The sequence below is a fragment of the Lacerta agilis genome, chromosome 14 (genome assembly GCF_009819535.1).
Source record: "Lacerta agilis isolate rLacAgi1 chromosome 14, rLacAgi1.pri, whole genome shotgun sequence".
In the NCBI taxonomy this organism is placed as follows: Eukaryota; Metazoa; Chordata; class Lepidosauria; order Squamata; family Lacertidae; genus Lacerta; species Lacerta agilis.
In genome coordinates this window covers 740,813-810,571 of record NC_046325.1, presented here as the reverse complement: position 1 = coordinate 810,571, position 69,759 = coordinate 740,813, and the positions used below count along the sequence as shown (strand labels likewise).

Below are 69,759 nucleotides of genomic sequence, written 5' to 3'. Positions count from 1 at the left end.
ATGAGGGGGGCAGAGAGTTTAGTCTGCCTTGGCTAAAATCACTGAGAATATTTGAATTTTATGAATTCTGACTCTCTGGCCATTTTTACTCATATATAAGGGAGCAGGTATTCTGCTAAATGACCAGAGGGGGTGCACACAAAATAATGATAGCCCACATTTAATAGAGATCTGTACCCCGAAACCTGTAGATAAAGGAGGCATAGCTCCCAATTTATTTTGCCTGGGGTATGAGATGTTTATTTGATACCGTAAACATGATTAATTAGTGCTGAGACTTCATTATTAGGAATTTAATTTGACCAAACTTAGCTAGGTTTGTCTGAATGCTGAAGTTCTAATTATTTAAAGTTTAAGATTTATAAGCCCATTTCCTAAGCAGTGAGAAACAGGAAATGTGTCAGAAAATGTCTTAGGACGAAACCCTAGAAAAATGGATTTAAACTGACCAAACCGAAATTTAATTTGACCAATTTCATTGCTGTTTGGTTAGGGGTGTGAATTGCTAGGTTTCTGTTTAAAAATCCCACCCTGCTCTTTAAAAATCTACTCTTCACGCTTACCTTCCTTTATTCAAGGTAATTTAGCCAATGGATACAATTCTTTCAAATGGTACAATAGGTTTCTAAATCATGAACTCTGTACATGCACAGAGGCTACTGACAAAGTTTAGCCCTGCAGGGAGATTGCTGCAGAAGCCACCTGAAGAACAAGAACAGAATTAAGTATTCGGGCTTTAAAATCCTAACATGCCAAATTCTTTCAATAGGTAAAAATGAGTGCTCTCTCAGGAGCACTATTCTTTCTTTTCTTTTCTTTTCTTTTTTGAAAAAGGGGGGGATTAAGTACTGAACCATTGCAAGTTAGGAGGTTGCCATTCCAAATCTAACATGCAAAATTCTTTCCACAGGTAAATATCCCAGCACTCTAGTTCATCTCTTTAGTAGTTTTTTCCCCTTCTGTTTTGTTTTGTATGTATGTATGCCTATGCATTTTATCCACAGCACATCCTGACAGATTTTCACAGGCAATAATTTTCCTTTTACATCAGGATACTGAGATCCAGGGTGCAGAAAAAAAAATTGCAGTTCTTTCAGAACCTTAAATGCAAATTCTATTTCTGAGTGGGGATGTTAAGGAATGGGGGAGGGGCACCTAAAGGTAAATTGCCGTCTTCTTTTTATTCTACCACTGATTTGCACCTTTGGTCAAATGCTTCCTCTGAAATCCACTCAGGTGATAAGACTATGCAAAACGAAGGTTCTATTGTTCTTTCCCAGTAGGTACTCACTCTTTGCATTTGACTCCAAGCATTCTCTCTTATGTTAATCTGCTATAACCCTTTCCTCTCTTCATAACAAGTTTGAATCCCTGCTAATAATCCCTGCTATGTTAGTTTACTTCCCTATATTTTTAGGCTACAAATAATCTGCTTTTCATTTATTAAATTAGTTCTCCATTATGTCTATGAAATTGATCTAAGCACAACCAAGTATTCTTTTATTGGTGTTATTTTTGCTATTAACATTCTAGCTGATGTTGTCACATAAACAAACATTTTTTTTTGTTTCATTTGGGAACCATTGTTAGAAATTGTGTTTTTTTATCATTTATTTTTGGTTCCTCATAGGTCATTTTTTATTTTGGGGACATGTCATTTGTTGCATCTCCTAAACTTATGGTTGATATTTATTTATTTATTTTTGACTAACTTGGATGGGGTCAGGTACCATCTATAAGTTTGTTTGTTTTTCCTTCATAAAGTTCTTTTTTATCAGATAGCACATTGTTTAATGTGGATCTAATTTTTAATTTTGTTTCCTTTTAATATTTTTACCTTTTGAAAAAAAAGAATCCAAACAAACTAAGTAGGTACTAACAGTAATTATATAGAAATATGATGATAATATTGAAATAATTAAAATGCTTAATGCATCAAGATTTTTTTGTTTGCAGTTTCCCAGGAGGACTCCGGGAGATTTTTTTTTTTTTTTTTTTTTTTTTTTTGCTTTTACTTATTCCCTTGATAACTATGTCCTTAAGCCCCCAAACCCTACCCCTTACAGGATATCCCTTCTACAGACGTTAATGCAGACCCAATGATGGAAAACCCTCAGCCCAATTCCATGTGACCACAAGACTAGCTACCTCCTGCAGCAGCAGCAGCAACAACAGCAACAAGACTTCAGAGTTTTCAGAGTGGCCACAGCAATCTCCTTCCAAAGGACATAAGACTGAGGGGGGTTTGGGGGAATTAACAAAGGGGGGAGTTGAATTGTAAGGACATTTTTCTTTTGACCTCAAGATTCTGTCTCAAAATCACATGAGTTCCTCAAAGACATCCAACTGCTGTGGAATTAATAATTGAATGTTGTGTATAATGTGTTATTATGTAGGAATGCTGAAATGTGTCTGATAGTGTGTTCCTTTTGTGTTTAATTGTTTTGTTTTTATGTTTAATGTATAGTATATTGCATGCATTTTATGTTTCAATAGATCAGGCTATTGCATAGTCATGTATTTAGGTTAGACCAATTTATGACCACATTCCTTGTCTCACATGGTATTCCAACCTTCCCTACACATTTTAGATTGTTTTAGGTCATTTTATCAAGAAGAAACTTCAAGATCAAAACAGAACCCCAGATACATGAAGGTGTTTATGCTTTGATTTAGCAGGAATGGTTCCCTATAGGTTAAATTATTAATTTGGACCACTGCCTTTTTAGAATGGTTTTTCACAGTTTGGTTTGGAAAGTGAGAACCAGGGGCATATGTAAATTCTAATTGGACTTTGTTTGAATTGGACAAAGTGTATCCAAGGTGCCATTGGCTTTTGTCCCCTTAAATAGCAAGAGCGCAGGCCCACCCCTTTGAGAGCAGGACCAAAGCCACAGAGGCCCCACAGTTGGTCAGGGTGCGGCATTTCTCTCCAGGGAGTGTCACACCTAACCACATGGGGTAAAAAGGCTTTAGGTCAAGTCAATGCAAGCCCTTACACCAGGGATGCATGTTGATGGGTGTTGCTGTGGCATCAAGAGACCAGAGGACAGCTAGCTTTGACACCTGGGAACACAACACACACAAAAAAAGAGAAAAAACAAAACAAACTGCATTTTCAGTCACAGGCGGACCTTTCTGGTAAATAAGCATAAACCACTATTGGAAATGATTCTCCCAAAGTGCTAGAATAGTAATTTAGTAACAAAATGTAGCATATGTTATTTTTACGTAATATCCTATGTCTCGCTAGGTACACTGATACACTTCCAAAGAGCCTTAAGAGGCGTGACATGCAAGTCCCTTTCAGGTTACATACACCCACACCTGGGAGGTTGGATGCCATGATAATATTCAGTGTATATAACATGCAGGACGAAAGGGGGGTGGGAAATATGTCTATCTCTGAACTGTAGTTCAGTGCGGAGAAAGGATTTGCGTTTCCTTCAGAACCTGATGCAAATCTATCTCCGAAGGGGGGAATGATACGGAAATTATGGGGGGGGGGGGTCACCTAAGCAAAGTCTCCTCCTGAGTAAACTCATTTGGGGTATGGAGTGATGCCCTTAAGGGGACCCATCTCTGCCATGATCCAGTAGGCGAGAGACCACGTACACAGGGAAATGCCTCAGGAGGTAATCTCTGGGTGTTTCAGGCTAATATCCCTCAACCAGAATCCCATTGTTCTCTCCCAGATAAGTGCTCAAGGTATCCTTGCCAATACTTAACACCCATTCACACTTCTCAGGGCTATCTCCCTGATATTGCTCTGTTTCCCCCATATGCTAATCTTGTCTTTCCTGTTTTTCCTATATGCAAATCATGTATAACCCTTCCCTTTTGTGAGGTAGTGATGATGTAGTGATGATGTTTTCCAAACTGTATTCTGGGAGATGATAGGAGTTTTAAAAGTTCTTGTAACACTGTTCTGGGTGTGCAGTTTGACTGTAACCTATTGCGCAATAAACCCTGTCTTGTCCTTGCTCCAGTGGCTGGACTTCTTTTATTTAACTCCGCAGAAACCAGTGGGCCTATCCCTAAGGGCCAGGTGGCTGGGCAGTTCCACACCTGGGATTTTTTCCATAACAAGATGAAAGCACAAAATAAATAGCTTAAGGGAAAACAAAACAAAAACCAAGGGCTTTTTCCTGGCTGGAGCTCCAGCCCCTCCTGGGTGGGCGCCATTGTCACGCTAAGAGAACAAGGGAGAAGCTTGTGGGGAGCTCAGGTGCCTCTTTTTCTAGAAAAACTGCAGATAACCCCAAAGGCCTGCGAGAAGAGGAATGCTTTCTGCCTGGTGCTGAAAGGTATATAAAGGAGGCGACAGGCGAGTCTTCTGCCAAAGGGGAGACCCTGCAGAAAAGGCCCCGTTCTCGCGTTGCCACCCTTGGGAGAGGAATGCGAAGAAGGGCCTCAGGCGAGGAGGATCTCAGGGTCCGGGTAGGGAAAGAGGTGGCCCTTGGAGGTCCTGACCTGTTTAAGGCTTGATAGCTCAAAACCAGCCCTTTGAATGAGCCAGGATGCAACCGGGGCCCTGAATTCTGCCCCAGCTGAAGTTCCCCAACCGCATTGAACGCGTCGCCCTCCTCTCGGCTTCCTAGAGCCGCAGAGCTGCGTGGGACCCCCAGGGGTCATCCAGCCCAACCCGCTGCAAGTGCGCCAAGTGGGAAAGGCAGAGAGGAAGGTGCAGGGAACGCGGCCCCCCCCGCCTGCCCCCCTCTCCTTCCTTCTCCCCTCCCCCCCCCCCACGTCTCCCTTGGGGTCTCGGGCGGGACCCTCGGAAAGGCTCCCCGTTGGGACACAGGGGGAGGCGGAAGAGGCCCCAATCCGAAGAAGGGCAAACCGGCCCCGGGAGGGAGGGAGCGAGCTCCGCCCTCCTCCTGTTCCTTCCCCGCCGCCCCTCCCTCCTCCTTCCGCTGCGCGGCACTCGGCCCATGCTCAGAGGCACCCTCCCCCCTCCTCCCAGAATCCTTGGCGGCGGCGGCGGCGGCGCTTCCCCCTCCGCCTCCCCGGGTACCTTGGTGGAGGCGGACGTCATGGCGACCCCGCCGCCGCCTCCTCCGCTGCTCCGGGAAGGAGACCCGGCCGCTCTACTGCCTCCCCTCGCCGACACTCTATGGTCCCGCCCTCGCCCGCCCGCCCGCCGCCCGTCTCCATGGCGACCGCGCTTCCTCTCCGCCCTTCTAGCCCTCGCGCTCCTCTATGCCGCGGACGCTCCTTCCCTCCCCCCTCTCCTGGCGCTGCCAATGGGGAGAAAGGCCTCGGAGGAAGGGGCGGGACTTCGGCATCGTTCCGACGGGGGGAAAACAGGCGCTCTAGCCCGAGGCTCTATGGGGGCTGCTGCCCAGCCTCTCCCTGTTCATTGAGGCACGTGACACCCGCTCCGATAAAGCAATAAATCCTTAAGAAAAGCCATTATAACTCTCTTTCTCCGCCTCTCTTCTCCTCGGGGGCCACCCTCCGGCTCCGCGTGTGGAACTCCCTGCCCCAAGACATGACTCCAGAGGGGGGTGGGGTCGCCTTGGCTCTGCCGAACCTCCAGGCCCAGAGGCAGTCTACCTGCGAGCTCCAGCCCCGGGAAGCGAGCGGAGGAGGGAGGGAACCCCAAGGGTCTTCTAGCCCAACCCGCTGCCAAGGAAGGAATCTTTTTTTGCCCCACACGGGGTTGGAGCCCCCAAGCCTGAGACTGAGTGTCTTGTGTTTTATTTCGTGTTTTGACGTCCCCTACGCTAGGCTGGTGAGGAAGGCGATGGGTGGCTGATGAAGGGCCCTTCGCAGGAGGCAGGGAAGGGAACATCTTCCAGGGTGGGAGAAGCAGCAGCTCCCGGTGAGAGCTGCGAGGGTGCAGCCCCTTTTGTGCGGGAGAAGGGGGAAGATCTTTCTTCTTTCTTCCCACTTTCTCTCTCTTCCCCCCCCCCCCTTATGTTTTATTTATATTCGATTTGTTTTTTATTGTATCATACGTTGAAAAGTTTCAATAAAAAATTATGTCTATATACAAATGAGTCTCATGCTCTACTGACTGAGCGATCCCATATTGTGATAGGAAGGGAAAATACAGGCTGCGCAACTGTGCCAAAAGGCAGCGCTTCCTTTACTGCACCACCCCAGAGGCACACGAAGGATGCCAACACTTACAGGTGGGCAGCAACAATGGAGATTGGAGACTTTGAGGAGTGGTGGGCACAAACTCTCCCTCTTCCCCAATGACTCGGTGGTCCAAAGAGCTTCCTGCCCTTTCTGCATTTGAGTCTTAGCATCCTCCTGTTTTGCTTGGACCTAGACAGGGCCCCACGTGAATACTTATGTTTAAATTGGGATTGATGGGTTATTGTATTTTTGACGGGTTCTTCTTATTAACTGGGGCCTTCTGTGAGCCTTTCCTGCCCCAACCTTTCATTAGATTTGCAACAAAGCACAAACTTGCTTCTGCGTGGAAGCAACCGGCAACTTCTCACAAATTGAGGGAGAAGGCGGCCATGTTCTGCCTCCACTATCGGGGCAGTAAATTCCTCCGAGTACAAGTTCCCAGGGAATGTGTGGAGTGAGCTGCTGCTGCACTCAGATGCCTCCCCATGGGCTTATTCCCTCTGGGGCACCAGATTGTCCACTGTGAGGACAGGATGCCGGACCAGATGGGCCTCCTTCAGCCTCATTTGGGAGCCAGGATCTTCTGGTGTCCTTATGGAACCTCCAGGTCCAGAAGCAGTCTCTCTCGATTCCTAAGATCTTTGGAGTATTTGGCCACTGTGAGGTCAATAGGTCCCCGTTGGCCAATCCCCTCTTCCCCAAAATTGGGGGCACCAAGGAAGAGGAACAGAAAAACAAAGCAGCCCAGACAGATCAAATGCTGTTTATTGCACAGGTGATCAAATGGAAAGAGAGGAGGACAACTTTCAACATGTTAGTCCCCTGGGTGCACATCCAGAGCCCCCCCCACCGCACCCCCAACTCAGAGCCCCTCCCTCCCAACACCACATCCTGATCGAGGGGCCAAAAAGTTGTTCAGGCGACACCCCATCGTATAGCATACAAGCACCCGACTCTCAAATCCGCAGCTCTGAGCAGCCACTTCCAGGCCAAGTCTCCAAGTCAAGCGAGAAGTATGCGCTAGCTGTGGGGGGGGGGGCTGTTGACAACAGGGGCAGAGACTAGGGCAAGTTGCCCGGCCGACCCTTGGTCCTACAACAAGAAAGCTCAGGAAGAGAGTCAGCGTCTGCACAACAAACACTGGGGAAGAAACACCCAAGTTCTAGGATCGAGACACAAAAACGACTGGGACTGGAGTGGGCTGGCTCTTTCAAGCACTATGCTCTCACCTCCCTGGTCATCATCCCACAAAGAGACAGCAGAGACGTGGAAAAGAAAAGATGGGGGCTGTTTTCACTGTACACAGACTGCGGGGGGGGGGGGCGCCTTGTGCTATTTACACAACAACCCTGGCACTGAGGTTCTGCCAGCCGAAACCAGCCCTTGCTGGTCTTTGATGGCGAGGAGAGGCCATCGCAGGGAGGGCGTTGGCAGGCAGAACTGGGCCAGGTGATGCACTGGGGGGGGGGAGAAGGTGCAGCAGCCAAGAGCAGCCCTGGATATGTCCCTTTCGTAAACTAGATGCTCCAGACCAAGTTGGGAAACTGCTCTTTACCCGCACAAACACACACGGATATATATATGATTTAAAAGGAAATATTTCCCCCCCCTCTCCCCACCCACCAGTCCCCTTCCCCAGCCGCCAGACCCTGGACTTGGGGCAACCAGAGGATCCATTGTGTGGAGAGCGATGGCTGAGGAACCCCAAAGCAGAGCCCCAATGTCCAAAGAGGAAATAAATATCAGGCGCAGAAGGAGAGGGTCGGCCGTCCCCACTAGCAGGAGGCAAGAGCCTGGGGGCTGGGTGTGGGGGGCACCGTTAGCGGACCATGTACTCCTTCCGTTTGTTGAGGCGCACTTGGCAGAAGGAGAAGCCCCCCAGGAGGACGTACAGGCCGGCCGCAATGAAGCAGTTGTAGCTGACTTGCTCATACAGGGCGTAAATCTTGTCTGGGTTACCTCTGGGGGGCAGAGAGAGAGAGAGAGAAAGAGGGTGGTCAGGTTCCCAGCACTCCCAGGACACACACACACCAAACGCTGCCCCACCATTCCTCCAGAATCCCACTTCCCAACCAGGCTAGTGCTGTGCCCACATGACACCCCTCTTTCCCTCCTGGAGCAGCAGCTAACCCAAAGCAGTGGGGGGGGGCTGTGTGTGCTGGGCACCCATCAGGTGTGGGTAGGTGGGTGCAGGATGGGAACAAGTTCTCCTTCCCTTTCCAGGCTGATCCTCCTCCCTCTGCCCCCCTCGCCAACCCCAAGGCTGCTGCTGCCGCTGCCCACCACCCCACAGGGAAAGAGGGACCCCACCCTGCCCCACTCACGTGAAGTCTTCTTCTTTGGTGGGGACGTCCTCGATGAGGACCGCAGAGTGGACGTTGAAGAAGATGCCCAGCAGCACCTAGAGGAGCAGAGGAGAAACAGTGGTGGTCTCTCCAGGGAGTGGAGGGCAGGGGGAGCCACGGTGGCCACCCCCCAAAAAAAGTAGTTGTAGTAGTAATTATTACTACATATATATATATACACACACACACACACACACACACATACATACATACCCCACCCATCTGGCTGAGCTTCCCCAGCCACTCTGAGCAGCTCCCAACAGAATATTAAAAACACGATAAAGCATCAAACATTAAAAACTTCCCTAAACAGGGCTTCCTTCAGATGTCTTGTAAAAGTCATGTAGTTCCTTATTTCCTTGACATCTGATGGGAGGGCGTTCCACAGGGCAGGCGCCACCACCGAGAAGGCCCTCTGCCTGGTTCCCTGCAATCTCACTTCTTGCAGGGAGGGAACCGCCAGAAGGCCCTCGGAGCTGGACCTCAGTGTCCGGGCTGAATGCCGGGGATAGAGACGGTCCTTCAGGTATACTGGGCTGAGGCCGTTTAGGGCTTTAAAGGTCAGCACCAACACTTTGAATTGTGCTCGGAAACGGACTGGAAGCCAATGTAGGTCTTTCAAGACCGGTGTTATGTGGTCTTGGTGGCCATTCCCAGTCACCAGTCTAGCTGGCACATTCTGGATTAGTTGTAGTTTCTGAGTCACCTTCAAAGGTAGCCCCACGTAAGAGCATGTTGCAGTGGTCCAAGCAGGAGATAACCAGAGCATGCACCACTCTGGCAAGACAGTCCACGGGCAGGGAGGGTCTCATCCTGCGTACCAGATGGAGCTGGTAAACAGCTGCCCAGGACACAGAATTGACCTGCGCCTCCATGGACAGCTGCGAGCCCAAAATGACTCCCAGGCTGCGCACCTGGTCCTTCAGGGGCACAGTTACCCCTTTCAGGACCAGGGAGCCCCCCAGACCCCCAAAGAGCAAGCCAGAGAATTGAGAGGAGAAACCAGCCCAGAGCTCCTTTTGCAGCAGGCACAGTCTAGGCCTGATGCACCCAGCACCCTCTGCAGCGGGGTGGCAAGCCCCCTTCAAAAGCAGACCCCAAACTAAATGCCAGCTGCTTGCTCAGGTCTCCCTTGCCCCCTGCCACCCCACCCCACCCCCAAAGATCGCGGAGTTCTTCCAACGGCACATGAAGGAAACCCTGAACTCCCAGAATGAACCCTACCGGATAGGAGTCCCACCCCTGAAAAACCACTCAGGTGTACACCCTGAAGGTATTCTGCCCTCTGGCCAGAGTTACCTGCTGCTCTCTGCACATGCTCCGTCACCCCCACCTCCTCCTCTGCTGTTTACCCAGCATGCTTCAATTTAGACAGCCCTGATTTTTTCCCCGGACTGTGTGCGTGTTGGAGGGGGGGATTGGCTTTGGTGCCCCCCCTCGCCCAGTGACTGACACCCGCCTGAGCCACAGTCACCCTTTCCAAGCCTCTAATGAGGAAGCTGGAGGAGGAAGTGGAGGGGAAAGAGAGAGGCACCCCCGCCGGAAATGTTTAATTACTAAATTCGTGGGAGGGGGCACCTCTCCCCATCACTTCCCCCCACATTCTGCCCTTGCTCCCAAAGATCTGCCCCCCCATGCCCCCCAAATCCATCTTCCCTTCATTGCACCCTCCCCGCAAAAAAAGGGTTCCTTGCAGTTCCGCTTGCTGCTCCTGTTGCACGTCTGAATCAGCCGCTCCGGGTGCAGCAGCCCCGGATCAAGGGGTGGGGGCCAAACTCGGATGGGTTAATGGGTGGGGGGGGGAGAAGAAGCACCAAGAGCTGTCAGGACGCCCCCCACCCCGACACGCATCTGGGCGCTCGCACACACACACACACACACACACACACACGCTTCGCTCCTCACCAGCATGATGACTCCCCAGGCGCTGAGCACGATCCCGCAAGCGGCCATCTTCGGCCCGCAGCAGAGGAGGGAGACCATGGCTCCCGTGAAAAGCCCCGGCGGAGGGACGGAGAGCGAGCGAGAGAGCGAGTAGACCCCTTCCTCCTCGAGCTGCTGCCTGGCCGAGCCGACGCAGCAGACTGAGCCCGCCCCTCCCGACGCCCTTGGCAGGTCAGCTGCTGGGCGCCACCAATCGCACGAGAGGGAGGAGGGTTTCGTTGTCGTCTCTCCCCTCCCGCTTAACGGAGCAGTGGAAGAGGCCGGGGGGCGGGGCCGACGCTCGGCGCAGGCGCTCCTTTGGCTCGGCTTGGCGCGTCCCATTGCAAGAGAGCGGGGGGGGGGCCGGATTCTGGACGCAGCCAAGAACAGGAGGGCCCTTTCCACCAAGCAAAAGCTTTCTGTAATGAAATAAAAATAAAAGCAGCTCTTTTGGAGGGAGGCTGGTTGCCTGCCTGAGCTGCTTGGAGGCTACAGGTTCTCATATTGCAGGGGGCTGGGCTAGATGACCCTTGGGAATCCCTTCCAATTCTACAATTCTGTCTAGGCCTAGGGAGACAATGGGAGAGTGCACATTTGGGGGTGAAGTGAAGTCAAACCCTTGGAGAGTTGCAGCGCCTGATATGGGAGAGACATGTTTTGTTGCAGCTGCAAAATCAATTCCATGCTGTCACTTCAGACACCGATTCTGGGCCAGAGAAGCTAGGACAGCAGTTGCCAACCTCAGAACACACCAAGGTAGCTGTGAAAGATACAGTGGACAGAACGATTCCTGCCACTCCCCAGAGGAGGAAGAGACGTGTGGTGGTGATAGGCAGCTCCCTACTGAGGGGGACAGAGGCCACAGGGTACAGAGGTAACAGGATGTCCTGGGAGGTCTTCCAGAAGCAAAAAAATCACAATGTGACTGAGAAATTGCCAAGTCTTATAAAGCCCACTGACCAGAACCCCTTCCTTCTGAAACCTGGTGGACTGAGACTCACGACTGGCATGTATCAACAGAGGGGGGTATAACCTGTTCAAAAGGAATAGACCAAATGGGGAGGAAGGAGTAGCAGCATTGTACGTAAAGGATGTGTATACTTGTGAGGAGATCTGTGACATGGAGCATGGAAGGCAGACTGAGAGTACATGGGTAAAAATTGCAGGAGAGGAAACAGCAGTGACCTTACTGCATAGCTATCAACTTTCGGATTTGAAAACAAGGGATCAGCAGCCTCACCTATGACAGTCACATGGCAGTGGTGGGCGGAGCCAGAAGCAAAAGTGGGCGGAGCGGCTAGAACGCGGCGTCCGCACTCTTCCCTAGATCAAGCTGCTTTGGGCTGCTGCTGCTGCTGCTGCCATCGCTACACCATCTTTTGCGTGGCCCGTGTCGCTTTAAGAGCCGCAGACCTTCAACTTGGGCCTCTCCTCACTTTGTCAGACACTTTCTGGCTGTCTAGGTGGTGCTGGAGGAACTCCTTCAAGCACAGGGACTTGGCGGCGGCAACATCTCCGCTTGCCCAGCCAAGGACGGGAGAGCCCAGCAGGTTGTCTGCACACACTCACCTTTCCTGCAAGCCCTACATCCCGCCCCTGAGGCGCCGGGAGGGGGGCTTTCCTTATGCAGAGCAGGAGAGGTCCTTTTATCCTGCCCCCTCCCCGCTCTGTCTGTCTCCGGCAGGGCAGATCTGCGCGCTGAGGCTGCGTCTGCTTCCAACTCATTCCCAGTCTCTCCTCCTCCTTTCCCCTCCTCCTCCTCCTTTCCCCTCCTCTGGATGCTGCCTGTCTGCAGCTAGTCTGGCTCTTAGTGACAGCAGGCAAAGATCAGGGGAGACGGGGAAGGGAGACAGTGGCGTGCGCCGGAGTGGGGGAGGGGAAGGAGAAGCTTCCTGACCAGGCCCGAGCGCTGCGTGGCCTGTGAGCTGGGCAGAAACCTTTAACAACCCGGGAATATACGGGTTTTTGAGTCATCCGGGACAGCAGCGGGAAACGCGTTTAAAAATGGGGGAATCCCGGCCAATACGGGATACTTGACAGCTATGCCTTACTGTGGGTGTATTCTTATCCACTGGCCCAAAGGTGGGTTCATGGGAATGGTTTGGTGCAGGTATGCCAAAGGAGGATGTCAAAAACACCAGAGTGTTCAGTTCTAGTGCTTTATTTTAAGAAAGGGCAAGCTTACAGTAAATCAGCCTGCTAGATCTCACTGCCATTATAGACGCAGAACTGACACCACATCAGTGAGAAGTTGCCACAACTTGTCTGCTCTCAATCAAACGTTTATACACACTTTATGCACAAAGCAGCACAGGTCAGTTTGCCCAGAACCTCCTGTCACACCCGGCTAGTGAGGCCATAGGTGGCAGCTGTCCAAAGGATTTCCCCGCTCCGGGCTGAGAGCCCAGCACCCAATGAATAAAGACAGCATCAAAGCAAGCCAATTAGCATATATATAAGCAAGAAAACATAAACATACGAGCTCATTCTCACAATTACCAAATATTTTTAGGGATATGTTGACTACCAAGATGGTGCTTGCAGGCCCTTCCACAACATTTCACTTTGGTTCAACACAGGGATTTCCAAGCCAGACTGAAGATTTGGGTGATACCTTCCTAGAGCAGACTATCAGAGATTCAAAAAGGAGGGAGTCATGGGAGACTTTGACTACCCCAATATCTGTTGGGACTCCCAACTCTGCTAAGAATGTATGGTCCAAAAATTCCCCAGTTGCTCGCTGGCCATTTCATTTCTGAGAAGGGGGAAGAAGCAACAAGGAGACCATCTATCTTGGACCTGGTCCACACCAACTGATTGATAAAGTGGAAGTGCCAGGAAACTTGGGAGGAAGTGATCATGTCCTTCTGGATTTCACAATATAGAGGCAAGGGAAAGCTGAGTGTAGTCAGACATGCACTCTGGACTTTAAGGCGGCCAATTTTTAAAAACTGAAGGAGCTACTGGGTGAGATCTCATGGGCTTGTTGTTGTTCAATGTCTTCAAAAATGACTTGCATGAAGAAATTAAGGGGATGCTCATCCAATGTGCAGAAGATACCAAAGTGGGAGGGCAGCTAATCCCGCAGAAAATAGAATCAGGATTCAAGTTGACCTTAACAGATTGGAGAACTGGGTCAAAAAAGATGAATTTCAGGACTTCCGGCGGCGACGCCATCGCCGGGTGGTCGAAGGCTGCTTCGGGTCCGAAGCGCCTTGTCCATCCCGGGGGTTAGGAGCCGCGCTACCGCAGCGCGCGGCTCCGGTTGGGGTGCGGGAAGAGCGTCCCGCACCCTGGGCTCCCCGGCTGCGCCCGCGGAGGCTCTGAACCCTTCCCTTGCCCCCCCTGTAAAGGGGGAGTGGGGGTGAAGGGCAAACGGAGCCGGGCTTCGGGGACATGCCCCAACCGGGATGCAAATGCGGCGACAGAGCCCGCGGTGAGCGTCCAAGTTCTACCTGTGAAGAACGGAGCTAAAAGAACCCGGTGGTCGTGAGTAAAGAATTTGATTAGAAATCGTGCTTTTGGAACGATCCGGGGGGAAGGAGAATGGCAGCCTGCCTTCTCTCCCTTCGAGCTCAAGAATCTAACCAATTTGAGTGATTGCTGCTACAGAACTGGTTACAATGTATTTAAAATTGACACAGGAGACTGGCAAACTTTTCTTTTGGGAAGTTAACTAGAGGAAAATATCTCTTTTTAAAGTTGCGGTATTTGCGCTCCAGCTCAGGAAAATGGTGATGAACAAAGAGGGGAGTAGAAATATGACACCCGCTTCCTCCTCCTCTGCCAGTATGCTGGGTTTCGTCCTTGAACTGGCACTGAACTCTGGACTAACGGACGAACAGAGACTCACTGCCTTGAAGGTGGAACTGCTTTATAGAAAAGTCAAAGTCTTGTGTGGGGGTCTGAAATGGAACCAATTGCCCACAGAGGAGGCTTACAAAACTTTTGATACTTTAGAAGAAAGCCTTGCCAAAGAGCTGAGAGGATGGATGCAAAGATGGAGTGAAATGAATGAGCTACTTCGGAGAAGAAATTCGCCTTTTGGGGGTGGCAGCCCCAAGGCGACGTTAAGATTTCGTATATCCAGTCCCCGAGGTGTGAGCTCGGGGGCCAGGGACATAGAATTAAGGTATTTACAAGAAGAAAAGGAATGTTACAAAGAACCGAAGAAGCTGAGAGATGATGAGAGGGACACCTCTGAACTCGCGGCAAGGAGAGGTTTGGACTGTGCCTGGATCTGTGGACGCTTGGAGAGGGAAGAGATATGGAAGTTCAGTGCCGATGCCATTAGGAGAAGAATAATGGACAGAGGGGGTGTGGGGTGAAGCATTAAGTAAAACTGTAAGCAGCCTGATATGGTAAATTGAAATCGGAGGGTGAATACTGTCAACAACACTTTGTTATATTTTTTATTTGAACATGAAAGGAGATATTTCAAGTTTTTACGTTACTAGCAGCAACCTTAAGGATAGAAGAGATAGATTAGATGTGAATGATTTGCGAAGATCTATGAGGTGGAGTATAAGCAAAGTGAATTTAAGTGGATTAAGTTTATGGATTTAGAAGATTAAATGGTGAGGTATTATTTTGATGATGCATTTTTAGTAAATGTTGAAGATATAATTGAATGTAATTATATAATTGAAGTTAATGTTTTTTTTTTTTTTGTAGGAGAAATGGTTATAAAATAGATCAAGGATACAAACTCGAAGGTGAAAAGGCAGGGGAAGTCAAAAGTCAAGATATGGAATTAGAAAATTTTTTTTTCTAGAAAGATGCAATAAGAAAGCTTGACATTGTATGTATTTGTTTTATCTGTTTTGCATTTGTTTAATTGTAGGTGTGGGTGTGGGTATATGTTTGTTACAGAAAAATGCCAATAAATTCTTATAAAAAAAAAAACAAAAAAGATGAATTTCAAAAAAGGCAAATGAAAGGCATGTCAGGGGTTTCCTGACATAAGGCATGAATAACCAAATAAAAGATGCACAAATATTAGATGAAGTGCACCTGGCTTGTCAGTAGTACATGGGAAAAGGATCTTAGTAGACCACAAGCTTAATATGAGTCAACAGTGTGATGCTATTCTAGGCTGCATCAACAGAAATATAATTTACAGATTAAAGGAAGTAAGTTCTTTCTATTTTGCCATTGTCGGACCACACCTGAAGTACTGTCTCCAGTTCTGGGCTCCACAATATAAGAAGTATATTGACAAGCTGGAATGTATCCAGAGGAGGGTGACCAAGATGATCAAGGGTCTGGAAACCAAGCCTGATGAGGAACTGTTGAAGGAGCTGGGTATATTTAGCCTGGGAAAGAGGAGACTGAGAGGAGATAGGATAGCCATCTTTCAAATATCTCAAGGGCTGCCCCATGGAAACTTGTTTTCTTCTGCTCCGGAAGGTAGGACCCAAACTCATGGCTTCAAGTTACAAGAAGGGTTATTCCTCAAACCAAAATATCACAAGTTCATTTTCTTTTTCATGCAAGAAGTTACAATATTTAGTAAATGTTGACAACGACTTTTCTCTGATTAAACATGTCAACTTCGACATCTCAGCTAAATCCAGTAATTTTAACAACCATTCCTCCATTGTAGGTAATGATGAGTCTTTCCATCTTTTTACATATAAAAGTCTTACAGCTGTAATCATATAGTGAAATAAAGTTCCATAGTCTTTTCCTAATTGTATATCCCTAACTTCCAACAGGAACAATTCTGGTTTCAGTTGAAAAATTATCTTCAAAATTCTCTGAATTGGTGTATCCAATATTTTAAAGTTTTTTATACAGGTACATGTCCACCAAGCATGATGAAATGTCCCTTCATGTTCTTTTACATCTGCAACAAGTATTTGGAACGTTTTTATACATTTTAAATAACCTCAAAGGAGTTAAGTGCCAAGGATACATCGTTTTGTACACATTCTCTTTTAAATCTAAAAAAAACAATGCAATTCTGGGCTGCATCAATAGGAGTATAGCCTCTAGATCAAGGGAAGTAACAGTACCACTAAATTCTGCTCTGGTCAGACCTCACCTGGAATACTGTGTCCAGTTCTGGGCACCACAGTTCAAGAAGGATACTGACAAGCTGGAACGTGTCCAGAGGACGGCAACCAAAATGGTCAAAGGCCTGGAAACGATGCCTTATGAGGAACGGCTTAGGGAGCTGGGTATGTTTAGCCTGGAGAAGAGAAGGTTAAGGAGTGATATGATAGCCATGTTCAAATATATAAAAGGATGTCATATAGAGGAGGGTGAAAGGTTATTTTCTGCTGCTCCAGAGAAGCGGACACGGAGCAATGGATTACTACAAGAAAGAAGATTCCACCTAAACATTAGGAAGAACTTCCCGACAGTGAGAGCTGTTCGGCAGTGGAATTTGCTGCCAAGGAGTGTGGTGGAGTCTCCTTCTTTGGAGGTCTTTAAGCAGAGGCTTGACAGCCATCTGTCAGGAATGCTTTGATGGTATTTCCTGCTTGGCAGGGGGTTGTACTGGATGGCCCTTGTGGTCTCTTCCAACTCTGATTCTATGAAATCTTAACACAATGTCTATTTTAATTCTTTAGTCCACATATGTTCCCACTGTATATAACCCAATTCCCCCCACAAATGTAATCCTGTATTCTTTAAGATTCAGGTAGGTAGCCATGTTGTTCTGATGCAGTTGAAATAAATAAAAAAAATTGTCCAGTAGCACCTTAGAGAGCCAGGGTGGTGTAGTGGTTAAGAACGGTAGACTCGTAATCTGGTGAACCAGGTTCACGTCTCTGCTCCTCCACATGCAGCTACTGGGTGACCTTGGGCTAGTCACACTTCTTTGAAGTCTCTCAGCCCCACTCACCTCACAGAGTGTTTGTTGTGGGGGAGGAAGGGAAAGGAGAATGTTAGCCACTTTGAGACTCCTTCAGGTAGTGATAAAGCGGGATATCAAATCCAAACTCTTCTACTTCTTCTTCTTCTTCTTCTTCTTCTTCTTCTTCTTCGAGACCAACTACTCAGCTTATACTCAGAACAAACTTACCGGTAAGTTTGTTCTGAGTATAAGCTTTTGTGTGCATGCACACTTCTTCAGACACACTGAAACAGAAGTCACCAGACCCTTATATATTGTGGGAGGGTGGGATGGGGTATTTCTCAGAAGGGTAGTAGGAGATGGGTGATTGACTCAATGGGTATGGTAAACTGCAATTAGTCCTACAGGAAAAAGTATGCAGATGAGCAAAAATAGCTTTAGCATGTGTAATGAGACAAGAATCCAATATATCTATTCAGACCAGGTCTCTCCATAGTTTTCAGTTTAGTAATAAGTGGTAATTCAGCAACTTCTCTTCCCAGTCTATTTCTGAAATTCTTCTGTAATAAGACAGCTTTTTCCTGTAGGACTAATTGCAGTCGTTAACAGTCATCAACAGGTTTACCATACCCATTGAGTAAATCACCCATCTCCTACTACCTTTCTGAGAAATACGGTACCCAACCCCACCCTCCCACTAGATATAAGGGTCTGGTGACATCTGTTTCAGTGTATCTGAAGAAGTGTGCATGCATAGGAAAGCTTATAACCAGAACAAACTTAGCTGGTCTCTAAGGTGCTACTGGACATTTTATTTATTTATTTCAAATATATTCTTTAATTTGTTCTTCTTGCATTTCAAATTTCGATAAAAGCTTAAGGTGCTGGAGGAGACTCTTGAGAGTCGCATGGACTGCAAGAAGATCAAACCTATTCATTCTGAAGGAAAGCAGGCCCTGAGTGCTCACTGGAAGGACAGATCCTGAAGCTGAGGCTCCAATACTTTGGCCATCTCATGAGAAGACTGCCTGGAAAAGACCCTGATGTTGGGAAAGACTGAGGGCACAAGGAGAAGGGGACGACAGAGGATGAGATGGTAGGACAGTGTTCTCGGAAGCTACCAACATGAGTTTGACCAAACTGTGGGAGGCAGTGGAGGACAGGAGTGCCTGGTGTGCTCTGGTCTATGGGGTCACAAAGAGTCAGACATGACTAAACAACAAATGTTTTCACAATAACATATTTGTCTTGTTACGGAAATTCTGGGGGGGGGGTCACCTAAGCAAAGTCTCCTCCTGAGTAAACTCATTGGGGTATGGAGTGATGCCCTTAAGGGAACCCATCTCTCTGCCATGATCCAGTAGGCGAGAGACCACGTACACAGGGAAATGCCTCAGCAGGTAATCTCTGGGTGCTTCAGGAAGCCACTGGGCTAATATCCCTCAACCGGAATCCCATTGTTCTCTCTCAGATAAATGCTCAAGGTATCCTTGCCAATACTTAACACCCATTCACATCTGCTCAGGGCTATCTCCCTGATAATGCTCTGTTTCCCCCATATGTTAATCTTGTTTTTCCTATATGTTAATCATGTATAACCCTTCCCTTTTGTGATGTAGTGATGATGTTTTAGTGATGTAGTAATGATGTTTCCAAACTGCTCTCGGGGGGGGGGCAGTTTTACTGTAACCTATTGCGCAACAATAAACCCTGTCTTGTCCTTGCTCCAGTGGCTGGACTTCTTTTATTTGACTCCGCAGAAACCAGTGGGCTTATCCCAAGGGCCAGGTGCCTGGGCAGTTCCACACCTGGGATTTTCCGTTACAGTCTGTACACACCTATATTTCAAAACCTGTCTTTTTTCTGCACCCAAAGTCTTTTTATTCAACTTAAATCTTCGTTAGTTGTAATAAGAACTAGAATCTATAAACTTTCCTTGTTTGTTGTTCCCTTGTTTTAATTTTACAGTCTCCTTGGCTCATTAGTTATTCAACTCTTGATAAGTTACTGTATATTCTGGCATATAAGACTACTTTTTAATCCAGGAAAATCTTCTCAAAAGTCGGGGGTTGTCTTATACGCCGTGTAGAGAATCTGTGGTCAAGTATATCTCAAACTCTATATTTTAACTGGGAAAGTTGGGGGTCGTCTTATACGCCCAGCCGTCTTATATGCCGGAAAATACAGGTAACCATTCTTCTTTGCCTACTACCTCTTTTCTATGAATGCTTCTTGCATTGAAATCCATAAAGGTATCTTCACGTATAACTTAAGTTTATATCTATTGCAAATTCTCAGTATGGTATGTCTCAATAAATGGTTTTTGAAATCCACATTAACTTTGACCTTATCATACCACAAATATCCAAGCTTTTAAATCATGACCTTCTAATTCCAGAAGTCTATTATTTCCACTCTCTTCTTCATCCACACTAAACAACAGGCTGCAAAGGAAAATTTCACATCAGCTAAACGCCATCCTCCCCTTTCATTCTCATCTTGCAATACTGTATTTTCATTTTGACTCGTGGTTTTTTCCCTTGACATAAAAACTTCGATAAATCTCTTTACCAATGTTTAACCTATAAGTCATTAGTCAAATATAGGTATTGTTTGAAATAAAAACATTATTCTACGTAAAACGTTCAACTTTCTCATTGAAATTCTACCAAACAGTGACCATTTTAACTTCTCCCATCTTGCAATATATTTTTTAACTTCAGCCCATGTCTTAACATAGTTGTTTTGGAACAATGTACAATTCATATTTGTCATAGTAATACCCAAGTATTTAACATTTCATTCAGTTTTAAATCCTGCATGATGTAGTGGTTAAGAGCGGTGGACTCGTAATCTGGTGAACCGGGTTCGCGTCCCCACTCCTCCACATGCAGCTGCTGGGTGACCTTGGACTAGTCACACTTCTCTCTGAAGTCTCTCAGCCTCCCTCACCTCACAGAGTGTTTGTTGTGGGGGAGAAAGAGAAAGGAGATAGTTAGCTGCTTTGAGACTCCTTAGGGTAGTGATAAAGTGGGATATCAAATCCAAACTCTTCTTCCATCAAAACTTTCTATATATATATATTAAAAAAAAACTTTCTATATGAATTCTTTGATAGGAAGTGAAACTTTTCTTCCAGGTAATTTCTTTCCACATTCAAAAAACTGATATGGTTTCTTCCCTGTATTAATCATCTGATGGGAAGTGAGATGACAGCTACCACTGAATTTCTTTCCACATTTGATGCACAGATATGGTTTCTACCCTGTATGAATTTTTTGATGTGAAGTGAAACTTTTCTTCCAAGTGAAGCTCTTTCCACATTCAGTGCACTGATACGGTTTCTTCCCTGTATGAATTCTTTGATGGGAAGTGAGACTTTCCTGCTGAGTAAAGCGCTTTCCACATTCAGAACACTGATATGGTTTCTTCCCAGTATGAACTCTTTGATGGGAAGTTAGACTTTCCTTGTGGGTGAAGCTCTTTCCACAGTCCAAACACTGATACGGTTTCTCCCCTGTATGAATTCTTTGATGGGAAGTGAGATTACTCTTCCAAGTGAAGCTCTTTCCACATTCCAAGCACTGATACAGTTTCTCCCCTGTATGAATTCTTTGATGGGAATTAAGATGGCCCCTCGTGTTGAAGCTCTTTCCACATTCAAAGCACTGATATGGTTTCTTTCCAGTATGAATTCTTTGATGGGAATTGAGAGAGGAGATTTGACTGAAGCTCTTTCTACATTCCAAACACTGATAAGGTTTCTTCCCTGTATGAATTCTTTGATGGGAAGTAAGACTTTCCTTGTAAGTGAAGCCCTCTCCACATTCCAAGCACTGATATGGTTTCTCCCCTGTATGAATTCTTTGATGGGAAGTGAGACCTCCCTTCTGAGTGAAACTCTTTCCACATTCCAAGCACTGATATGGTTTCTCCCCTGTATGAATTCTTTGATGTAAAGTGAGACTTCCCTTCTGAGTGAAACTCTTTCCACATTCCAAGCACTGATATGGTTTCTCCCCAATATGAATTCTTAGGTGTAAGGTGAGACTTTGCTTCTCAGTGAAGCTCTTTCCACATTCCAAACACTGATTTACTTTCTCCCCTGTATGAATTCTTTGATGGGAAGTGAAACTTTTCTTCTGAGTGAAGCTCTTTCCACATTCAGAGCACTGATAGGGTTTCTTCCCTGTATGAATTATTTGATGGGAAGTGAGACTTTCCTTCCGACTGAACTTCTTTCCACATTCCAAGCACTGATATGGGTTCTCTCCCGTATGAATTCTTTGATGGGCCACGAGATTAGTCCTTGCACTGAACCTCTTTCCACATTCTAAGCACTGATATGGTTTCTCTCCTGTATGAATTCTTTGATGGGCTATGAGATTGGCCCCCACACTGAAGCTCTTTCCACATTCGGAGCACTGATATGGTTTCTCTCCTGTATGAATTCTTTGATGGTAAGTGAAATTTTTCTTCCAGATGAAGCTCTTTCCACATTCGGAGCACTGATACGGTTTCTCTCCTGTATGAATTCTTTGATGGGCAACAAAATTGGTCCTCCCACTAAAGCTTTTTCCACATTCTGAGCACTGATATGGTTTCTCCCCTGTATGAATTATTTGATGGGCTGTGAGATTTACCTTCCAGGTGAAGCTCTTTCCACATTCCAGACACTGATATGGTTTCTCCCCTGTATGAATTCTTTGATGGGCAGTGAGATGGGCTCTCTGACTGAAGCTCTTACCACATTCTAAGCACTGATATGGCTCTTCCCCTGTATGAATTCTTTGATGGGAAGTGAGACTATCCTTCCGGCTGAACCTTTGTCCACATTCCAAACACTGATAGGGTTTCTCCCCTGTGTGAATTCTTTGATGGGAAGTGAGCTTTGCCCTTTGACTGAAACTCTTTGAACATTCCAAGCACTGATATGGTTTCTTCTCAATTGGGTTTCTTTTATGGGAAGTGGAATGGGAGCTCTCAGCCCACTCCAAATGTGTATGTGGCATTTCCACTTTCTGGATTTTGGCGTTGTCCCCTTTGTTCTTAATCTCCAAATTATCAACACCTGCAACAAAGATAGAAACAGATTAGATCTTCAGGAAGAGATATATAGAATAATACTAATCAACATACTAATCAATACTTGTGATAGAGGGAGAACCGAAGAGAGTTAGAAGTGAGGACTTACTACAGTGTCCACTGCCTTTTTTTTACTGTCAACTTATATTTGTGCATTTGGTTAGGCAGGAATAACAGCTGCAGAACAGGCAGGAATAAGATGCGGAACACCTGGCTTGTAAGTAGTACATGTGAAAAGGCGCTAGGGCTCTTAGCAGATTACAAGCTTACCACATGGCATATGTGTGATGCAGTAGCAAAAAATGCTAATGCTATTCTAGGCTGCATCAAGTGTCCAGATCAAGGGAAGGAATGGACCCACTCTATTCTGCCTTCCGTCAGACCACACCAGTTCTTGGCACCACAGCCATCTTCAAATATCTAAATGGTTGTCATATGAAAGATGAAGCAAGCTTGTTTTCTCCTGCTTCAGAGAGTAGAATCCAAGACAATGAATTCAAGAAAGGAGACTCCAACTAAACATTAGGAAGAACTTTCTGACAGTAAGAGCTTTTTGACTGTGGAACATCTCCAACAGGAAGTGGTGGACTCTCCTTCATGGGTGGTTTTCAAGCAGAGGTAGGATGGCCACCTGTCATGGATGCTTTAATTGGGATTGCTGCATTGTAGGCCGTTGGCCATGGACTAGTTGGACACAGTGGGGATATAGGAAGAACTGAAGAGTTAGATGGGAGGTCTTACTACAGGGTCCACTGCCTTTGTTGACTGGCATTCACAGACATATTTATGGGAAGCTGAGATTTGAAAAGCCTGGCTGTTTTCTGGAACAAATTTTGTTTGGCCCAAATTCAAGGTGTGCTGTAGGGGTGTTAGAATTCCAGATGTGGTAGGTGGCACTATTGAACATCAAAATATTGGAGGTTCATCACATAGAGAATTTCAAAACAGAAATTATGATCCAACAGGGAGCCTTACCAAGAGAGTCTATGATCCCACGATTCTCCCCCATGACTTCCTTATGCAGTGCTCTCTGGTCAGGATCCAGCAATGCCCACTCCTCCTCCATGAAATGAACAGCTACATCTTCAAAGCACAATGAACTCTAAAAGAATAAGAAAAACTTTCTCTACTTAGATAGCATAAAGATTATCTACTTCACATTGCTCTTTTGTTTCCTGCCTGTTAATTGTCCTGTTGTTTTCATGGGATTGTTTCCCCACATATTTTAAGTATACAGTAGATGCTCCTTTTAATATCTTAATGGAATTGTTTTATTGTGTATTTTACTGTGCATTGTTTGGGGGGGGGGACCCCTCCCAATGCCCTAAGGACAATTTCAAGGGGTGCATAGGGGCACAAGGAGGAGAGGGCTGGTAAACAGATGGGGCTGGTAAAGGTTAATCCTGGTTCCTGTTCTTTACAGTTTGTAAACTGGTGAGAAGTGTATTTTAGTATTTCACAGTAAATACACAAATAAAACTGCAACAACTAATAAATAACACTAGCGACATTCAGAAGGAAAGTTTAGGTGAGGTGGCCGTTCATTAGTTTCAGCAGATAAACCTCAAGTGGCATTTTTGGACTTTTTAAAGGGCAGTTGTGACAGAAGCAAAGAGGAGGAGAGAGATTCGTTTGGGTCCAGAGGCACCCTGGCTGCCCCCCCCCATCAGCCTCTTTGCCCAGAAGGCTCTTTCCCCGTACCTGATCTGGCTCCACAGCCACTACTTGCACTTTGCCACCATGGAAAGAAGGATGAGGAGATCTTGCTGGCATCCTTCTGTCACCTGCAAGAGACAAAGGTAAGTGGGAAGCCAGGAGTGCATGATGTTTCTCCCTGAGGTGAAACAGTGCATCTCTAACTACAAGTCGGCCTTAGAAATGTCTCCCCTGTGGAGTGCATTTTAGCGTTTCTATCCAATTCATATTTTAGTAGTGCAAGAATACATCTCCCCTCCTCTGGGGTCCTGACCTCAGATATCTTTCTGGAAAAGAACCCGCAGATTAGTTTCAAAATCCACAGAATGTGAACAAACCGAGAAAAAACTCATTTATCGCTTGGAAGGTGGTGGACTCTCCTTTCTCGGAAGTTTTTAACAGAGGGTTTTAATTGGTTGTGGATACTTTAGTTGAGAACGATGGCATTGCAGATGGTTGGACTAGATGTCCCTTGGGGTCACTCTTCCAACTCTACAAATTTAGGGTTCTATGAATGTCTCGCCAGCTGAGACCACTTCAATGCCTCAACATATTTCATATTCTAGTTGTGTAAAAAAATACATCTCCCCTTCTCTGGGCCCCAAGTGACTTCTGCTAAAAGTTGAAAAGAATCCACAGGTTAGATTCAAAATCCACAGAATGTAGCAAACAGAATCAAGATTCCTTCCTTACCCAGCGACCACTTCCTGGCAACCAATGGAATCCTCTCTGCCTCAGATGAATCAGGACCCATTTCTGCAAACAGATCCTTTCCCTGAAAGAGCAACAAAGATTTCAAACAGAGAGTTTTGCAGGGGCAAAAACTTTAGGGGTATCCGATCTTATTCCTTGGATGCTTTCCAAAAAAAGGATGGGATTTAGGGATCTTCTCCTTCCTGTTTGGAGCCCCTTGGGAGTATCCAGAGGACAGTCCCTCTCACCTGCTTCTCCACCTGCCTTCTCTCCTCTGCCTGACTCAGGAGGAATCCTTCGGCCAGGGCCACTGCCTGGGAACTGGTCTCCGCTCCACATTCCCTCACCCAGCTCTCAATCTCCGGTGGAAGGGCAGCCAGGAACTGCTCCAATATCACCAGGTCCAGCATCTCAGCTTTCGTGCGGCTTTCTGGCTTCAGCCACTGAAGATCAAGGCAGTAGAACCGGCTGCAAACCTCACGGGGTCCTTTGGCCTCCTGGTAGCAGAACTGCCTCAACTGCTGGCTCTGCACCTCTGAGCAAAGGATGTCCTCACCCAGGATCTTCTGCATGGAGCTTTCCCAGAATCCCCCATTGCTCCCAGTGTCAATGCCATGGCCTCTTTCTGCTCCAGGGCCAGCTGAGTCTTGCTCATCCATCTATGCTCTCAGAAAGTTTGCAAAAGATCAGAAGGAATTGCTTGGTTCTCTGTCAAGTTCTGCACATCCAAACGAGAGGTGCTAGCAAATCCTACAAAGCAAATAAATTATTCTGTTGTAAAATTGAAACACCGTCAGGAGAATTAAATTTATTAATGGCATTTCTATCCCACTTTTTTCTCCAAGGAGATCCAGGTGGCATCCATGGGTCTACCCCTTCCCACCAAATCCCCACAACAACTCCTGAGAAAATATTTAATTCCTATTTCAAAACAGCTGCCTTGTTGGTCAGTTCATTTCTGGGCCCAAATCAAGATGTTCACATGAGGAGTTTACTTAGGCCTCCAAATATCTGAAGAACCACTTCCTTCCCCGCAGGCCTCCTGGGTTCTCAGGTTAATGTTGGCGGAGGGAGCCCTCTTGCTAGTTTCACCACCCTCCATGTTTTGGTGAAAAATGGCTCAAGAGGGGGCATCCTGGGGGCAGTTCCTTGGTTGGAGAATTCCCTCCCCACAGAGGCATCATTCAAAACTTGTTTTCAGGACCCACCCTATTCCTGTGACTGTCATTTGTTCTAACTCTTTTTAACAATGAATTTTAAAATGGTTGTAACCCGCCCTGCATAATAAATGTATTATTATTATTATTATTATTATTATTATTATTATTATTATTATTATTATTATTATTATCCTATTTTTTGTTTTTGTTTACCACCCTTCATCTGAAGGTCATAGGGCAGTTCACAACATAAAAATACAGAATGAAAATGCAAAATACATAATAAAGGCCAAACAAAACAAAACAAAAACCAATAACCACCACCACTCCCTGCCCTTTCCACTGACACATTTAAACCGCCATATAACGTTGATCAGCCAAATGCCTGGTGGAAAAGGTTTCCCCTGTTGCCTAAAGATTTGTAATGAAGACGCCAGGTGAATCTCCTTGGGGATAACATTCCATAAACAGGTAGCAGTAGTAAGAGCAATAAGACCTAACAACCAGAACATCAGTAACATAAAGTCTCATGTCTGGGGGTGGAAAATTAAGCTTCAACATACAACCTCAAGAAAGTGGAGGGAGAAACTTCAAAGCAGGATCAGTCCACTTTAAAGAGCCATGGCTTCCTGCAAAGAATCCTGGGGTGTGTAGTTTGTTAAAGATGCTATTTTGGGCAGAAGGGGCTGGTGGGTGAGGGTCTCCCAAGCACTCTCAGCACTTGGGGGGCGGCCTATTTCACCCCTCCCTACAATAGAGGTTTGTTTCCTTTCAGTACAAACGGAGCATTGTGGAGTTGGAAGGGACTCCAAGGATCATCTAGCTCAACCCCCTACAAAATGCAGGAATCGCAACTCAAGCACCCTTGACAGGTGGCCATCCAAGTTCTGTTTAAAAACCTCCAAGGTAGGAGAGTGCACCTCTTTTTGAGGGAGTCCTTTCCTCTTTCCATAGGGACCTTTCCTGCCTTGGATGGTAAGACCTCCTGTACCTCTCAGCAGGTGTAGCAGACCCCACCACTAACCCCCAATTAAAATGTGGCAGACTCACCCCCCCCCCCAGGAACCCCAATTAAATATAGTGGACCCACATCACGGTACACCAATTACAGAAATTCCTACAATTTACCACAAGCTATCTTGTGGGGGATCTTGCATGAGGGAAAATTTAAGTCTTAGGCAGAAGCGGAACAAACAAGTTTTATTTTCAAAAAGAAGTTTGTGAAACAAAGTTGGGTCGGGAGATGCGTTCTTTCAGGTAGAAGTTAGCTTATTAAACTAAATATAAGAATGCCACAGGCTTAAACACAGTAGCATATGCACAGCATTTCTTCAACTTCAGTTGCTACAATGAGCTGTTACACTTCTGGTAAATAGATGTTCCTGTTTCTAGACTGGGTGGGGAAATGCTTCGCTCGGTTTCTGTTACTTCTCTCTCTCGTTCCTTTCCTTAGTTATGGCAGGTGTAGCAGTCAAATCCTTTAGCCCCAGCCCAGGTTCCTTCGCACGCAGCCTAATACTTTGGCTCCCTTTTTCCCCCCTCAGTCTCCCCCTCCTGAGGTGTTTCATTTCATGGACAGACCCAGGGGATCCCCTCCTCCGCCCTCTCCTCTCCCACAGAGACTGTCTCCCCACAGACTCAGCCCCTCCAGCCCCTCTTCCTCTCTCTCTCAGCTGCCAGGCTCCTTCTTCTGGCCACAGAGATTCTCCTCAGACCAGAGCCACTTCTCCCTCAGACCAAGCCTCTCCTCATCCCTTTCTCCCATCTCAGACCAGGCCTCAAAACTCCCTCAGAAAAGGCTCCTCTCATTTTCCCTCCAAAAGCGCTGGCTCCGCCCCCGCCTCTTGCTGTCTGTCTCTCTCTCTCTCGGTAGCCAATCAGAGAGAGGCTATAGCCCCCTGGTGGTGTTTCTGAGGGACTGCGCCACCAGCCTCTGCCCGGGCTCAGCTGTCCATCATCCCAGCTGGGCTTTCTGTTCAGTCTCTATAAAGATACTCTGAACACCTGAGAGGCTGCATGTCTGAATGGGCACACGAGTGTCAGCCTGGGTCTGATTCATGGGTTGTGGTGGGGAAAGCTTTACTTCCAAGACGACTAAGGAGCTCAGCATCAGAGCAGAAGAGGAGGCCTCCAGGATTCTCCCCTCCTGTTCCCATATTGGCCTCAATGGGAAGCCCCCCAGCAGGACTGGGGCACAAGAGCCCCTCTCTCTCCCTGCGCTTCCTTCCCAGCAACTGAGATTCAGAAGCATCGCTGGGGAGACAAGAGGATGACGCCAAGCAGAGCCTCTCCCCCTCCCTGCACTGGTCCCAGCCTTGCCTCCTGGGGCAGGGAGTTCCATAGGCTTGACTCTGCATCGCACCAAGAAGCGCTTTCTTTTCTTTGCCCTCCATCTTTCCACAGACTTTATTCACTTATTGTATATGTCAGGTTTTCCTTTTTATTTTGTTTTTTTTTAATATATTGTACGTAAAATTATTTCCGTCCGGCTACAACCTCTGCTAGTAAATGAGCCTGATGGTCGTCCCCACAGAGGAAAGCAGCGCGTGGATCCAAAGGAAGACCAGAGTTGCAAGCCTGCGACCTCTCCCCCATCTCGATCTTTGCAAAGAGGGGGGTGGCAGGAACCTTTGGTGTGATTTGGGGTCTCCCCATGCAGGAGCTCTGCAGCCCCCCCCCCCGCGCATCCCCATTGCACCCTCTGGGGGAAGAGAGAAGAGACTCACCAGAGCCCAGAAGAGACAACTGCCCCCCAGGCTGCGCTTGCAGAGGAGACAAAAGCCGCCCTCCTTGCAGGAAGGACCGGGCAGCGAGGGAGGGGCATTGGCTCTGGAGGACCTGGCTCTCCCCCCCCCGCCGCCATCTCTCCTTCCCTCTCTAGCAATGCAGCTCAGTTCCTTTAACCCTTGGCAAGCCGAGCGCGCCCAGCTCAGCTGCAGGAGCCCAGCAGTGGCCTCGTGCGTTGTGCACCCGCACCAGAGAGCATTTATTTTGGGGACCCTCTTGGCAGACATGCTCAGGTGCTCCCTCCCTTGGAAAGAGAAGCAGGGAACCCTGTCGGAGGAGAGGTGCAAGGGGACCCCCAAGGGCCATCCAGTCCAGCCCCCTGCAAGGCTGGCATCGAAAGCATCCCTGGCAGAAGGCCAGCCAAGCTATGCTGGAAAAGCTCTCTCTCCTCGCTCCTTGTCCCTTTCGTGAGACATGGGGGTCCGTCATCCTCCCCCTCCCTTCCCGAGGAAATGGGGGGCTCGCAGGGTCTTGGTTGCGGCGGCTCTAGGGTAAGAACCGGGAGACCCAGGAGATCGGGGCGAAGAGGTTGGGGCTGGGAGACGACTAGGGGCTCCAACCCCCCCCCCCAAAAAGAAGAGTCTCCAGCCCAGAGGACGAAGCCTGCTCCTCTCCTGTGCGGAGTCGCCCCAGCAGGGCAGGAGGGCCAAATAGGCAGAGCTGGCACCAGGCTCTGGGCCCTGTGCCTTTTAGGGGCCCCACGACAACGGATCAAAATAAGATTGATTGGGTTTATTGCAATTGCTGGTTGGTAAAATCAGAAAAGGGAGATCATTTGCAAGAGGGCCCAGAGATTTCGACTGCCATGGGGCCCCCACAGGGTTTAATGAGGCCCCCTGGGACAGGGGCCCCTCTGCATGCCCACCCCCAGCAGGGCCAAGGGCCCCTGCTCCCCAGTTCCCCTCGAGACCCCTGGGTGCTGCTGCCTCCTCAGATGGGGGGCAGGAAGAAGCTGGGTGGAAGACGGGAGAAGAAGTACCAATGAAAGAACAATGGCAAGAAAAACTGGTGAACTCTGCAGAATTAGCAAAGTTCACAGATAAATTACATGAAAAGGACAATAGTGACTTTAAGAAAGAATGGGGACCTTTTAAAATTTATTTACAGAAACAACAAAAAGAGATGGACCCACTGGCAGGTTTTGAATAAAAATTCACAATCTTATTTAAGTAGAATATGAAGAAAGATATGTAATAATTTACATATTTACTTAACATGCAGAAGATAACATGTGCTGAATAAACCAGAAAGGGAGATGAGGGAAGTCAAGGGGAGGGTGGGTATTGTAAAATATAAAATTTGGATATGTGTAATTACAATTTGTTGAAACTCAATAGAAATGTATTAAAAAAAGAAGCAGAAGCAGCTGGTGCCTCCTGCCAGGCCAGACCCTGGGGGTCCCTCCAGCTGCTCCAGGTTCCCAGCCCTGACTGGCAGCCTTCCCCCCCCCCCCCAGGGTTCAAGACGGGGAATGTTCCTCAGCCTGACCTTGAGATGCTCGCAGGGGAGACGGAGCCTAGGACCTTCTGCATGCCAAGCAGGTGTCCTGCTACTGAGCTACGGTAGCCCTTCTCCTGCCCCAACCAGCTCCACGCTGTCTGTACTGCCCTTGGCAAACCTCCAGGTGTGGCTGGACTACAATTCCCATCAGCCCCAGCCCACTTGGCCAATGGCGAGGGAGGATGGGAGCTGCAGCCCAGCAACCTTGGGGAGGCCCCCCAGCTTGGGCCAGGCTCTCTGGCAGGAGGTCTCTTTGAGCAGGGGACCAGGCCATTCTGCATGCCAAGCAGATGCCCCCTCAGGCCCTGAGCTAGGGTGGCCCTTCCCAGAGTATTCAAGAGGCAGAGATGTGAGATGGGTCTTGATTGGATCTTTCACCAAACATCCCCTTCATTCCAGATGCCACCCCAGAGTATTTTTAAATTTTCCTTTATGATTTATGATTACCTTATTTTTCATTTATTAAATTTGTATACTGCCTTCATTTGAAGCCAATCAACAGCCCCTCCCTCAGCTAACAATGCCTTAAATCTATTCATTACTTTGCTAGAGGAGTATACAGCTTTAAGTACAACACCAGAATATGGCACCCAAATTTTAAGCAAACACGCATGAACCATTTCTAAGGGTCTCATGGGAGAGACAGTGTAGTATATTGCCTAGAGTATTTGACTACACCCTGGGAGACCTGGGTTCAAATCCCTACTTGGCCATGAAGCTCACTGGACGGCCTTGGGGAGCCTAACCTAACAGTGTTATTCTCATAATTGAAAAGGCCTTGAAGAACCATGTAACCCCACAAGATCATAACAAGAAAGGAGATTCTGACTAAACATCAAGAAGATGCATTGCAGTTGGTTAGGCTAGGTGACACTAAAGATCCTTCCCAAAGCTATTCTATAACTCCAGGATCTCCCCCACTGTGAGTTCTTTCATGGGACATGAAACATTTATTCCAGGTGAAGCTCTTTCCACATTCGAAGTTCTATCTGGGTTTCTCCATCATATGAATTCTTTGTTGGGAAGTGAGAGTTTCTTCAAGGTGAATCTCCGCACTCTTGGCACTGAAATGGTTTCTACCTGTGTGAATTCTCTGATGGGAAGTGAGACTATTCTTCCGACTGAAGCTCTTTCCACACTCCAAGCACTGATATGGTTTCTCCCCTGTATGAATTCTTTGATGGGAAGTGAGATTGGACTTCTGACTGAAGCTCTTCCCACATTCCAGGCACAGATATGGTTTCTCCCCACTGTGAATTCTCTTATGTCGATCAAAATCTATTCTTGTAGTAAAGAACTTCTCACATTCCAAGCACTGATATGGTTTCTCCCCTGTATGAATTCTCTGATGGGAAGTGAGACTGTCCTTCCTGGAGAAGCTCTTTCCACATTCCACGCACTGATAGGGTTTCTCTCCGCTGTGAATCTTCTGGTGTCGACGGAAGTCTTTTCCTGTAGTAAAGAACTTCTCACATTCCACGCACTGATGTGGTTTCTCCCCACTGTGAATTCTCTTATGCTGATGGAAGTCTATTCTTGTAGTAAAGAACTTCTCACATTCCAAGCACTGATATGGTTTCTCCCCTGTATGAATTCTCTGATGGGAAGTGAGACTGTCTTTCCTAGAGAAGCTCTTTCCACATTCCACACACTGATAGGGTTTCTCTCCACTATGAATCTTCTGGTGTCGACAGAAGTCTCTTCCTGTGGTAAAGAACTTCTCACATTCTGAGCACTGATATAGTTCCTTCCCTGTATGAATTTTTTGGTGGGAAGTAAGATGGAAGCTTTGACGAAAGCTCTTCCCACATTCCAAGCACTGATATGGTTTCTCCCCCGTATGAATTATTTCATGGGAAGTAAGACTATCCTTCCGACTGAAGCTCTTCCCACATTCCAAGCACTGATATGGTTTCTCCCCACTGTGAATTCTCTTATGTCGATGGAAGTCTCTTTTTTTAGTAAAGAACTTCTCACATTCCAGGCACTGAAATGGTTTTGCCCCCATATGAATTCTTTGATGGGCTTTGAGATGTGAGCTGTGATTGAAGCTCTTTCCGCATTCCAAACACGGATAGGGTTTCTTCCCAATATGATTTCTTTGATGGGAAGTGCCATGGGAGCTCTGACTGAACTTCTCTCCACACTCCAAATCTTCATGTGGCTTCTCCATTGTGTGGATTTTTTCATGTTGTCCCTTGTTCTTAATTTCTAATTTATCACCACCTGCAATGAAGGGAGGAACAGAAGAGTTTGGATTTGATATCCCGCTTTTCACTACCCGAAGGAGTCTCAAAGCGGCTAACATTCTCCTTTCCCTTCCTCCCCCACAACAAACACTCTGTGAGGTGAGTGGGGCTGAGAGACTTCAAAGAAGTGTGACTAGCCCAAGGTCACCCAGCAGCTGCATGTGGAGGAGTGGAGACACGAACCCGGTTCCCAAGATTACGAGTCTGCCGCTCTTAACCACTACACCAAACTGGCTCTCTTAGATCAGAGCCTAAGAAAGAAATGGAGTTCACAGTTTTTGAATAATGGGAAGTCTTACTGCAGAGTTCACTGCCTTTGCTGACTGACATTCACTGACATATTTATGGGAAATTCAGATTCAAAAAGCCTGTTCTTTTCTGGGATGAAATTTATTTGGCTTAATCATTGAACCAACTCCATCTGCATGGTCAGAAGTCTAAATATAGTTCTGAAACTTTGCCTTTAACTTCAAAGCTACACTGTTCGTAAATCCCCTTTCTCTGTTTGTTTTTCCTATGTGGAATAGACTGAAAACCGATGGTAACTTTTTATAAGTGCAGAGAAGCGGAGACGATCAAAGGAGGAGAACTAATCATAATTAGTAAATCATAGCAAAAATAACACTGAATCTCTTTTCATTTTTGATATGCCATAACCCACAGCTAAGAGATGAATGAAATGTGCAGAATGGCTGGAGAGGTTTGAGAGAGAGTGCAGGTGAGAGAATGGACAGAATCTGTTGGGGGGAAAGACCTGAGACAGCAGTAGATTAAGAAAAGTCCACAGCTTTACAACTGTATGAAGGAAGGAAGGAAGGAGAAAGAAAGAAAGAGAAAGAAAGAGAAAGAAAGAAAGAAAGAAAGAAAGAAAGAAAGAAAGAAAGAAAGAAAGAAAGAAAGAAAGCTGTTCTGAAGCCAGAAGAGATTTATGGACGATTTACAGTTGCAAAGACTGAAGGCTGAGCTGGAAATTAATACACAGGCAGAAAAAGCTTCTCATCTATTGGAAATTGGTTTGCAGAAAGACTGGAGGGCAAGGCGTAAAAAGAACTCGTTTCCTTTTTCTTTGAACTGCAATGATCAATTAGAAATGTGGCCATATTTTATGGCACTGTTTGATTTAACGAAGACACAATAGGAAAAAAAAGTAGGAACTATGATATTATTAAGATATGTCAGAACCCTTGACGAGAATTCATCATAATGAACTGGAGAGGTGAGAAGGGCCGCCATGATGCCCAAGCACTACAAGGAGAAAGAGAAGGATTTCTGCACATGCGCAGGGGTGCGCAAGGACCTGAGGGCTTGCCCGCTGGAGAGCGACTGTGTCATCCAGGAAGGGAAAAGGCCCAAACTGTGCTTGAAGGAAGGCCATTGCAAAGGATTACTAGTTTTGTTTTTTGAATGCAAAAGATCATTGCTCGATAACAGAGCAAGATTCAGAGGAAGAAAGGGATACTGAAGCCTCTCCATTATGAAGCACCAAGCAGGGGCAATCTGGGATGCACTGACACCTTGAGATTAAAGATTGGAATAAAGAAATAATGAACTGGAGAAAGGCCATACTGGAGATTTTATGAGAACAACCAATGAACTTTCTGATTGGCTAAAGGTGAAGCTGAGAGACCAGGAAGGGGAGATTGAGAAATTCTATCTTGCAGAATGAGAAAAGACTGGATATCAATAAAGCCAGAAATTCTTCTGGAATGCATAATTTGAATATTTGAATAATTCTTATACTGCACACATAACAGGCAGACAGAGAAGCAGAAGACATTTCTTTCCTTTATATTTTATCTTGTTTCTTATCTTGTTTTCCCTATGACTTAATTCTTGTTAGTTTTCTATCAATTTCATCTATAGTGGAACCTCTGGTTATGTACCGTCCTCCCTACGAACACTTTGGGTAATGAGCTCAGCTAACCCAGAAGTAGCTGCTCCTGGTTGCAAACTTTGCCCCGGGAAGCGAGGCCCCATTACTGAAAGTGCGCCTCGGGTTAAGAACGCTTTCGGGTTAAGAACGGACCTCCGGAATGAATTTAAGTTCCTAACCAGAGGTACCACTGTGTATGTGGAACGCCCTCCCACCAGATGTCAAAGAGAAAAACAACTCCCAGACTTTTAGAAGACATCTGAAGGCAGCCCTGTTTAGGGAAGCTAAAGGAGGATACACACAGTAAGGTGATGGAGAGAAGATGAAGGGCTGAGGAAAGGGGACAAGGCTCCCAGGTGAGAGCTCTTCTGTGTCTGCAATAGGGATATAAAGAGCTTGGGCATATTATACTATAATTTTTGTTTTTCCTCTTCCTTTCCTTTCTTTTTCTCATTTCTGGTAACTTTTCTATCTTTCTTTTTAAGAATAGTTTGGCTTTTATCGTATTTCAAGTAGAAAACCTTTAAGAAAAATATTTTTAAAAAAATAAAAAGTCCCTTTGCTCTACCAAAAAATGGACAGAAACAAAAACCTGGCAGAAGCCACTTCCACTTCCCTGAACACTCAGAAAGCCCATCCACACCCTGATCCCTGTGCAAAAAGGCAGAAGCGGAGGAAGAATATTCACAGACAAAAGAGTCCCCAGCCCTCCATGCAAGGTGAGCTGTGGGGGTGTGAGAATCCCAGGTGCTCCAGGTGGCAACGTTGGGATCCATCAATATTGGAGGTTTGTCCCAGAGAAATATCTACTGAATTCCAAAACAGATATGATGAGCCAACAGGGAACTTTACCAAAAGAGATCATGGTCCTATAAGTCTCCTCCATGACTTACTTATGCAGAGCTCTCTGGGCAGGATCCAGCAACGCCCACTCCTCAGCCGTGAAACGAACAGTGACATCTTCAAAGGAAACTGAAGCCTGAAAGAGAAATATCCTTCTCTTAGGCAGCATAAATGTGATTTCCTGCACGTTGCTCTTTTGATTCCTGCCTGGATTGTTTTAATCGGATTGATCTGGTGCACACTTTGATTATTGGTGTTTATTTTAATGCTTTAATGGAATTCTTTCATAGTGCATTTTAATGATGGGTATGAATCTTAGTGAAAATGGGTGGAACTCCACCTTGTTTTCTTCAGATCATTCTCTCTGTGCAAGCGTTCCAGTTTCCCAAATGGAAGAATCCCACTCTCCTCTCCCTGTGTGTTGTTCTGGGATGGAAAGTCTCTGCAGATGTCCTAAAGACAATTTATAACGAATAATACTAGCCATATTCAGAGTTAAGGTGAAAAGGCTACTCATTATCCTCAGGGCATAAACCTTCATTAATGGCAATTTCAGCCTTTCTTAAGGGCAGCTTTGACAGAAGCAATGAGGAAGGAAGACAGATTTGTTCGGGCTCAGTAGTACAGTCCTCCACCCCCCCTTCTTTAAAACAGGGGGCATACATATACAAGTTTTTGAAGGGTCTGGAAGTTAAAGCAGGCACTCTCAAATACAGGGGTCCCTTGGTTCTCAAACTTAATCCGCTCCAGAAGTCCGTTCCAAAACCAAAGCCTTCCAAAACCAAGACGCGCTTTCCCGTAGAAACTAATGCAAAATGGATTAATCCGTTCCAGGCTTTTAAAAACAACACCTAAAACAGAAACATTAATTTTACTATCTAATGAGACCACCGGTCCATAAAATGAAAGCAATAAACAATGTACTGCAGTCACACAATCAATCAAATCAATCAGTAGCTGAATCAGGTTCCACAGTCACAAAAACAAAACAAAAAGAGCCACAAGAAACAAAAACGCGAGATAAATAGCAAAAACAGACATACCTCAGCGTAACACTCAAAACAGGAGCACGTTCAGCTTCCGAAAAAGGTTTACAAAACGGAACACTCACTTCCAGGTTTACAGTTTTTGGGTTCCAAGTTGTTTGAGTACAGTACTAAGGCATTTGAGAACCAAGGTGCCACTGGAGTAACAACTACAAAAACAGCATCACACAGCTTAACCCCCCCCCCCATAGCCATAAATGCTTAGGGTAATTGGGCTTTATGTTAGTCTCAAAAGACCCCCTGGACCCCTGAGCGGCTGCATGTCTGAATAGGTGCACATGTGTCAGCCAAGAGTCTGGATAACACCCCTGTTAGCCAGTGTGGTGTAGTGGTTAAGAACGGTGGACTTGTAATCTGGGGAACCGGGTTTACTTCCCTGCTCCTCCACATGCAGCTGCCGGGTGAACTTGGGCTAGTCACACTTCTTTGAAGTCTCTCAGCCCCACTCACCTCACAGAGTGTTTGTTGTGGGGGAGGAAGGGAAAGGAGAATGTTAGCCGCTTTGAGACTCCTTCGGGTAGTGAAAAGCGGGATATCAAATCCAAACTCCTCTTCCCTCTCTGAGTCTTGGGTTGGGGCTGGGGATAAAGGTTAGCTTCTTAACTGGACAACAGAGGACTCACTTGCATCTGGAAGAGCTCAGCATGCGGATGAGAGCCCTGCAGGATCAGGCCATTGGGCCCCTCTGGATTCCCCCCTCCTGTTCCCATATTGGCCTCAATGGGAAGCCCCCCAGCAGGACTGGGGCACAAGAGCCCCTCTCTCTTCCTGCCCTTCCTTCCCAGCAACCGGGATTCAGAAGCATCTCTGGGGAGACAAGAGGATGAAGCCCAGCAGAGCCTCTCCTCCTCCCTGCACTGGTCCCAGCCTTGCCTCCTGGGGCAGGGAGTTCCATAGGCTTGACTCTGCATCACACCAAGAAGCGCTTTCTCTTCTCTGCCCTCCATCTTCCGACAGACTTTCTTTCTTTATTGCATAGGTCAGGTTTTCCTTTGTATTTTTTGCGTATATTTCAAGTCCGAATGTTTCTGTTCGGCTACAACCCCTGCTGAGGATAAATGCTTTGAACTGGGTTCCTTCCCTCCCCTCCGCAAAGGGCCAAGCGGCGCAGGCAGGAACCCAAAGGAGGGCGAGAGTTGCAGACCTGTGACTTCGCCCCCTCCCGGGCTTTGCAGAGAGGAGAGGGGCAGGATCCTCCTTGCTCCCCGGACTTGGGGATCCCCCCCCCCGCTGCATGAACTGAGCAGCCCTCCCCCCTCCTCCCCGTTGCACCCTTTGCAATAAGAGAGGAGAGACTGACCAGAGCCCAGAAGGGGCAGAGCAGAGAGACAACTGCCCCCCTCCTCTTGCAGAAGGAGACCCCCAGGCTGCGCTTGCAGAGGAGACAAAAACCTTGCAGGAAGGACTGGGCAGCGAGGGAGGGGCTTTGGCTCTGGAGGACCTGGCTCCCGCCCCGCCCTCCCGCAATCTCTCCTTCCCTCTCTAGCATTGCAGCTCAGTTCCTTTAACCCTTGGCAAGCCGAGCGCACCAACTCACCCTTCTCTCGCCTGGTGGTACTTTTCTTTCCCCTCTTTATCAAGTTGGATAGATCCCAGGAAAACCCACATGCTCTGCACGAACCCTGAGAAGATGAATGTGGGGGACCCTCTTGGCTGGTCCCTCCCTTGGAAACAGGAGGAAACCCCTTCGTGGAATGGTAGATTTGGCTTGGGTCATCTATTCCAAACCCCTGCAATGCAGGAATCTCTTTTTCCCCCCAAAAAGAGAATAAAAAATTATACTTTTTTCCAATTAACATTCAGTTACGTAACACTCGGTTTCCCCTTGTCAACGGAGAAATATGAGGGCTCCCTTGGACAAGAAACAAGGACACCAGCCAGGAATACCAGAGCAAACATCAACCAGTAGGCTTGGTCTTTCTTGAAGACTGTCGCGACAGGACTCCCACCTGCTCCGAGAGGAAACAAGATGGAAGCCCTGCACGACCCCAACTTTTATTAGTTGCTAATCCCATGTTACACCCCCCCCCAAAAAAAACCACATCACTAATACACCATGAAAGGGGAGGTCTGGCAGCAGTAATTTGAGCATCCTGAACCCTGCCCCTTGCCTCCTCTTGCCCTCCACCAAACACCTATCAAGTGAAACAAAAGAGGTAGGTAGCCCTGTTGGTCTGCCATAGTCGAAACAAAATTGAAAATTAAAAAATTCCTTCCAGTAGCACCTTAGAGACCAACTAAGTTTGTTCTTGGTATGAGCTTTCGTGATTCATACCAAGAACAAACTTAGTTGGTCTCTAAAGTGCTACTGGAAGGAATTTTTCGATTTTTAAATTTTTTGTTACATTTCCCTGTTTCCCAGGCAAGTTAATCACACCCTTTCGTCTTCATCTGGGTTTGCTATTTCTGGAATCGCTACCTGTCTGGCACTCGGGGAATGGAGGTCTCTTCACAATGCTCAACACCCTTCACAAATTACAGCTCCCAGAATTCTCTGGGGGAAGCCATGACAGTTCAAAATGATTCTTGCCAGAGACTTGTCTGGGAGTCTGTTGCAAGGTTCGAAAGGCAGAGTAAAGTGATTTGGAAACTATCTTGATTGGATTGGATTTAATGGCACCCTTGTCCGCTGCCCCATGTCCTTAAATGGCACCCTTGCCTGCCCCATTACTTCCCTTTTCCTAGCTCCTCTTTCCCCTCATATCCTTGTGTAGGCCCCTCATTCCTTTTTCAGGCACACAGGCAGAAGACCCACTCATGGGGTGGGTGAGAGAGAGATGGACAGCTGAGCCCTGGAAGTCTGGTGGGGCAATCCCTCAGAAACACCACCAGGGGGCTGGAGCCTCTCTCTGATTGGCTACTGAGAGACAGACAGACAGACAGAGGCGGAGCCAGCCCTTTTGGAGGGAAAATGAGAGGAGCCTTTTCTGAGGGAGTTTTGAGGCCTGGTCTGAGATGGGAGAAAGGGATGAGGGGAGGCTTGGTCTGAGGGAGAAGTGGCTCCGGTCTGAGGAGAATCTCTGTGGCCAGAAGAAGGAGCCTGGCAGCTGAGAGAGAGAGGAAGAGGGGCTGGAGGGGCTGGGGAGTCTGTGGGGAGACAGTCTCTGTGGGAGAGAAGAGGGCGGAGGAGGGGATCCCCTGGGTCTGTCCATAAAATAAAACACCTCAGGAGGGGGAGACTGAGGGGAAAAAGGGAGCCAGAGTATTAGGCTGCGTGCGAAGGAACCTGGGGCTGGGGCTAAAGGATTTGACTGAAATGGGAAAATTTGTGGAGATAGGTAAAAATTGTTTGGATTATGAATTTGGAAAACTGGTAAAGAAGTTAGATAATGAATTCAACAGGGGGGGATCTGAGGAACTCATTAACATGAAATTGAGGAAAGAAGAATCTTTGGCCTAAGGAAAAGGGCCAAACCTAAGCAAGGATTTGATCTATGTTAAGTTTGTTAAATTTGATATGTTTAATAGATGACTCCTTAGAGAGAGGGGTTAGGATAAGTGTTTCCCCCAGTGGGGGGGGGGGTCGCTTGGAAAAAATTTAATTGCTATGTAATGTGCTTAAAATTGTAAAAACCAATAATTTTTTTTTGGGGGGGGGGAACAAAAACAAAAGGATTTGACTGCAACACCTGCCATATCTAAGGAAAGGAACGAGAGAGAGAAGTAACAGAAACCGAGCGAAGCATTTTCCCACCCAGTCTAGAAACAGGAACATCTATTTACCAGAAGTGTAACAGCTCATTTTAGCAACAGAAGTTTAAGAAAAGCTGTGCATATGCGACTGGTCTACCTTATAGGAATGTTATAAAAGTTTGTTTTTATGAAGCACTTTGAAAAACACTTCAAAATGTACCATGTGGAGGTTGTTTATCTCCCCATGTTGCGCCCTCAGCCTCCTGCTCCACCTTCCCACTGCATTCAAGGGGCACAGCTGTAAACTGGGTCTTTACTGGGCCTTTCACCAAACACCCCCTTATTCCCACTGCCACCCCAGAACTCTTACCTGAACACGTCACCCCCAACGTAGCAAAGAATGAGGTGTGAGGAGGAGTACAACTGATTTATTTAAAAATAAACGAGATGTTCAAGGTAGCAGTGTGCATAGCTGTATGGTTTAAAATCTTCAGTTTTCTTTTCTTTTGTCACTTTATTTCTACTGTAGCAATGGGTACTGGAAGGCTGTTCCTACAGTACTGAGTGCAACCTCTAACTGTTTGCTGAAGAGGCCAGAGGCCATCTTGGCTGTGAGTCCTGGAAGACCTTCTGCTTTGCAGGCCTTTTCCCATGTGGCCTAGGAGAGTCCAGACTGTCTCCAGCTACAAAAACTGAGGCTGCTGAAGAGTACAGGGACTATAATGACTGGAAAACCAGGAAGTCCAGAAGGTACTAACTTTGAATATGACTATTTTAATTGTGTTTGTTTGTTTGTTTGATTGATTATATTTTATACCACCTTTCATCTCAGGGCGATTCATGGCATAAAAACACAAAATAGAAATACAAAATGCATAATAAAAATTGGAACAAGAAGAACAAAGCAAACCAAAAACTCCCACTTGCCAAAAAAATTAGAATCACATCTATTGTTGAATTACTGCAACCCATTTCCGACTCTCAGCCAATCAACACTCACCTCTCTCCTGCTCCCTAGCTAACATTACCTTAAATCTACGATTATACTATCCTCACCATGATTATTTTGGTACATGTGCATACAACTTCAAATATAAAGACCAGAATATTGCACTTAATATAAAGCAGAGGAACATGCATGCACACTTTCTGACACTTTCATTACGGAGCTAGTGTGATATAGTGGTTATTTGCCGGACTATGACCTGAGAGACCTGGGTTCAAATCACCACTCGGCCATGAAGCTAACTGGGTGACCTTGGAGGCCAGGCGCTGCTTCAGAGCCTAGTCTACTTCACAGGGTTATTGTCAGCATTAAACAAAAATTTGGAGAACTATGTAACACCACCTTGCAATGAAAACGTGGTATAATTATTGTCAGCATTAGATTGGGGGGGGGGGGGAAGAACCGTGTAAAACCACCTTTGAGGAAAGGGTGGTATATGAATGTAAGAAATGAATTACAATAAAGACAAATGTCAGGATGTGCATTTAGGCTGGCACAACCAGCTGCACAAATATAAGATGAAGGACAACTGGCTAGCCAGTAGTATACGTAAAAAGGACCTAGGGCTCTTAGTAGACCACAAGCTTATCATGTCAACAGTGTGAAGCACCAACAAAGGCTAATGCTATTCTAAGCTGCATCAAGACAGGATAATAGAATCATAGAATTGTAGAGCTGGAAGGAGCACAGAGGGTCCTTTAGTCAAACCCCTTGAAATGCAGGAAAGTTATGTTGCATACATGGCGGGAAAGGGGGTTTCAGCTTCCTCTCAGTAACACTGTTTATGTACTTCATTACGGTTGATGCATTTTGGATTACCTCCATCCCTTTTGCAAGCTGCTTCCTTTGTATCTCCACAATGGCTTTGATATCTCTGGGGCCAAACCTTTTGTGCCCGATTTTCAACCAGCTTCATCCCTGATAAGCTGGAATGTGTGCAGAGGAGGGAGACCAAGATGATCAAGGTTCTGGAAACCAAGCCTATTGAGGAACAGTTGAGGGAGATGGGGATGTTTAGCATGGAGAAGAGAAGATTGAGAAGGAGATGGGATAGCCGTCTTCCAATATCTAAAGAGCTGTGCCATGGAAGAGGGAGCAAGCGTGCTTTCTCCTGTGGAAGGACCCAAACAAAGCAAACTTGCTTTTTCGTGGGAAGGACCCACACCAATGGATTCAAGATACAAGTAAGTAGAATCTGATTAAACACCAGGCAGAATTTTCTGACAGTAAGAACAGTTTGACTGTGGAACAAACTAGTTCAGGTGGTGGTGGACTCTTCTTGAATTGGAAGGGTCTTAAGCAAAGGTTGGATGGTCATCTGTCATGAATGCTTTTGTTGAATATCCTGCGTTGCAGGGGGTTGGAGCAGATGACTCTCACCATCCAATCCAATGCAACAATTCAATGATTCTGGGAGACTGTGATTCTCCCCGCTATGAGTTTTTTGATGGGAAGTGAGATAGGAATACTGACTAAAATTCTTTCCACATTCCAAGCATTTATATGGTCTCTCCATTGTATGAATTATTTGATGGGAAATGAGATAGGAGTCCTGACTAAAACTCCTTCCACATTCCAAGCATTTATAAGGGCTCTCCCAGGAATGAGTTCTTTCATGGGAAGTGAGACATTCCTTACGAGCAAAGCACTTGCCACATTCCTCACACTGAAATGGTTTCTCCCCCGTATGAATTCTTTGATGGGAAGTGAGATCACCCTTCTTACCGAAGCTTTTCCCACATTCCTCACACTGAAATGGTTTCTCCCCTGTATGAATTCTTTGATGGGAAGTGAGAGAGTTGCTCCAAGTGAATCTCTTTCCACATTCTAAGCACTGATATGGTTTCTCCCCTGTATGAATTCTTTCATGGGAAGTGAGACATTTTTTCTGAGTGAATCTCTTTCCACATTCAACACACTGATAAGGTTTCTCCCCTGTGTGATTTCTTTGATGGAAAGTGAGACTGGCTCTTACATTGAAACTCTTTCCACACTCCAAGCACTGAAATGATTTTTCTTTCGTATGAATTCTTTGATGGGAAATGAGATTGGACTTCTCACTGAAGCTCTTTCCGCATTCCAAGCACCGAAAAGGCTTTTCCCCTGTATGAATTCTTTGATGGGAAATGAAAGAGTCGCTCCGAGTGAAGCTCTTTCCACATTCGAAGCACGGAAAAGGTTTCTCCCCTGTATGAATTCGTTGATGGGAAGTAAGGCTGGACCTGTGACTGAAGCTTTTTCCACATTCCACACACTGATATGGTTTCTCCCCTGTATGAATTCTTTCATGGATAATGAGATGACCACTCCGACTGAAGCTCTTTCCACATTCCCAGCACTGATAGGTTTTCTTCCCAGTCGGATTCCTTTGATGGGAAGCTGAATGGGAGATTTGACTAAAGTTCTTCCCACATTCCAAATATTCGTTTGGTTTCTCCCCTGTGTAAATATCATCGTGGTCTCCCTTGCTCTTCATTTCCAATTCATCATCACCTGCAGAGAAAAGAGAAATGGATTAGAGCCTCAGCAAGAAATAGAGCCCCCAATTATTGAACAATGCTCATTAATGCTTGTGAGACAGGAAGATAGATGAGAGGTCCTACTTCAGGGTTCACTGGCTTTGTTTACTAGCATTCAGGGATATCTTTATGGGAACCTGAGATTCTAAAAGCCCAGCTCTTTTCCGGCATGGATTTTGACTGGCCCAATCACCAAATCCGTTCCATCTCTAATGTCAGTCATCTCTTTGGTCAAGCAAAACGGACAGAAGCGGTGACTTCCAGGGTGGGGGAGGCTGGCTATTTCTTGGTTGTTGCTGCTCTGCCACCAGAGATTCTTATGTGATGATTTACGATAGCCAGGACAAAGATACCAGTATCACACTCTCCCTTTGAAGACAGGGAGATGAATTGGGGTGGGCCTAACATGCTCTGAAGGAGCCACTTTTCACACTGAGATAAGAAGTTTCCAGGGGTTTCAATACCAATTTTTACTAAAAGTTTTCCATTTAGGATACAATGAAAGGCAAACTAAATAAAATGAAACACAGAGGATGAACAGAAAAAGAAGGTAAATTGGATATATAAAAGATGATGATAAAGAAGAAGCGAAAGAAAAGGAAAATATAAAGCCCTGTGTCAAGGTTACCAAGAGAGGCCATGATCCCACGATTCTCCTCTTTGACTTCCGTTCTCTGGTCAGGATCCAGCAATGCCCACTGCTCACCCGTGAAATGAACAGCGATGTCTTCAAAGGACAGTGACCTCTTTAAAAGGAGAGAGAAATATCCTCCTCTTAGCCAGTATAATAATAATAATTTATTTGTACCCCACCCACCTGGCTGAGTTTCCCCAGCCACTCTGGGTGGCTTCCAACAAAGATTAAAAATATATAAAACTTCCCTGAACAGGGCTGCCTTCAGATGTCTTCTAAATGTCAGGTAGTTGTTTATCTCTTTGACATATGGTGTGAGCGCAATCCACAGGGCGGGCGCCACTACCAAGAAGGCCCTCTGCCTCTGCCCTGTAACTTCACTTCTCGCAGCAAGGGAACTGCCAGAAGGGCCTCAGAGCTGGACCTCAGTGTCCGGGCAGAACGACGGAGGTGGCGACGCTCCTTCACGTACAGTGGGCCATTGAGGCCATTTAGGGCTTTAAAGGTCAACACCAACACTTTGAATTGTGCTTGGAAACATACTGGGAACCATTGTAGGTTTTCAGGACCGGTGTTATATGGTCTCAATTATCTACTACGAATTGTGTTGTTTTCTGCATTGTCTTCACAGGATTGTTTTGCCGCACTATTTAAGTATGGATGCTTCTTTTAACATATTAATGGAATTATTTTTGTGTGTTTTGCTGTGTGCATTAAGAAATCTCCAAGGGCACATGGGGGCACAAGGTAGGGAGGGTGGGGAAAGTCCCAGTGTGCAACAGATGGCGCTGCTTAGGTGAATCATGGCTACTGCTCTTTATGGTTTGTAAACTGGTGAGAAGTGTATTTTAGTAGACAAATAAAACTGCAACTACTGATAGGAACATTCAGAAGGAGAATTAAGGTCCGTTGGCTGTTCCTTATTCTCAGCACATAAACTTTATTCAATGACATTGTCAGTCTTTGTTAGGGCAGTTTTGACAGAAGCCAAAAGACAGAGGCGAGAGATTCGTTTGACTCCAGAGGCCCCCTGGCTGCCCCACCCCTCCGCCTCTTTCTCCTACCTGAGCTGGTTCCACAGTCGCTGCTTCCCCTCTGCCACCAAGAAAAGATGGATGAAGAGGTCTTGCTGGCAACCTTCTGTCCCCTGCAAGAGACACAGGTAAGTGGTAAGCCAGGAGTGCATGATACTTCTCTCAAGAGGTGATGCACTGCCTTTCTAACTACAGATGGACCTTAGAGAAAGTACAAGTGTCACTCAGGAATTTCCAAAGGGACAAAGGTTCTTCACATAGGCAGGAAGAACCAGCCACAAAAACGCAAGATGGAGAATGTAGGAGTATTAGTAGACCACAAGCTGAACATGAGTCAACAGTGTGATGAGCAGCAAAAAAGGCTAATGCGATGCTAGGCTGCATCCACAGAGGTCTAGAGTCCAGATGAAGGGAATTAACAGCACCACCCAATTCTGCCTTTGGCAGACCCCTCCTGGAGTTATGGGCACCACAATTTTGGAAGGATCTTGGCAAGCTGGGAGGTGTTGAGAGGAGGGCAACCAGGGGGATCCAGGGCCTGGAAACCAAGCCTTCTGAGGAATGGTTGAGGGAGATGGGAATTGACTCAATGGATTCAAAGGACATCTGAGGGGAAGAGCTGTTTGACAATGGAACAGATTCCCTCGGAAGTTGGTGGACTCTCCTTCCATGAAGGTATTAAAATTGTCAAGGATGCTTTAGTTTACATCCTTGCATTTTACGGGGTGGGACTAGATGACCATCAGGGTCCCTTCCAACTGTACAATTCTAGGATTCTAGGAAAGTCTCCTGTGCCGAGTGCATTGCCCGCTACGTGGAGCTGCCTTTGAAGAGGATTCGGAAACTATAGCCAAATGCGGCATCCCGATTATGGACTGAGCCGCCTCCCTTAATTTATGGCATTTCTACACACACACACACCCCCCGCGCTTTTTCTCCATATTGCCCAGCATTTTGGTGGAGATTCCTGCATTCTCGCCCCTCGCTAGGTTTGCAGAGAGGGAGGGGAGCCTAAGCGTAGCAAAAGGGGGGGCAGGGAGGACCCTCTGCCTCCCGACTTTGCGGGTTGTGGGGGGGCCGCCTGCAGGGAGCCCCCCAGGCACTCTCCCCTGCAGCCTGGGGGACCCCCCCTTCTCCCCCCTGCACCCTCTGGGGGAAGAGAGAGGAGACTCACCCAGCGCAGAAGGCCACACCAAGGCAGCTCTTGCAAAGGGGACAAGAGCCCCCTCTTCCGGGGAGGGTGGGCCTTTGCCTCCGGAGGACCCGCCCTCCTTCGAATTTATTTCCGCTCCTCTCTAGGAATCCAGCTCCGCTCCTCTTAACTCTTGGCCTGCCGAGCGCGCCCTTCCCTCCCTCGTGCGCCCCCAGAGACGGTATTTGGGGGACCCTCTTGGCAGGAGGAGCAGCTCTGCCCGAAGCAGGGAGCCCCAACCTGGAAACAGAGGGGCATCTAGGCTCCTCCTGCCATGCAGGAATCTCAGCACAAGCAGCCCCGACAGGTGGCTCTCCAAGCTTGGAAACCTCAGCTTCCGAGTGAGCCAAGGGCGTAGCCAGGATTTCTGTTGGGGGTGGGCAGAACCTCAGTTAGCTATGCATTTCTATGGATTCTTACTGATTTGGGGGGCAGCAGCCCCTCCCTGCCCCCTCTGCTACGCCCATGGAGGTATCCCCGGTATTTCTCTACAATCTCCTTTTACTCCTTTGATCTGTATCCATTATTTGGGGTCATCAATAGAGCCCCAGATGAAACCTCAATCCCTTCTATTTTTGAGTTACAGGTAGGTAGCCGTGTTGGTCTGCCATAGTCAAAACAAAATAATAATAATAATAATAATAATAATAATAATAATAATAATAATTTTATTTATACCCCGCCCTTCCCAGCCAGAAAACCGGGCTCAGGTCAGCTAACATCAATTAAAATCACAGCAAGAAAACATAAAAACGATCAATTTAAAATAACAGATTAAAATACAAATTTAAAAATTCAATTAAAACTGCAGGTCTCAATTTCAAAATATCCCACCAATAAAAGATGAAGCATAAATATTAAACAGAAACCAACCCAAAGGCCAGGTGGAACAGCTCCGTCTTGCAGGCCCTGCGGAAAGATGCCAAATCCCGCAGGGCCCTGGTCTCTTGTGATAGGCTGTTCCACCAAGTCGGGGCCAATATTGAGAAGGCCCTGGCCCTAGTTGAGGCCAACCTAACGTCTTTGTTGCTCGGGACCTCCAAAAGATTATTATTTGAGGACCTTAAGGTCCTACATGGAACATACTTCCAGTAGCACCTCAGAGACCAACTAATTTTGTTCTTGGTATGAGCCTGTACACTTCTTCAGATACACTGAAATAGAAGTCACCAGACCCTTACATATAGTGAGATCGTGAGGAGAGGTATTACTCAGAAGGGTGGTGGAAATGGGTGATGGGTGTGTAAAACCTGTTGACGACTGTTAACGACTGCAATTAGTCCTAAAGGAAAAAGCAAGGGGTGAGATGGCTAAAGATAGCTTTGTCATGTATAATGAGATAAGAATCCAATGTCTCTATTCAGACCAGGTCTCTCCGAGGTTTTGAGTTTGGTAATGAGTTGCAATTCAGCAACTTCTCTTTCCAGTCTGTTTCTGAAATTCCTTTGTATTAAGACAGCTACTTTGAGATCTTGTATAAAATGTCCTGGGAGATTGAAGTGTTCTCCTACTGGTTTCTCTGTCTTGTGATTCCTAATAATAATAATTTATTATTTGTACCCCGCCCATCTGGCTGGGCTTCCCCAGCCACTCTGGGCGGCTCCCAAACGAATATTAAAACAATACAGCATTAGATATTAAAAACGTCCCTAAACAGGGCTGCCTTCAGATGTCTCTTAAAAATAGGATAGCTGCTTATTTCTTTGACAACTGCTGAAAGCGTGTTACACAGGGTGGGCGCCACTACCGAGAAGGCCCTCTGTCTGGTTCCCTGTAACCTCACCTCTCGCAATGAGGGAACGGTCAGAAGGCCCTCGGTGCTGGATCTCAGTGTCTGGGCTGAACGATGGGGGTGGAGATGCTCCTTCAGGTATATGATATCAGATTTGAGACTTGGTCTATGGTTTTGCATGATAATAAGCTGTTGGGGAAGTGTTATATTAATGGACAAGGGAGTTTTGTAACGGGAAAAGCTCAACAAGATGAAATTTCGTTGGAGCAAATGTCATTGCAGCAATTTACAAACCATTTCCTCCGTGGGTTGTTTTCTCTGTTCTTCTCTTTTGAGTACCCATCCCTGGCGGCAACCCCCTTCCTTCTGCCCCAGCAATGAGGGCAAAGTCACAGGCACCTTTCCAGCTTAAGGCGGCAGACACAGCTCAGTGCCCCCTCCAGAACAGCCCCACTTTAAAAGTCAGTTTAAGAAAGCAACAATGATCAAAGGCTAAAAAAATCAGCACCTAACACAGTTCAGCAAAGGCCTGGGACACCAAACAAATGTCAATGGGGGGGGGGGAGGAAGAGAGTCCCTGGTTCACACCCTTCTCCGCTCTCCATCCATTTTCTTCCTGCAGTATTGGAGAAATAATAATGGTCCACCTTATTATAATTATCCACCTTAATGGATGTTGTGAGAATGGCAGTGTTTGTTTTTATGAAGCGCTTTGGACACTTTGGAATGTCCCATGAATAGGTCTAGCTTATCTCCCCATGTTGTGCCCCCTTTGCCATCACTCAGAGGTGCTCTAGCAGTGCGCACACCTCCCAGCGCCACCTTCCCACTTTTATTCATGGGTCCTTTCACCAAAAATCCCTTTCATTTGCGGTGCCACCCCAGAGAACTCCTATCTGAACACTTCACCTCCAATGTAGCGAGGAATGACGTGTCTGGTGGAGTATAACCGTTTTATTAAAAAATAAAAATGGAACTTCAAGGTAACTTTGCATACATAAGCATGTGCTTTCAGATGTGCCTGTTACTTTTATTTTATTAAAATTGTAAAAGGAGGCTTTATTATGCTGTTCCTATTCTACTGATCTAACCAATCCTCCTTCACTACTCCCACCCCACACCAACTGTCTCTCCTGAAGAGGCCAGAAACCCTTGGGGCTGCAAGCCTGGAAGACCATCTCCATGCCTTGCAGGCCTATTTCCACATGGCCTAGGAGAGAAGGGCCAAGTAAGATGGATGGAAGGAGAGACTCCAGCTACAAAAGTTAAGGCTGCAGAGTGCAACCAAGATGATCAAGGGTCTCGAAACCAAGCCTTATGAGGAATGGTTGATTGGAGCGGGGGATGTTTAATATGGAGAAAAGGAGGAGGAGATGTGATAGCCATCTTCCAATATCTAAAGAGGTGTACCATGGAAGAGGGAGCAAGCTTGCTTTTTCCTGCTCCAGTGGAAGGACCCAAACCAATGAATTGAAGAAAGGAGATTCTGAGTAAACATCCAAAATAATTTCCGATAGCAAGAACTGTTTGATTGTGGAACCAACAAGGCCAGGTGGTAGTGGACTGTTCTGGATTTGAAGGTTTTAAAGCAAAGACTGGATGGCCATTTGTCACAGATGCTTTTGTTGAATATCCTGCGTTGCAGGGGGTTGGAGCAGATGACTCTCACCATCCAATCCAATGCAACAATCCAATGATTCTTGGGGATTCTGATTCTCCCTGCTGTGAGTTCTTTGATGGGAAGTGAGAAAGGACTCCTGACTAAAACACTCTCCACATTCCAAGCATTTATATGGTCTCTCCATAGTATGAATTATTTGATGGGAAATGAGATGGGAGTCCTGACTAAAACTCCTTCCACATTCCAAGCATTTATGTGGACTCTCCCAGGTATGAGTTCTTTCATGGGAAGTGAGACTTCCCTTCTGACTGAATCTCCTTCCACATTCCAAGCACTGATAGGGTTTCTCCCCTGTATGAGTTCTTTGATGGAAGGTGAAAGAGTCACTCCGAGTGAAGCTCTTTCCACATTCCAAGCAATGATAAGGATTGTCCCCTGTATGAATTATTTGATGGGAAGTAAGCTTGGCCTTCTCATTGAAGCTCTTTCCACATTCCAAGCACTGATAAGGTTTCTCCCCTGTATGAAGTCTTTGGTGGGTAGTGAGATTGGCCCTCTGACTGAAGCTCTTTCCACATTGCACACACTTGTATGGTTTCTCCCCTGTATGAATTCTCTCATGGACAGTGAGATGAGCCCTCCAACCAAAGCTCTTTCCACATTCCAAGCACTGGTAGGGTTTTTTCCCATTGGGATTTCTTTCATGGGAAGTTGAATGGGAACTTTGATTGCTCTTCCCACATTCCAAATTTTTATATGGTTTTTCCTCTGTGTGAATTTCATCATGGTCTCCCTTGCTCTTCGTTTCCAATTCATCATCACCTGCAGAGAAAAGAGAAATGGATTAGAGCCTCAGCAAGAAATAGAGCCCCCAATTCTTGAACAATGTTCATTAATGCTTGTGAGACAGGAAGAACAGAAGGGAGACAGATGAGAGGTCCTACTTCAGGGTTCACTGGCTTTGTTTACTAGCATTCAGGGATATCTTTATGGGAACCTGAGATTCCAAAAGCCTAGCTCTTTTCTGGCATGGATTTTGTCTGGCCCAATCACCAAATCCGTTCCATCTCTAATGTCTGTCATCTCTTTGGTGAAGCAAATCAGACAGAAGCGGTGACTTCCTTTTTTTTCTCGGTGCGCCAGAAGCGGTTTATTTATTTATTTTAAAATTTAATTAATTTTTCATTTTTAGAAAACATTAGACATAACCAAAATGAAGCGGTGACTTCCAGGGCGGGAGAGGCTGGCTAGTTCTTGGCAGTTGGTGCTCTGCCAGCAGAAGTTGATTTATGATAGCCAGGGCAAAGATACCAGTATCACACTCTCCCTCTGAAGATAGTGAGATGAATTGGGGTGTTAGGATTCTTGCCCTGTGCTTGCAGTCATGGGATTGTTTTTAGCACATGACGGTGTATGTTTTCATTCCACATAGTGGGAAGTGACGGAGACAGGATGTTTTGTATTACTGTGTTCCGTGATGTGGGACTATTGTTCTTTGTCTTTCTCTCTTTCCTTTCCGATGAGAAAGTGGAAGGAGCTGAGTCAGAATGCTCTGAGTGTATTATATGTAAATAAAGTTGTTTAGCCAAAATGCTGTGCTGCTGAGTCTGTCACGCGAACTGCCAATACTCTGCAGAATCCTGAGGTATGCTGATGCCTCCCCAAGGTGTTAGTTGCTGTGATGGTTGAGCTGGAGAAAGCTTCTGAAGCTCCCGAACGACGACCAGGAGGGAGAGAACATGCCAGCCGGGCATGTGTCTCTGCCAGGTTCCTACTCGTGTGTAGGATGTTCCTGACACATCACATACTCTGAAGGAGCTGCTTTTCACACTGAGATAAGACGTTTTCAGGGGTTTCAATATCAATTTTTACTAAAAGTTTTCCATTTAGGATACAATGAAAGGCAAACTAAATAAAAATGAAACACACAGGATCAATAGAAAAAGAAAGTAAATTGGATAAATAAAAATGATGAAGAAGCAGCAGGAAAAGAAAAAAATATAAAGCCTTGTGTCAAGGTTACCAAGAGAGGCCGTGATTCTACGATTCTCCTCTATGACTTCCATTCTCTGGTCAGGATCCAGCAATGCCCACTGCTCACCCGTGAAACGAACAGCGATGTCTTCAAAGGACAGTGAACTCTTTAAAGGAGAGAGAGAAATGTCCTCCTCTTAGCCGGTATAACGGTTATTGACTACAAATTGTTTTGTTTTCTGTGTTGTCTTCACGGGATTGTTTTGCCGCACTATTTAAGTACGGATGCTTCTTTTAACATATTAATGGAATTATTTTTGTGTGTTTTGTTGTGTGCATTAAGAAATCTCCAAGGGCACATGGGGGCACAAGGTAGGGAGGATGGGGAAAGTCCCAGTGTGCAACAGATGGCGCTGGTTAGGTGAATCATGGCTACTGCTCTTTATGGTTTGTAAACTGGTTTGAAGTGTATTTTAGTAGACAAATAAAACTGCAACTACGGATACGGACATTCAGAATGAGAATTAAGGTCCGCTTGGCTGTTCCTTATTCTCAGCACATAAACCTTCTTCAATGACATTGTCAGTCTTTGTTAGGGCAGTTTTGACAGAAGTCAAAAGACAGAGGCGACAGATTCGTTTGACTCGAGGCCCCCTGGCTGCCCCACCCCTCTGCCTCTTTCTCCTACCTGAGCTGGTTTCACAGCCGCTGCTTCCCCTCCACCACCAAGAAAAGATGGATGAGGAGGTCTTGCCAGCAAACTCCTGTCACCTGCAAGAGACAAAGTGTTGTGTACCTAGTCCAGTCCAATTAGAATGCAGGTGAAATAGCGGGCAGTTTCCCTTTAAGGGAAACTGGCTTTGGATGTCAGTGCAGTTGAAGTGGTTGGCTTAGTTGCCTGCCGATGACTCACTGGTCTGGGATGGAGTTATACCTGGGCTTCTTCAGAGTGCTGTTTGGCTCTGGTTTGTGTTAATAAACAGAAGTTGGAAACGGAAAGGGACTCAGCCTCATTCTATGATGCGGATATAACACAAAGGTAAGTGGGAAGCCAGGAGTGCATGATACTTATCTCAAGACGTGATGCACTGCCTTTCTAACTACAGATGGACCTTAGAGAAAGTACAAGTGTCACTCAGGAATTTGCAGAGGGACAAATGTAAGGTTCTTTACAAAGGCAGGAAGAACCAGCCACAAAACCGTAAGATGGAGAATGTAGGAGTATTAGTAGACCACAAGCTGAACATGAGTCAACAGTGTGATGAGCAGCAAAAAAGGCTAATGCGCTGCTAGGCTGCATCCACAGAGGTCTAGAGTCCAGATGAAGGGAATTAACAGCACCACCCAATTCTGCCTTGGGAGACCCCTCCTGGAGTTATGGCACCACAATTTTGGAAGGATCTTGGCAAGCTGGGAGGTGTTCAGAGGAGGGCAACCAGGGGGATCGAGGGCCTGGAAACCAAGCCTTCTGAGGAATGGTTGAGGGAGATGGGAAAAGAGGAGCCTGAGAGGAGGAGAATTCACTCAGTGGATTCAAAGAGCTTCTGTCTAAACGTCTGAGGGGAAGAGCTGTTTGACAATGGAACAGATTCCCTCGGAGGTTGGTGGACTCTCCTTCCATGAAGGTTTTAAAACGGTCAAGGATGCTTTAGTTGACCTCCTTGCATTTTGCGGGGTGGGACTAGATGACTGTACGGACCCCTTCCAACTCTACAATTCTAGGATTTTAGGAAAGTCTCCTGTGCCGAGTGCATTGGCCTCTACTTGGAGCTGCCTTTGAAGAGGACTCGGAAGCTATTGCCAAATGCGGCATCCCGATTATGGACTGAGCCGCCTCCCTTAATTTATGGCATTTCTACGCCCCCACCCCTTTTTCTCCATATTGCCCAGCATTTTGGTGGAGATTCCTGCATTGCACAGGGTTGGACTCGAGGACCCTCGTGGTTCCCTTCCAAGTCTCTGGTTCTGAGATGCCAAAGCTGCAAACCTCCTGCGATCTCGCCCCTCCCTGGGTTTGCAGAGAGGGAGGGGAGCCTAAGCGTAGCAAAGGGGGGGCAGGGAGGAGCAGCTGCTTCCCGACTTTGCGGGTTGTGGGGGGCCGCCTGTAGGGAGCCCCCCAGGCACCCTCCCCCTGCAACTCTGAGGACCCCCCTTCTCCCCCCCTGCACCCTCTGGGGGAAGAGAGAGGAGACTCACCCAGCGCAGAAGGCCACACCAAGGCAGCTCTTGCAAAGGCGACAAGAGCCCCCTCTTCCGGGGAGGGTGGGCCTTTGCCTCCGGAGGACCCGCCCTCCTTCGAATTTATTTCCGCTCCTCTCTAGGAATCCAGCTCCGCTCCTCTTAACTCTTGGCCTGCCGAGCGCACCCTTCCTTCCCTCGTGCGCCCCCAGAGACGGTATTTGGGGGACCCTCTTGGCAGGAGGAGCCGCTCTGCTCGAAGCTGGGAGCCCCAACCTGGAAACAGAGGGGCATCTAGGCTCCTCCTGCCATGCAGGAATCTCAGCGGAAGCAGCCCCGACAGGTGGCTCTCCAAGCTTAGAAACCTCAGCTTCCGAGTGAACCGGGCATTTCTATGGATTCTTATTGATTTGGGGGGCAGCAGCCCCTCCCTGCCCCCCTCTGCTACGCCCATGGAGGGATCCCCAGTATTTCGCTGCCCCATCTCCTTTCTTCTCCTTTTAATCCTTTAGTTTGGATCCATTATTTGGGGTCATCAATCGAGCCCCAGATGAAACCTCAATCCCTTCTATTTTTGAGGCTTGGTCTATAGTTTTGCATGATAATAAGCTCTTGGGGAAGTGTTATATTAATGGACGATTGAGCTTTGTAACGGGAAAAGCTCAACAAGATGAAATTTCGTTGGAGCAAATGTCATTGCAGCAATTTACAAACCATTTCCTCCGTGGGTTGTTTTCTCTGTTCTTCTCTTTTGAGTACCCATCCCTGGCGGCAACCCCCTTCCTTCTGCCCCAGCAATGAGGGCAAAGTCACAGGCACCTTTCCAGCTTAAGGCGGCAGACACAGCTCAGTGCCCCCTCCAGAACAGCCCCACTTTAAAAGTCAGTTTAAGAAAGCAACAATGATCAAAGGCTAAAAAAATCAGCACCTAACACAGTTCAGCAAAGGCCTGGGACACCAAACAAATGTCAATGGGGGGGGGGGAGGAAGAGAGTCCCTGGTTCACACCCTTCTCCGCTCTCCATCCATTTTCTTCCTGCAGTATTGGAGAAATGATAATGGTCCACCTATAAAAGACATCTGAAGGCAGCCCTGTTTAGGGGGGCTTTTAATGTTTATAGATTATTGCATTTTAATGTTCTGTTGGAAGCCACCCAGAGTGGCTGGGGAAACCCGGCCAGATGGGCGGGGTTTTAATAATAATAATAATTATTATATGGATGTTGTGAGAATGGCAGTGTTTGTTTTTATGAAGCACTTTGAACACTTTGGAATGTCCCATGAAGAGGTCTAGCTTATCTCCCCATGTTGTGCCCCCTTTGCCATCACTCAGGTGCTCTGGCAGTGCACACACCTCCCAGCGCCACCTTCCCACTTTTATTCACCAAAAATCCCTTTCATTTGCGGTGCCACCCCAGAGAACTCCTATCTGAACACTGAACCCCCAACGTAGCGAGGAATGGCATGTCTGGTGGAGTATAACCGTTTTATTAAAAAATAAAAATGGAAGTTCAAGGTAACTTTGCATACATAAGCATGTGCTTTCAGATGTGCCTGTTACCTTTATTTTATTAAAATTGTAAAAGGAGGCTTTATTATGCTGTTCCTATTCTACTGATCTAACCAATCCTCCTTCACTACTCCCACCCCACACCAACTGTCTCTCCTGAAGAGGCCAGAGACCCTTGCTTGGGGCTGCAAGCCTGGAAGACCATCTCCATGCCTTGCAGGCCTATTTCCACATGGCCTAGGAGAGAAGGGCCAAGTAAGATGGATGGAGAGAGAGAAACCAAGCCTTATGAGGAACGGTTGATTGGATCAGGGGATGTTTATTATGGAGAAAAGGAGGAGATGTGATAGCCATTTTCCAATATCTAAAGAGCTGTGCCATGGAAGAGGGAGCAAGCTTGCTTTCTCCTGCTCCGGTGGAAGGACCCACACCAATGAATTGAAGAAAGGAGATTCTGAGTAAACATCCGGAATAATTTCCGATAGCAAGAACTGTTTGATTGTGGAACCAACAAGTTCAGGTGGTGGTGGACTCTTCTTGATTTGAAGGTTTTAAAGCAAAGGTTGGATGGCCATCTGTCATGAATGCTTTTGTTGAATATCCTGCGTTGCAGGGGGTTGGAGCAGATGACTCTCACCATCCAATCCAATGCAACAATTCAATGATTCTGGGAGACTGTGATTCTTCCCACTATGAGTTTTTTGATGGGAAGTGAGATAGGAATACTGACTAAAATTCTTTCCACATTCCAAGCATTTATATGGTCTTGCCCCTGTATGAATTATTTGATGGGAAATGAGATAGGAGTCCTGACTAAAACTCCTTCCACATTCCAAGCATTTATAAGGGCTCTCCCATGAATGAGTTCTTTCATGGGAAGTGAGACATTCCTTACGAGCAAAGTGCTTGCCACATTCCTCACACTGAAATGGTTTTTCCCCTGTATGAATTCTTTGATGGGAAGTGAGCTTGGCCTTCTCCTTGAAGCTCTTTCCACATTCCAAGCACTGATAAGGTTTCTCCCCTGTATGAAGTCTTTGGTGGGTAGTGAGATTGGCCCTCTGACTGAAGCTCTTTCCACATTGCACACACTTGTATGGTTTCTCTCCTGTATGAATTCTCTCATGGATAGTGAGATGAGCCCTCCAACCAAAGCTCTTTCCACATTCCAAGCACTGGTAGGGATTTTTCCCATTGGGATCTCTTTCATGGGAAGTTGAATGGGAACTTTGACTGAAACTCTTTGCACATTCCAAATTTTTATATGGTTTCTCCTCTGTGTGAATTTCATCATGGTCTCCCTTGTTCTTTATTTGCAATTCATCACCACCTGCAGACAAGAGAAATGGATTACAGCCTCAGGAAGAAACGTAGCCTCCCCCCCCCCCCAATTATTGAACAATGGTCATTAACATTGTGAGAGAAAGAACAGAAGGGAGTGAGATGGCAGGATTTACTTTAGAGTTCATTTAATTGGTTGACTGGCATTCAGGGACATCTTTATGGGAACCTGAGATTCCAAAAACCTAGCTCTTTTCTGGAATTGATTTTGTCTGGCCCAATCACCAAATCTTTCTATCTCTAATGTCAGTCATCTCTTTGGTGAAGCAAAATGGACAAAACGGTGATTTCCATGCTGGAGGAGGCTGGCTGGTTCTTGGCTGTTGCTGCTCTGCCAGCAGAGATTCTTATGTGTTGATTTATGATAGCCAGGGCAAAGATACCAGTATCACACTCTCCCTTTGAAGATAAGGAGATGAATTGGGGTGTTAGGATTCTTGCCCCATGCTTGCAGTCATGGGATTGTTTTTAGCACATGACGGTATATGATTTCATTCCACATAGTGGGAAGTGACAGAGAAAGGATGTTTTGTATTACTGTGTTCCGTGATGTGGAACTATTGTCCTTTGTCTTTCTCTCTTTGCTGTCTGGTGAGAGAAAGGAAGGAGCTGAGTCAGAATGCTCCGAGTGTATTATATGTGGGTGTCTGGGAACTGCCTCCTGGCCCGCTGAGGCGAACGGAGGATCTGTTAGCTTACAGAGAGCCCCAGCACCTTTTGAGCAGCAGCACCTCTTCCAGCGCGAAGAGCAGCCACAGCTCCAGTGGGGAGGAAGGGGAAGGGGCCAGCTGGGAGAGGGGAAGGCTCGGCGATGCTACAAAGAGCCCCAGCACCTCACCTTGTCCGCCTGGTCAGGAGGGAAGCATGCCAGTTCCGGCGCCCGAATTGCACAGAGGAGTGAAACATAAGGACGGTAGGAGGAGATTTGGGGTGCCGAAGCTCTTATGCTGGGGAAAGAGCTGGAAGGGGCCACTCCCAGATTCTGCCAGGGACTAAGACAGACATGTTTTGTGGCTCCGCACTGTGAATAATTTGCACAATAAAACTGCAAAAGACAGTTTGGGCTCTTGTTCCGTTACTTGTAAAGCACCATCACACGAACCTTACAGTAAATAAAGTAGTTTAGCCAAAATGCTGTGCTGCTGGGTCTGTCACGCGAACTGTCAATACTCTGCAGAATCCTGACGTGTGCCGATGTCTCTCAGAGGTATTAGTCGCTGTAATGTTTGGGCTGGAGAAAGCTTTTGAAGCTCCCGACCTACCGACCAGGAGGGAGACAACATGCCAGCTGGGCATGTTCTCTGCCAGGTTCCTACTCACATGTAGGATGTTCCTGAAACCTCACACGGTCTGAAGGAGCTGCTTTTCACACTGAGATAAGAAGTTTTCAGCGGTTTCAATATCAATTTTTACTAAAAGTTTTCCATTTAGGATACAATGAAAGGCAAACTAAATAAAAATGAAATACAGAGGATGAACAGAAAAAGAAAGTAAATTGGATAAATAAAAGATGATGAAGAAGAAGCAAAAGAAAAGGAAAATATAAAGCCCTGTGTCAAGGTTACCAAGAGAGGCCATGATCCCACGATTCTCCTCTATGACTTCCGTTCTCTGGTCAGGATCCAGCAATGCCCACTGCTCACCCGTGAAACGAACAGCAATGTCTTCAAAGGACAGTGACCTCTTTAAAAGAGAGAAAGAAATGTCCTCCTCTTAGCCGGTATAACGGTTATTGACTACAAATTGTTTTGTTGTTTTCTGCGTTTTCTTCACGGGAGTGTTTTGTCACACAATTTAAGTATGGATGCTTCTTTTAACATATTAATGGAATTATTTTTATGTGTGTTTTGCTGTGTGCATTAAGAAAACTCCAAGGGCACATGGGGGCACAAGGTAGGGAGGGTGTGCAACAGATGGGGCTGGTTAGGTGAATCATGGCTACTGTTTTTTATGGTTTGTAAATTGGTGAGAAGTGTATTTTAGTAGACAAATAAAACTGCAACTACTAATAGGGACATTCAGAAGGAGAATTAAGGTCCGTTGGCTGTTCCTTATTCTCAGCACATAAACCTTCTTCAATAACATTGTCAGTCTTTGTTAGGGTAGTTTTGACAGAAGCCAAGAGAAAGAGGCGAGAGATTCGTTTGACTCCAGAGGCCCCCTGGCTGCCCCACCCCTCCACCTCTTTCCCCTACCTGAACTGGTTCCACAGTCTCTGCTTCCCCTCCACCACCAAGAAAAGATGGATGAGGAGGTCTTGCCAGCAAACTCCTGTCCCCTGCAAGAGACACAGGTAAGTGGGAAGCCAGGAGTGCATGACGCTTCTGTCAAGACGTGATTCATTGCCTTTCCAACTACAGATGGACCTTAGAGAAAGTACAGATGTCACTCAGGAATTTCCAAAGGGAAAATGTAATGTTCTTCACTTAGGGAGGAAGAACCAGCCACAAAACCGTAAGATGGAGAATGTAGTAGTATTAGTAGACTGCAAGCTGAACATGAGTCAACAGTGTGATGCAGCAGCAAAAAAGGTTAATGCGATGTTAGGCTGCATCCACAGAGGTCTAGAGTCCAGATGAAGGGAATTAACAGTACCATCCAATTCTGCCTTGGGAGACCCCTCCTGGAGTTATGGGCACCACGATTCTGGAAGGATATTGGCAAGCTGGGAGGTGTTCAGAGGAGGGCAACCAGGGTGATCGAGGGTCTGGAAGCCAAGCCTTCTGAGGAATGGTTGAGGGAGATGGGAAAAGCGGAACTTGAGAGGAGGGGAACTGACTCAATGGATTCAAAGAGCTTCTGTCTAAACATCTGAGTGGAAGAGCTGTTTGACAATGGAACAAGTTGGTGGACTCTCCTTCCATGAAGGTTTTAAAATGGTCAGGGATGCTTTAGCTGACATCCTTGCATTTTACGGGGTGGGACTAGATGACCGTCAGGGTCCCTTCCAACTCTACAATTCTAGGATTCTAGGAAAGTCTCCTGTGCTGAGTGCGTTGCCCTCTACGTGGAGCTGCAGGGAGGACCCTCTGCCTCCCGACTTTGCGGGTTGGGGGGGGGCCGCCTGTAGGGAGCCCCCCAGGCACCCTCCCCTGCAGCCCTGAGGACCCCCCTCCTCCCCCCTGCACCCTCTGGGGGAAGAGAGAGGAGACTCACCCAGCGCAGAAGGCCACGCCAAGGCAGCTCTTGCAAAGGGGACAAGAGCCCCCTCTTCCGGGGAGGGTGGGCCTTTGCCTCCGGAGGACCCGCCCTCCTTCGAATTTATTTCCGCTCCTCTCTAGGAATCCAGCTCCGCTCCTCTTAACTCTTGGCCTGCCGAGCGCGCCCCCAGAGACGGTATTTGGGGGACCCTCTTGGCAGGAGGAGCAGCTCTGCCCGAAGCAGGGAGCCCCAACCTGGAAACAGAGGGGCATCTAGGCTCCTCCTGCCATGCAGGAATCTCAGCACAACCAGCCCCGACAGGTGGCTCTCCAAGCTTAGAAACCTCAGCTTCCGAGTCAACCAGGCATTTCTATGGATTCTTATTGATTTGGGGGGCAGCAGCCCCTCCCTGCCCCCTCTGCTACGCCCATGGAGGGATCCCCAGTATTTCGCTCCAATCGCCTTTCTCCTTTTAACCCTTTAGTTTGGATCCATTATCTTGGGTCCCAGATGAAACCTTAATCTATTCTACTCTTGAGACACGGATCATAGTTTTGCATGATAATACGTTCTCGTGAAAGAGTTACATGAAACAGGAAGGGAGTTTTGTAACGTGTGGTGTTTTAAAGAACTATACAAATTTTCGTTGGGACACATTTCATTGCAACAATTCATAAGGCTTTCTTTTTTTCTAATCCATTCTTGAGACATGGATCATAGTTTTACAATGATAGGGAAACCGGCAGGGGGAGCGCTCTTCCCGGAGGCCTGCTGGCAAGGCGGCCAGCCGGGACTCACCGGATCGCCTTTAGGACACTTCCCCTGGGCCCCGAGAACCCCTCCACATGTTTCCCCACACGGTCTCACAAGCAGCACACTGATTTTCCCCAATAACCCCCTTCAAAAGGCTGTACATAAAGCCTAAAAACCCGTACCGCTTCGCCTGTCAGAAGCGCTTCGCTACACACCATTTTCTCAATGAGCGGCAGGCCCGCCAATCAGGAGCATGCATCCAGCTCAGCCTGCAAAATGGAACGTTCAGCTCGGATACTATGATTCAATCATCACCTTCACGCTTGACTGAACGCTAAGTGGGTATTGACAGGCTCCCTGCTGGGAGAACAATGGAATCGAAACCAAAATGTATCCAGTTGGGGAAACTATTAATTATAACTTGCAACAATGTATCAAATGGACAATTTAAAGACTGGGTGGCCTGTTTTTGACAGCTCGAAATGTTTATTATTGTAAAATCCGTAACTCCTGAACGCAGTGTCCAATCTGCTCAGTTCGAGTGTCTATCTTCTCCTCAGGAGATGGACTCTCCATCCCCTCGGTTCCCGCCATCCTCCGACCATCAGAAGTACACTTTTTTGAACATATATAATTTTTGGACTTTGTGTCGATGACCTTCATAATCCTTTCAGCAGGCAGTCACGTCCTCATCCAGGAAATGCACCCCTCCCAATAATCCACTCAATCCTCATCCATCAGTTACCATAGTAGCAGACATCCTCCCAAGGATCCCCTATTGTTCTTCCCCAGTGGAAACTCTCTATGTGTATTGTACCCACCCTTAAACCATTTACCTGTTCCTGCCACCTTGATCGTTATGCTAAACTTGTTTTCCCCATATGTAGATCCTGAAAACCCCCCCTTCCTCCTGTCAATCATCTGACGTTTTCCCCATGTGATGATGACGTTCCTGAAGGGTATTCTGGGATGTTTTGTGAAGTTTTAAAAGTCCATGTCACCCCTTTCCCCGTTGAACAGTCTTGGCTGCTCCTGTTGCGCAATAAAGCTTCTTTGCTTTACTTTGCTCCTGGCTGGCTTCCTCCTTGATCTCCGCAGAACCCGTGGGCTTCTCCCATAGGACCAGGTGGACAAGCACACTTGGGATTTTTTCCGTAACAGCTGGTGCCGAAACCCGGGAGTCTTGCGGTGCTCCCGTGTGGCTGGCCGCGGGACCCCAAAACCTTCAGCCGGCACCGGGCCCTTTTGCCTGGGAAGTTTTTCCGGACCTCCGGCCATCCTCCGGGCGGTAATTGCAAGTCTCCGAGGGACCAACCAGGGAGCAAAGGGAAAGCTCGCCGGCTACCTTCTTGATCCCGGGATCACAGGACCAGAGACGTGAGTATAGGTTGAATCCCCGTGCATCGGTGGGAGAGGGGTGGTGACTCCTGGCAACCAATTCTCTGCCCTCTTACCTATCGTTATTTCTTGCCTTTCTCTTGGTCCAACGCGTGGACCCATGCTCAACTCGACAGGGGAGTCCTGAGCTCTATTTCTTTCTCTTAAACCTCTGGTCAGCCGCACCGAGACGGGACTCGAACGTAAGACGGGGAGGACGGCCTAAACAACCACCTCTCCGCTGTGGGTACCCTATCGAACGCAAGGGGCCAGAGTTCTTCTTCGTACCTCTGTCTTCCTCATTGGTGTGGAACCCGAGAAATAAGACGGGGAGGACGGCCTAAACAACCACCTCCCCGCAAACGGGTGACCTACCAGCCGAGGGGCAGGGGGACTTCCTTTCTATCGTTACCCTAGCCGCACTGGTCGGGACACGTGTACGCGCTTGTCGCGTGTGAACCCGCTTCCAAACGCAAGGGGGGTATTCCGGAACGAAAACTCTATCCAGAGGCTACCTGATCTGGCACCACGCTAAGTGGGCGTCCAGTAGGGCCCTCTCTCTCAAGTTGTAACGTCAGGTAGGAGGTTGCCAGGAGGGAGAGCTTGGCCTGAGGGGCAAGACAAGGCAGAGTGGTGAGGAAACCCCTGGTTGTTTGGAAAGGAAGAGGTCTGGGGAAGGAACCCCGACGGAGTAAGAAATAGGCGCCAGAGTTGAAGTTGAAGTGTTAGGAATAGGAAAGGGAGGACTAAGGATATCCAATTAAGAAACCCGAACCCCTACCCCCTTTTTTCCCGTTCTTAGGAACCCGAACCCCGAAGTCGCGAGATGGGAACTAAAGCTTCGAAGCATGAGCGGGCTCCCTCTGAGAGGAAGGCTTCACGGAAGCCTTCCGTTTCTCAGCTGGACCCCGACTCCCCTCTTGAGTTCGTCTTAGCCCACTGGAAGCAAATACCAGGGCACGAACTGCTATCCAAGCAGAAGTTAGGAGACCTCTGCAGGAATCTATGGCCAAATGCTACTGCCACCTTAAAGCCCGAGCTCCGCTGGCCAACGGACGGGTCTTTCAATAAAGACCGACTCAATTCTCTGAAGAAGTACTTATTAGAAGAAAAACCCCGCCAGCTAGAATACCTGGCTACCTTTGAGGCAGTCCAGCAGGTTCTGTGCTCCCTGCAGACTGCCCCATCGCTGCAACTTCCCATCATCAAGCCTAATCGGAAGCCCAGCGAGAAGAGGCGCCAAAAACCAGCCCAGTCGCTCCCTCCCCCTTACGAGGAACGTTCAAATGAAGAGCTCATAGATCGGACCTTAATCCCCTTCTACTACCAGGGCGCAACAGCACCCGTTTCAGACCTCGGGACAAGTTCAGAGGATGAGGAGTCGGAGGGGGAGGAGGGGATGGCCCTTCGTAGCGGGAATAAAACAAAAGGGAAGCAAGCGCCACCATCATCAGGCGCGGGCCCCAGCACATCTGGGAAACAGCCGCCACCATCATCAGGCGCAGACCCCAGCACATCTAAGCCTAGTGGGGAGCCAGAGATACAGATGCCCTTGAGAGCACTGCCCATACCACCGGCGGAACCAGATGGCCCACCCCGTATGATTTACACCCACCAACCGTTTCATACAGCGGACCTGGTGGCCTGGGCAAGCCAGATGCCGTCTCTAAGAGATAGCCCTGATAAATGTTATCGCCAAATAAGCGCTATCTTCTCCACACACCATCCGACTTGGGCTGACACGCATGTTCTCCTTAATGCCCTCTTTAATGAGGCGGAGAAGGCAGATATCTTGGCCAAGGCGGGAGAAGCACTAGAGCTTGAAAACTACCAGCAAAACAAACCCGACGGTATTGAACCGCTGACAGCCCAAAATCTTAGGATTGAGCCGGAGCCTGCTTGGGACTACAACACCCCTGGCGGCGTGTGGCGCCTAAAAATCTTCAAGAAAGCCATCCTAGATGGGATTAAAGCGGCTGGCCAGCGCACCGTGAATTGGACTAAAGTCCAGTCGGTTCTACAAGGACCTAATGAGCACCCCTCAGATTATTATACTAGGCTGGTATCGGCGATAAAGACCTGGGGCGGGATAGACCCCGACAATCCTCAGCACTCAGTGATAGTGAAAGGATTCTTTAAGGATCAATCCAGCCCGGACATAAGAAAGGCTTTAAGCCTCCAGATAGGATACGATGGAAAGAGTTTCAGTGAAATCCTCTCCATCGCAAAAACCATCTTCAACACTAGGGATGAGAAGAAAAGGAGAGAACCAAGGCCAGAGGACGACCATGTGCTCGCCCTCAGCATGGAACCGGCTCAGTATCAAAGTAGGGGAAGAGGACGAGGAAGAGGAAGGGGGCCACAAGTCACAAACCGACCCTGGGGCTATACAGGAGGGGGCTGCTTCCATTGCCAGGAGGAAGGGCACATACGCAAATTTTGTCCATATCTTAATCCAGTAACTAATTGGACACAAGAGAACAGGCCTCCCCACCACAGAGGAACGAGCTATGCGCCCTACCTACCTAACCAACAGGCTGCCCCAGGGTTTGGGAACCAAACCCCAGCGACTCAAGGACAGTGGCCCCAACCACCTTCCAGACCACCGCAGGCATCCCAGTCCAATATGCGCCCCCCGATTCACCAGAGTGGGGTCCAGAATCCTGCAGCACCACCGGCCACTCTACCTCCCCAGCCGCATGGAGCAAATCAGTATTGACAATCAGCCGGGGATCCCAACCAGACCCACTCCATTTGCCCAGTCCTAGCGCTCTCTCCGGAAGATCCCATCTGCACCATTGAGATCGATGGGCACCCTTATGAGTGCCTTCTCGACACCGGAGCGACCTATTCCACCTTGGCCAACAGCCATCTGGAACCTGGGCAGGAAACCAAGAAGGTCATGGGACTGGATGGGATACCCCGCACCTGCCCGCTCTCACAGCCAGCCAAGGTCACCCTGGGACCCCTATTAGCGGAACATACCTTCTTGCTAACCAGCAGCCCAGTGAATCTCTTGGGGAGGGACCTACTTTGCAAGCTGAGAGCGACTATTAAATGCTCACAGGACGGCATATATCTGCACATGCCTGAGGAATCTGTACCTGCATTCCAGGGACTTGTACAAGAAGCAGTCCAGGAGCGTCAGTTCCCAGATCTCCCCTTGGACCTTGAATTGGAACTACCCCCTTGGCTATGGGGGACAGAATCCACCTCTGTAGGGCTTTTAAAATCCGCTGTGCCTGTCAAAATCACCTATAGAGCAGATCTCCCATACCCTTGTACTAAGCAGTACCCACTGCCACAGGCTGCAATACAGGGACTTACACCCATGATAGAGGATTTCCTACAACAGGGAATTTTAGTACCTTGCGCCTCCCCGTGCAACACGCCAGTCCTCCCCATTAAGAAGGCCGCTACAGAGGGCGCCCCAACCCGTTACCGTTTTGTACAAGACTTGAGATTAGTTAACCAATTCGTGGTGCCGCGCCACCCGGTGGTGGGGAACCCAAACTCCCTACTAAATGCAATACCACCGGGCACCTCCTGGTACAGCGCTGCAGATTTATGTTCTGCATTTTTCAGCATACCCCTGGCCCCTGAAAGTCAATTTCTCTTTGCCTTCACCTGGGGACCCGGCCAGCTCACTTGGACCAGGCTACCCCAGGGGTATGTGGAGTCGCCGGCCATCTTCTCTGCCATCTTGCACCAAGATCTACAGGATGTAGTACTGCCTGCTGGATCCAAGTATCTGCTTTACGTTGATGATATATTGATTTGTTCTAATAGCGAGGAGGCATGCAAATTGGACACCAAACACCTCCTTGTCGCCCTAGCCTACAAAGGACACAAAGTTTCCCCCAAAAAGCTACAATTCTGCAAGCAGGAGGTCAGATATCTTGGACACGTCCTAGGGGTGGGCACCCGGAGCCTGGCAACCGACAGAATAGATGCAGTCACGAAAATACCCCTACCTCAGACTAAACGACAATTGCGTGGGCTGCTCGGGATGGCTGGGTTCTGTAGAGAATGGGTCGCCGCCTACAGCGAAATAACGAAGCCCCTGTCGGCCATGACCCGCCAGGACCACCCCGATAAGTTAATATGGAGCGAGGAGGCTTTTGCCTGCTTTGAGCGCCTGAAGAGGGAATTACGTTCCACCCCCGCTTTAGGCCTCCCAGATTACCGCATCCCATTCAATCTATACGTCCACGAACAGATGGGGGTGGCCTCGGGAGTCCTAACTCAATCCTTTCGGGACCGGCAGAGGCCAGTGGCTTACTACAGTCTGCAGCTCGATAACACCGCCAAAGGAGCCGTAAGCTGCCTTAGGGCCATAGCCGCTGCAGCAATACTCCTCCAGAAAGCGCAGGAGACAGTACTGGGGCATGAAATTACCATCCATGTGCCCCATGCAGTCTCCACCCTCCTATCTATGAAAGGCACCCACCATTTTTCCAATCCGCGTCTAAACCGCTACGAAGCCCTCCTACTGGCTCCCTCAAACGTAGTCATCAAGAGAGTAAACTCCTTGAACCCGGCGACCCTACTTCCACTGCCGGAAGATGGCACCCCCCATCACGATTGTGCTCAAATTGTCAGACAAACTGAAAAACCTAGAGAAGATTTGGATCACCTCCCCCTGGAGAACCCAGATCTTATATTATACACAGATGGCAGCTCTAAGATAGTGAATGGAGAGAGAAAGACTGGGTATGCGGTAGCATCTGATTTCGAAGTATTAGAAGCGGGTCCCATACATGCCCAGTACAGTGCTCAGGCGGCCGAACTAGTAGCCCTCATCAGAGCCTGTGAACTTAGCGAAGGAAAGCGCACCACCATATACACCGACAGCAAATATTGCTTCGGTCTGGTCCACACTACGGGGCAGATATGGCTCCAAAGGGGCTTCCTAACGGCTGCAGGATCGCAAATCTCCCACGCCGCCCTAGTGGAAAGACTGCTGTCTGCAATTCACCTACCGGCCTCCATCGCTGTCGTCCACTGTAAGGCCCACACCAAAGGGAGGGACCCGGTCTCAAAAGGCAATAGGAGGGCGGATCGCGCCGCCCAAATGGCAGCCTTGCAAACCCCGCGGGAGGGGGCAGACTTCCAATGCATTCAAATACCTGCAGACTTCGACTTTGATCTAATGTATAGGACTGCCCCTGAAGAGGAGCAATCCTCGTGGACTACCATTGGTGCGACAAAGGTCAATGGCGTATGGACTCTTCCAGATGGGAGAGTCGTCATGCCCAGGGCTTGGACCCCTAAGTTTGTCAGAGTCCTCCACCAACAAACCCACTGGGGCAAAGGGAAACTGATAGACTTTGTTCAAAGATCCTGGTATGCCCCTGGGACAGCCACGGCAGCAGCCGCTGCTACTAAGAACTGTGTCACTTGCCAAAATTATAACCCTAAACGTGAGCCCAGGCGGCCACCAGGGGCTAGACCATGGGCTTTTGTCCCCTTTGAAAACTTACAATTGGACTTTATTGATCTTCCCCCGTGTCAGGGCTTTCATCATGTTCTGGTTATAATTGACAAATTCTCCTCATGGACTGAGGGCTTTCCTGCTAAAAGGGCTACAGCCTCGGTTGTGGCCAGAGCCCTACTCCATGAGATCATTCCACGATTTGGAATCCCACGCAAGTTAGACTCTGACAGGGGGAGCCACTTCACAGCGGCTGTGGTCCAGCATGTGGCATCTGCTCTTGGCATTAAGTGGGAACTGCACACCCCCTACCACCCCGCTTCCTCAGGGCAAGTCGAACGCATGAATCAGGAAATAAAGGTCCAATTGGGGAAAATCTGTAGCTCCACTGGTTTGAAGTGGGTCAATGCACTGCCAATAGTCCTTCACAACATCAGGAGCGCCCCCACTGGACCCCTAAAACTCTCCCCCTTTGAACTTCTCTTCGGACGACCCCCTCCTATCTATAACACCCAGTTCCCCTTATCAGAATTGGACATTGGGGAAGCTGAACTTACCAGCTATGTGATACAACTGCAGAAACAGCTGCGCAGCCTCCATAAATATGCGGCCATAGAAGGCCAGAACCTGCCAGCAGATGCCCCCGTTCACTCATTCCAACCAGGAGACTGGGTGTTAGTGAAGGTCTATCAGAAACTCCCACTGCAGCCAGCCTGGGAGGGTCCGTATCAGGTCCTCCTCGTCTCACTCACAGCTCTAAAAGTGGGGGAGAAAAATGCCTGGCTTCACCATACCAGGTGCAAGGCCACACAACCGCCACAGGAGACACAGGAAAGCGGGGGGGAGGATTATACTTTTGATAACCCACCTCCCACTGCAGCCTCCTATATAGACGACGAGGACGGAGAACATATCGCCCCACCACAGGATCAGGATCGGGACCAGGATCGGGTCCAACAGCCTTCGCCACCGGATCAGGATCGGGACCAGGATCGGGTCCAACAGCCTTCGCCACCGGATCAGGATCGGGACCAGGATCGGGTCCAACAGCCTTCGCCACCGGATCAGGATCGGGACCAGGATCGGGTCCAACAGCCTTCGCCACCGGACCAGGATCGGGACCAGGATCGGGTCCAACAGACCGGACCGGGCGCCATCTGGACCTCCGAGATCGTTCCCGGCAACACCGGTATCAAACTACGCCTGAAACGCGACTGACAGCTCGTCCTTCGCTTCGCCTCGCCTTCTGACAGCTCGTTGACAGCTCGCCTCGCCTTCTGACAGCTCGCTGACAGCTCGTCCTTCGCTTCGCCTCGCCTTCTGACAGCTCGCTGACAGCTCGTTGACAGCTCGCCTCGCCTTCTGACAGCTCGTTGACAGCTCGCCTCGCCTTCTGACAGCTCGCTGACAGCTCGTCCTTCGCTTCGCCTCGCCTTCTGACAGCTCGCTGACAGCTCGTTGACAGCTCGCCTCGCCTTCTGACAGCTCGCTGACAGCTCGTCCTTCGCTTCGCCTCGCCTTCTGACAGCTCGCTGACAGCTCGTCCTTCGCTTCGCCTCGCCTTCTGACAGCTCGCTGACAGCTCGTCCTTCGCTTCGCCTCGCCTTCTGACAGCTCGTTGACAGCTCGCCTCGCCTTCTGACAGCTCGCTGACAGCTCGTCCTTCGCTTCGCCTCGCCTTCTGACAGCTCGTTGACAGCTCGCCTCGCCTTCTGACAGCTCGTTGACAGCTGACAGCTATCTGACAGCTCCACCTTCAACTTCTACCATGCCGCCCCAATTTCTCTGCCCTCCCCGGACTCTATCCCTTGTTCTAACTGCTGCGACTATCACCTTCGCAGCCAACTACTGCGTGCACTTGCACACCGACTACCGTTACCTGGACTTCCATGCTGTTGACCTAGGGGGTAGGGACAACCAGGATCGAATGGGGGACTTTGACTTTTGTGTTCCTGAGTCCCGGACCCTCCTGCGTCACTCTGCAGTACCCCAACTCTCTGACTCTCAGTATTGGGAACTCTTTATCCGTACCCAATACTTCCATCGCATTGGAGCCGCTGTCCTCGCCTTGGACCATGGGCATTACCGTTTGCAATGCGTGAATGGGTCCTACCTCCTCTATGAACGAGGGGAAGTTACCAGGCTTCCCAACTGGACTGAGGTGGCGCTTGGTGGAGCCTCACACGCCTACACGGACACCCACCAACCCTCTGAGAGTCTCCTCTTTGGATTTCAATGCCTCCGTATGGCTCCGGGACCCCATAGATCCCAGTTGCAAGGCGTATGTCTCCGGAGGTTTTGTTGCCTCTGGGACCTTGGACTTACGGGAAACTGGCAGGGGAGAGAGTACTTAGAAGGGTGGCATCACCCAGTAGCCCCTTCCCATCCTCCTGCTTGGGACCATACAGGACCTATGAGATGTGGAGGCATCGCCTCCAACGTCAGCCTCCTTAATTCCACTGACCCCCTTCACCCGATAGGCACCGCTCCCCGACAATTAGGACTGAACCGGTCTGGCATAGAACCGGACCTCCTCTCCTCCTGGGAGCAGAACTCTTTCATCCAACTCCTCAGCAAGGTGGCAAA

At 47.7% G+C, this 69,759-nt stretch overlaps 5 protein-coding genes across 7 annotated transcripts in view; 1 reads left to right on the top strand and 4 right to left on the bottom strand.

Moving 5' to 3' along the window:
* Positions 1 to 5,117, bottom strand: part of C14H17orf49 (chromosome 14 C17orf49 homolog) — an 11,096-nt gene extending 5,979 nt beyond the window's left edge. For 2 of the 3 annotated variants that reach the window (XM_033170566.1, XM_033170567.1), the window contains exon 1: positions 5,018 to 5,117. In XM_033170566.1, coding sequence (XP_033026457.1) covers positions 5,018 to 5,038 — 21 coding nt within the window. In that variant the 5' untranslated portion in view covers positions 5,039 to 5,117. The remainder of the gene's footprint in view (positions 1 to 5,017) is intronic. The other variant, XM_033170565.1, reaches the window with a different exon arrangement.
* A 2,481-nt stretch (positions 5,118 to 7,598) lies between these two features.
* RNASEK (ribonuclease K) lies at positions 7,599 to 10,495 on the bottom strand. The gene is made up of 3 exons (XM_033170630.1): positions 10,341 to 10,495; positions 8,415 to 8,491; positions 7,599 to 8,051 (listed from the first exon to the last, which is right to left on the bottom strand). Exons 1-3 carry the CDS (start codon positions 10,416 to 10,418, stop codon positions 7,910 to 7,912), a joined length of 297 nt encoding a protein of 98 aa, XP_033026521.1. The 5' UTR covers positions 10,419 to 10,495; the 3' UTR covers positions 7,599 to 7,909.
* Positions 10,496 to 20,274: 9,779 nt separating this feature from the next.
* On the bottom strand, positions 20,275 to 25,295 carry LOC117058804 (zinc finger protein 420-like). Its single transcript, XM_033170172.1, has 5 exons — positions 24,885 to 25,295; positions 24,637 to 24,718; positions 23,950 to 24,032; positions 23,224 to 23,350; positions 20,275 to 22,234 (listed from the first exon to the last, which is right to left on the bottom strand). The coding sequence occupies exons 1-5, from the start codon at positions 25,293 to 25,295 to the stop codon at positions 20,424 to 20,426; spliced, it is 2,514 nt and encodes an 837-aa protein (XP_033026063.1). The 3' UTR covers positions 20,275 to 20,423.
* An 8,271-nt stretch (positions 25,296 to 33,566) lies between these two features.
* On the top strand, positions 33,567 to 33,869 carry LOC117058273 (cytochrome c oxidase assembly factor 5-like). The gene has a single exon (XM_033169331.1). The coding sequence runs from the start codon at positions 33,567 to 33,569 to the stop codon at positions 33,792 to 33,794; it is 228 nt and encodes a 75-aa protein (XP_033025222.1). The 3' UTR covers positions 33,795 to 33,869.
* A 7,894-nt stretch (positions 33,870 to 41,763) lies between these two features.
* On the bottom strand, positions 41,764 to 59,635 carry LOC117058803 (zinc finger and SCAN domain-containing protein 2-like). Its single transcript, XM_033170171.1, has 5 exons — positions 59,625 to 59,635; positions 58,664 to 58,746; positions 58,034 to 58,151; positions 42,799 to 43,226; positions 41,764 to 42,756 (listed from the first exon to the last, which is right to left on the bottom strand). Exons 3-5 carry the CDS (start codon positions 58,044 to 58,046, stop codon positions 42,055 to 42,057), a joined length of 1,143 nt encoding a protein of 380 aa, XP_033026062.1. The 5' UTR covers positions 58,047 to 58,151; positions 58,664 to 58,746; positions 59,625 to 59,635; the 3' UTR covers positions 41,764 to 42,054.
* Between the last annotated feature and the right edge of the window lie 10,124 nt (positions 59,636 to 69,759).

What these genes read in the sequence shown, in the direction of transcription:
- RNASEK (XM_033170630.1), bottom strand. Translation starts at nt 10,418, where the DNA reads ATGGTCTCCCTCCTCTGCTGCGGGCCGAAGATGGCCGCTTGCGGGATC. An exon ending in CCTGGGGAGTCATCATGCTG is followed by an intron (nt 8,492 to 10,340) that starts GTGAGGAGCGAA and finishes CTGCTCCTCTAG; the next exon opens with GTGCTGCTGGGCATCTTCTT. An exon ending in ACCAAAGAAGAAGACTTCAC is followed by an intron (nt 8,052 to 8,414) that starts GTGAGTGGGGCA and finishes TCTGCCCCCCAG; the next exon opens with AGGTAACCCAGACAAGATTT.
- LOC117058273 (XM_033169331.1), top strand. Translation starts at nt 33,567, where the DNA reads ATGCCCAAGCACTACAAGGAGAAAGAGAAGGATTTCTGCACATGCGCA.
- LOC117058804 (XM_033170172.1), bottom strand. Translation starts at nt 25,295, where the DNA reads ATGGATGAGCAAGACTCAGCTGGCCCTGGAGCAGAAAGAGGCCATGGC. An exon ending in TGGCTGTGGAGCCAGATCAG is followed by an intron (nt 23,351 to 23,949) that starts GTACGGGGAAAG and finishes TTATTCTTTTAG; the next exon opens with AGTTCATTGTGCTTTGAAGA. An exon ending in TGGGATCATAGACTCTCTTG is followed by an intron (nt 22,235 to 23,223) that starts GTAAGGCTCCCT and finishes TCTTTGTTGCAG; the next exon opens with GTGTTGATAATTTGGAGATT.
- LOC117058803 (XM_033170171.1), bottom strand. An exon ending in GCTTGGAATGCGGAAAGAGC is followed by an intron (nt 42,757 to 42,798) that starts TTCAGTGAGAAG and finishes CAAAGAATTCAT; the next exon opens with ACGAAAGAAAAATCATTTCA.